Below are 72,089 nucleotides of genomic sequence, written 5' to 3' on the forward strand. Positions count from 1 at the left end.
GATACATTTTGTCCTGATTGAGGGGCCGGTGGGAATTTCATGCTGTCTGCTTCAATGGAATGTTCTTTCGCTGAGTGATTTACACTGTTCCTTCAAATTATTTCCACTGTTCATTTACAGGCACATATTTCAGTCTGTTTAGCCTGTTTACCTTGGTCAGTTCTCATCTCCAAACCATGTAATTGACTATTTTTGTTTCTAGTTGTAGCTTGTCCTTTCTGTGATTCATTTTAAAACTTGATATTTCTTTAAACTGCACTTTATGACAATTTCCCTGAGAATCTCTCCAGGTGATTTTACTCATTCACTAAGTTTCATCACACAATGATCGCTCTGAGATAGTTATGTCCCTAGCCAGTTGCACAATTTGTTATTCAAAGCAACACTGAAAAAAGTTCTCTGAACTCCTCTTCCAATATCACTGTTGTCAGTGTGACTGTCCCAGATTATGGGAATATCGAAGTTTCCCAAAATTATCATAATGTGTTTGGACTTTTTTAACAATGTTTAATACAGTGATGAGCAATGAAATGCTGTTAAGTGGCTAAAACTGTTCTGCTGATTTGTGTCCTTGGCAAGTAGTAGCCAGAATTTACATTCAGACTGACTCTATCTCATGATCTGAGACCAAATGCTTTCCTGTAATGCCTTTATTATCCATTATTGTTAGCGTTACCCATTTTGCCTGAGTTTCCGCAGGGTTGTGATCCATTTGAATATTTATGTCCATCTTTTGTTCGCCCTGTAACCACGTCTCTCTGGGGTCTAAATCTCTTTTATCTCTGTGTCACAAATGAATCTACCTTATTGAAGAGACATTATCCATTCCAAAAAAAAAACATAATTTACTTTTTCCCACAATTTCCTCTCACAAACCGATTCCCTGATGTACAGTTTTAGTTAAACTCTGTCCCATCCTGTTCCTTTCTCATTCCGATGCTGCTCCCATACTTCACCATTTCTCTTTGGATTTGGAAAGCTCCTTTCACCTGAACCCTGTCCCAGCATCCTCTCTGTCAGTTTGAAGCCCTGTCCATAAACCTACTGACATGATTGGCCAGGATACTGGTCCCTGCACGGTTCCAGTGGGACCATCCTAATGGATTATTTTGTAAATCAGGTATGGGATGTGGGTGTCTCTGGCTGACGAGCCTTTCTTGCTCAGCCCTAGCTGCCCTTGAACTGAGTAACTTGCTCGGCCATTTCAGAGGGTAATTGAGAGGCAAACACTTTGCTGTGAGTATGTCGTGCAGACCACATGAGGATGGGCAGATGTCCTTCTCTAAAAGACAAGTGTTTGGGCTTTTTTTTGTGCATCAGCAATGTTTTCATACGTAATTATGGATTGTTAATTCCCATTTGTTTTAGTTATTGATTTCAAATTTCTCCATCTCTGATGGTGGGATTTAAACCAGCCTCCACAGAACATTCGCTGAGGTTTGGCATACATGCTCTAGCAATAATACCAGGCCAGCACTTCACCTGCTCACAGGTTCCTCAACCCTGAGACTGATACATCATGAAGCTAAACCCGTTCTTCCTACACACTCGTTTGATCCTAAAAACATCCTGAACTCTGGTGATATCACTCAGTCTCTCTCTATGTGGTATCCCTCACTGTGGGGATCTAATTGCTGCCTCTGTCAGCATCTCTCACTCTTGCAGCAACTCCACATCCTGAGCCAACAGAATTTTCCACTCCAGAGGGATACAGCAGCACAGGCCAGGGATGGAGACGGGGATTTTCCAGATATCTGTGGGACACAGTATCATTCTCCCTGTGTAACCCTCACTGCTTCTGTCTAATTTCCTATTCTATCTATCTTTCCGTCTCCTATAGCTACTCAGGAAGTTACTGACTCAGTGGACTTCCCAGCTGCTGGGTGTTTCGTCCATCACCACATTGAAGATGTTTCGTCAGCCAGAGAGACAAAGGGCAGGGAGATATGGAGCCTTCAATAAATCCTGCAGTGAGGTAAGATCACTCGCAGTGCACAGAGCAAGGAGCAATGAGAGGGCTCCAAACATCGGCTAACAAGACATGACATCGATACAGTGCTGGAGGGGGAGCACAGTACAGACACACCCCAGGCTCAATCACCGCCCCTATTTTAACTTACTTTGTACTGAGACAGCATCGGGAGTGTCACAGTTATCGATCCAGGTCTGTGCTGTCTTAGTGAGCATCAGTATAACAAAGGGGAAAGCAGGCCTCCCACGAGAGGGTGGGACTGCTGCCTGGGGTCATTCTGTTCTGCGCTCCCTCTCCAACACTGTATCTATGTCATGTCTCCTTGACCAGTGTCTTCAACAGTGTGTAACTCCAACATCAGTTCCAGTCCCTGTAACCTCCTCCCTTCCCTTTCGTCCCTCCACATATTTGAAATGTACTGCATACCAGACTACCATCTCTATCTCTGTAACTTGCTTCAGTGTCTACAACATGCCTTATCTCAGTAGTCTCCTCCTCCAATAACTGGAGACAGAGGCACGCAGCACGGAAACAAAACCTACGGTCCGACTAGTCCGTGCTGACCAGGTTTACCAAACTGAACAAATCGCTTCAGCCTGTGTTTGGCCCATATCCGTTTAAACCTACTCCTCCCCATGTACCTGCCCAAATGACTTTTCCATGTTGTAATTGTTCTTATTTCTCCATGTGCCCCTGGCAGTTCGTTCCGTCTATGCACCATCCTCTGTGGATAATGTTGGCCCTCAGCTCCCTCTTTAAATCCTTGCTCTCTCACCTCCCATTTATACCCTCTAGTTTTGGACTCACCTACTCTTGGCTATTCACCTTACTCAGGGCCAGCAAGATTTTGTAAACCTTGATAAGTTCACCCCATAGCCTCCTCTGCCCAAGGGAAATATTTAGGACAATGTTACAAATATCTCCAACTCATATAGCAAAGTGCTGGCCAATGAGGGCAAGTTTACCAAATGCTGATTTCTCCATCCTGTCCACCTGTGATAGCCATTTCCAAGGAACAATGTAACTGTAGCCCTTGGTCTCTCTCTGTTCGACAACACTGCCCAGGGCCCTGCCATTGACTATGTCAGTCCTCCCTGGTTTGTCTTAACAAAATCCAACATCTGAATTCAACTCCATCTTTCATTCCTTGGCCCACTGGCCCAGTTGGTCGAGATCCCCTTTGATAACCGTATTCACTGTCCACTACACCATTAATTTGATCATCCATAAAATTACAAACAATGACTCCTATATTCTCAACCAAATCGTTTATGGAGATGATTCACATCAGTGGACCCAGCCCTGATCCTTATCGCACACCGCTGGTCACAGGCTTACAATCTGAACAACAACCCTCTCCTTCTGTCTCCTACTGTCAAGCCAATTTTGTATCCAGTTGGCGAGTTCTCCCTGATCCCATGTGATCTAACCTTAGTAACCAGTGTATCAGTGACAGTAAACCCTGTCAAAGGCCCTTCTGACGTTGGTGTAGGCAATGTATGGTCACCACTTCAACGAAAACAATCAAGTTAGTGAAACCTGCCTTTGTCTGCACAATGCTCTGCTGACGATATTTCATCAATCTTTGCTTTTCCCAATGAATGTGACCCCTGTCTGGCAGAATCACTTTCACAACTTACCCACCACTGATGTTGGGATAATTAGTCTTAAGTTTCCTGGCTTTCCATTGCAGCCTTTCTTAAATAATGGAACAAAACTATATTCTTGTCATAGAGCTATACAGCACGGTGACTGATCCTTCAGTTGGTACCAAACATAACCTAAAAAACGAGACACATCCCAGCTGCCTGTTGCTGGCCCATATCCCTCTTACCCCTCCCTATTCCTGTACTTAATCAAATGTGTTTTAAACATTGTATTTGTACCCACATTCCAGTCTCAAACCACCCACTGTGTAACAATTAGTCCCCATGTCTTTTTTTTTAACATATCCCTCTTCTCACCTTAAAAATGTGGCCCTTCCACTTGAGACTCCCCCATCCTGAGGAAAAGGTAACTGTCATTAACTCTATCTATATCCCTCATCTTTTTCATGAACTTCCATCAGGCCATCTCTCATCCTCCAGGCTCCAGTGAAAAAAGACTGGCTGGATAGGCTTTTTTTCCGAACTCAAGCCTTCCATACCCAGCCACATCCTGGTAAATCTCTTCTGAATCCCTTGCAGCTTAATAATGTCCTCCCTATAACTGGGCGACCAGAACTGGACAGAGTATTGCAGAACAGGCCTCACCAGTGTCTGTACAATCTCAATATGACGTCCCAAATCCTCCACCCAATGGATTGAGCAATAGTCAGGCATGTAAAGCACTGTCTTATCCATACTGTGATGCAAGCTTCAAGATTTATGTACCTGAACCCGGCGGTCCCTCTGCTCTAAAACACTAACCGAGGCCCGAACATTAATTGTAGAAGCTCTACCCTTGTTTGTTTTACCAAGTCCACGACCTCGCATTTATTCAGATTGAATTCCATCTACGGTTTCTCAGCCCTTTCAGCCATATTATCAAGATCCATTTTAGCAAACCTCCTTCACAGTCCACGATTCCACCCTCCAGTCTTCCAGCACATCACACTTGGCTTTCAATTGTACAAATACCTTTGTTCAGTGCTCCACAATTTCTTGCCTAGCATCCCACAGTGTCCTATGATACACTTAATGGGGTCGTGTGGCTGTCCATACCTTTGTGTTTTATAACCACCAGCACCTCCTCTTCTATAACATGCACTTTTTTCAAGTCAAAGAGATAAATACCATGGAAGCAGAGCCTTCGGTCCAACTCATCCATGCTGACCAGAAGATCTAAATGTATCCATCCCATTTAACGGCATTTGGCCCAAGTACCTCAAAACACTTGTTATTGATATACTTAACCAGATACCTTTTAAATGTTGTAATTGTATTAGTCTATGTTACTTTCTCTCTCAGCTCATTTCATACACGTATCACCATGCGCATGAAAAAGCTGTCCCTTCAGTCCCTTTTAAACCTTTCCCCTCTAACCTTAAACCTATGCCCTCTAGTTTTGGACTCCCAACCCCTGGGAAAAGACCTTCAATGTTTACCCCAATCCATACCCCTCATGTTTATATAAACCTCTGTCAGGTCACCACTCAGTCTCCGATGCTCCAGTCACAGTAACCCCAGCTTATTCAGCAACAACCCGGGCAATATCTTGTTAATCCTTTCTGAGCACTTTCAAATTTGACAACGTCATTCCTATAGCAGGGTGACTGGAATTACAGAGAACTCCAATTGCAGTCTAACATATTACTCTTGTTCCCTGACTTCCCCAGTCTTTCTCCACAGTAAGTTCTGGAGTGAAAAAATTGTTTAGGGTCTTAGGAAATATCCAGCAGTTCCGCACACCAATTGCCTCATTCATCTTTAAGGGCCCTTATTTTGTCTCAAGTTACTCTTTTACGCTTAATATATTTTTATACAACCACTTTTGGATTCTCCTTATGCTTCTTTGCTGAGCCTATTTCATGTACCCTTTCTACGTTCCTGATTTCTACCCAAACTGTATTCCTACAGCCCCTGTGATCCTCTGGGATTCCCTTGATCCAGAAGACATGTGCCCCCTTTTCCTTGACCAGACACTCAACAGACAGTCAGTGTTTCGGAATGCTGTCAGCATTGACCTGCACACAAACAGGAAAATCCTGTCGCTGATTGACCAATTTATCTCACTTTTAATATATTCTCACTTGCCAGATTTCGCTTTCCCTGTAAATAGACTCTCCAATCACCTTTTGAAAGTTCCTGGCTGATACGATCAATATGAGTCTGGCCCCATTTTACAACTTGAACTTGTGGACCAGGCCTGTCCTTTTCCATAGCCATTTTCAAACTAATACAAATGCCTCAGTCCCTTTCCTTACCTTCTTTCCCAAGTGGAGGTCAGATTTGGCCCATTTCTGTTTTCAGTCCATTTACATATTGATTGGGAGTTTTCTGGAACACAATTACCATATTCCTCCCTTGCAAATGCTGAACACTGGCAGTCCCAGTCTCAGTTTGGAAAGTTTAAAAACCCCTGCCATAACAGCCCTATTATTGCGATCGATATTTGAGAGCTCCTGACATATTTGTTTCTCAGTCTGCCACGGATTATTCGGGGTCAATAGGACAATTGTGTCTGAGTGATGACCCATTCTTATTTCTCTGTTCCACTAACATAGCTTCACTGGCAAATCCCACTGGAATATCCAGTCTAAGTACTGCTGTAATGATTATTGCAATCGAAGCCCACCACCACGCGTCCTCTCTTGCCTCCCCTTCGATGCTTCCTGTAGCATCCCTACCTTGAAACACTGAACTTCCAGTCCTGCCCCTCCCTCAGCTGTGTTTCTGTAATAACCATAATCTCTCAGGTCCATGTTCCGATCCATGTCCTGAGATCATCTTCCTTAGCTGTCAGGCCCCTTGCAATGAAATAAATGCAGTTTAATCATCGGTTTTCCACTATTCCCTGCTATGTTCTTGCCTGCCTTATCTGTTGAAATTGATGTCTTTAACTTGTGCAACAGTCTGAATCTTCTTTCTGGCCTTATGACTGTTTAAGGTGCAACACCCTGCCAGATTAGATTATATCCTCTCAAACAGCTCTAACAATTCACCCCATCAGGATATGGGTCCCCCTCCCGCTCCCAGTTCAGGTGCCTTCCCCACCCAGTCCACCTGTGCTGACACCTTTAGGGATATTTGGATTTTCCACTCAGGTCCCTGTGTTCCTCAGTAGTCGGCAAGAACCAACCATTCATTATGTCTGACCTTCGCTTATCATACCTCCCACTGGGTATGACCTCACATTGATCAGAACTAAACTCTGCTCAGATTATCATCTGATCGTCATCAGACTGTAGCGAGACACCATCCCCCTCACTGTAAACAACATCTTCATCTTTCATATCGTCTGCAAACCTACTAATGATAACTTCGATGTGAAAGCAAAAGTAATTATTCGACAGACTAACCAGCGATGGTTCCTGCACAGATCCCTGTGGTACACCCGCTGTTGAAAGAATTTCAAACACGAAGAGGTTTATCCACAAATTTTGTATCCAATTTACCAACATGCTTTGAATCCCAGTGGCTCTTCCCTTTCGGACCAGCCTTCCATGTGGGACCTTGTCAAAGGCCTTATTCAGGTCCACGTAAACCACATCATCTGCACTGCCCTCATCAATATTTTGAGAGATCATTTAAAAAAAAACAACTGAATTCCTCACGCAGTATCTTCCTCTGCCAAATCCATGATGACTCAGCCGAGTTGATCCCTGCCTTTTCAAGTGTTTATTCATCCTCAGAATTGTTCCCAGAAATGTCCCTCTCCCTGCTGCCAGACTAACTGTTCTGTAATTACCTGGCCTATCCCTGCTGCCCTTCCTGAACAAAGGAACCACATTTGCGATCCTCCAGTCATTCGGCACTTCACCTGTGTCCAGCAAAGTATTAAATATATCCACCAGTGCCCCAGCAACCTCCTCCCTTACCTCCCATAGCAGCCTGGGATACATTTCTTTGGGCTCTGGGGATTTCTCCAACTTTATGCCTGTGAAGACATTTAATACTTGCTCCTTATTGATCTTCACATGTTCTGGAACCTCAGCATCTCAACTGAAATCCCCGGTTAAAATGTCTTTCTCCTATGTGAATACAGATGGGAAGTATTCATTGAAGACCTCACCTACTTCCTCTGGCTCCATGCACAGATTATCCCTTTGGTTTCTAACTGGCGCAACTATTTAACTAGTAATCTTCTACCTCTAACTGTATTGATAAAATACCTTGTGGCCTTTTCTTAACAGTATCTCCCAAGGGTATTTCAAGCCGATTCTTTGCTCCTCATTTTTAAGGACCCCTTGCACTCTCTATACTTTTGAAGTGCTTCGCCTGTTTTCATCGCACTGTACTTACTTTATCCAGCTCACGATATCGCTTGACCAGTATTCACTGGAGTTACTGCCTTTGTCTTTCACTCTTCTCTTCTGGGAGCACACTAGCCCTGACTTCTCACTGTATCACTTTAAATTTCTTCCTTTATCCGAATATGAACCCAACTGTAAATAATTCCTCCCAGTCTGTGTTTCCCAGATCCTGTCCCGTGATAGTGATAATGCCCAGTGACAGTATTATTCTAATGATTAGGGAGCTTCTCCAAATTTGGCACCTTCACTTCTGCACTCTCCTTATCTCTTTCCAAAATGACTTTGACACTTAGTGTTGTGTCCACTATCCCCAAAACTCTACAAAAATCCTTATGTCTATCATCCTGTCCAGCACCTACAACCCACTCTGTCTGTAACATCCAGCCCTTACTGATCTACCCTCCAGCCTCTCCAACACATGATATCACTGCAACCTTCTCCAGTCCCCAAAGCACTTCTCCATCCTTTCATACAGCACCTCATTACCTCTAACTATTCAGAGAGTACGGAGGCATGGGATACAGGGAAACCTATCTGTCTGGGTACAGAATTCCTGGCTTATAGAAGACAGCGGGTGATGTTAGATGGAAAATATTCAGCCTGGAGTTCAGTGACCAGTCGTGTTCTGCAGGGATCAGTTCCCGGAACCACGCTCTTTGTGATTTTTATAAATGACTCGGATGTGGGAGTGGAAGATTGGGTTAGTAAGTTTGCCAATGACACAAAGATTGTTGGAGTGGTGGATAGTGTGGAGATCTGTTGCTGGTTGCAACAGGGCATTGACACGATGGGGAGCTGGGCTGAGAGGTGGCAGAAAGAGTTCAACCTGGAAAAGTGTGAAGTGATTCATTTTGGAAGGTCGATACTTGAATTCAGAATATTGTGTTAAATGTAGGATTCTTGGCAGTGTGGAGTAACAGTGGGATGTTTGGTTCCACGGCCATAGATCCCTCAAAGTTGCCACCCAAGCTGATAGGGTTGTTAAGAAGGAATACGTTGTGTTGGCTTTCATTAGCTGGGGTTTGAGTTTCAGAGCTGTGAGGCTATGCTGCAGTTCTATGGAGCTCTGCTTAGACCACACTTAGATATTACATTCAGTTCTGGTTCTCTCATTACAGGAAGGATGTGGAAGCTTCAGAGATGGTAAAAAGAAGATTTACAAGGATGCTGCCTGGACTGGAGAACAGGTCTTATGAAGAAAGTTTGAGGGAGGTAATGCTTTCCTCATTGGAATGAAGAAGGATAAAGGACGTCTTGGTAGAGGTGAACAAGATAATAAGAGGTGCAGACACAGTGAACTGTGATTATTTTTTCCCCCATGGCAGAAATGGCTATCAGAAGGGAGTATAATAGTAAGGTCACTGGAAGAAGGCTAAGGGGAGATTTCAGAGTTTGGTTCTCCACAGAGTGGTGGGTGTGTCGAATGTACTGCAGTGGAGGTAGTAGAGTTAGATACATTAGGGGAATTTAATAGACTCTTGGAAAGGCACATGGATGATAGTGCAAAATGAAATGTATGTAGGTTAGTTTAATCTTGGAGGAGGATAAAAGGTCGGCAGAACATTGAGGGCCCAAGGGCCTTATACTGTACTGTTTTATGTTCTACGTTCCGTATGGAAAACTGGGTAATATGTTCTGATCAAGGTAAAAGGATACGACATCCAGGAGGAGCTAGTCAACTGGATATACAATTTACCTCATGGTAGGAGACAGAGGGTAGTTGGAGACATTTTGTTTTTCTGACTGAGGGTGTTTGTCATTTGGATAATTGATTTGGCTGAGAATATTAGTTTCCTGGTAAATACGTTTGTGGGTGACACTAAAATTGGTCAGTGAAGAAGGTTAACTATGATAAAACAGGATGAACAGTCCTGCTGGGATAGTGGGCTGAAGAATAGCAGATGGAGTTTAATTAGATAAATGTGACGTGTTCCACTTTGGTAAAACAAGCCATGGCGGGATTGTACAGTTAATGTATGGGCGCTGGGGAGTGTTGTCAGTCAGCAAGCCAGAGATGCAGGTACACAGTTCTTTGAAAGTGGTGTCACAGGGAGACAGGCTGGTGAAGCAGGCATTTGGGATGGTTTCCTTCATGGGTCACAGCATTGAGAGTCGGAGTTGGGATGTCATGTTGTGGTGGACACTGGTGAGGTCACCATAAAAGCATTGCTGGTCAGGAGGAGAAATACATCTGGTTCACTTACATCCTTTACGGAAGGACATCTGACATTCTAACCTGGTCTGACTGTCATATTACTCCAGGCCCACAGCAATATGGCTGATTCGGAGCTGCCGTCTGGGTAATTAGCAGTGGGGCAAAGAATGCTGGTTCTGGTAGTGACACCCACATCCCATGAATGAATAAGTTAAATACATATGTCCCTCCATTCCTCTGTGAACCCTCCAGCTGCAGCAATCCGTACTGGCTTTGTAACACCGTTCAGGCCCTGATCACTCTCTGTAACAGTCTCACCACCTCCAGCACCTTCACCTCTCCCTGTTATTATCATCTCATCAAACCCTGACAATGATTTCCCTTCGCACTGCCCCCCTCCTGCTAGCAAACAGTTCACAATCCCTCTAACACTTACTGCATAAACACTCTCTTACTTTAGAATTGTTAATACTTTTTGGTGATCTTCTAAGCCTGATAATCTAATAAAATCCATTTGTCCTGAGTGAGGGACAGGTAGGAATTTCTTGCTGAGGTTTTGACTGTTTCAATGGAATGTCCTTTTGTTGATTGTTGTACACTATTCTTCAAGTGTTTTCAACTGTTCGCTGACAGACACATATTTCAGTCTGTTCATCCTGTTAACCCTTGGTCAGTTCTCCTCTCAAACCCATGTAAATGGGCTATTTTGTTTCACATTGTGTCTTGTCCATTCTGTGATTCATGTTAAAGCTTTAGAATTAATTAAATTTCATTTTATCCCAGTTTCCCAGAGGATCTCTCTGTGTGCCATTACTCATTCACTCAGCTTCATCAGACAACAGTTGCTCTGAGATAGCTGCGTCCCTCGCCAGTTGCACAATGTGATATTCAAAGAAACACTGATGGGAAAAAAAAGGTCTCCTCTTCGAATATCACTCTTGTCAGTGTGATTGTGCTAGATTATGCGAATATTGAAGTTTCCCAAAATTATCTCAATGCCTTTGTTAAAAATTCCAATGAGTTCCTGTTTAATGCAACCATGAGCAAGGAAATCCTGTTCGGTGGCTAAAACTGTTCTGCTGCTTGTGACATTGGCAAGTAGTAGCCAGAATTTACATTCAGACAGATTCTACTTCATGATCTGTGGCCAAATACTTTCTCTGTAATGCCTTTGTAACCCATGTCTGTCAGCGTTACCCAACCGTCCTTTCCCATTCTGCCTTAGACCCCGCAAGATTGTGAACCATTGAATATTTATGTTCCACCTTTTGTTCGTCCTGTAACCATGTCTCTCTAATGTCTAAATCCCATTTATCTCTGTGGCACAAATCCATCTACCTTATTGAAAATACTTTGTCCATTCCAAAATAAAACATAATTTAATCTTTCCCATAATCTCCTGTCACAAACCTGATGTACAGTTTCAGTTAAAGTTTTTCCATACTGTTCCTGTCTGCTTGACTTCAGTCACATTCCCATGCTGTTCTGATGCTTCACTTTTTATCTTTGGATTTGGAAAGCTCCTTTCACTTGAACCCTGTCCCTGCATCCTCTCTATCAGTTTAAAGCTCTGTCCATAAACCTGCCAACATAATTACCAACACTCCGTTCTCATCATGGTTCCACTGGGTCCCAGTGCAATGGGATTGTTTTTATTTACTTGTGGGATATGGGTGTCTCTGGCTGACCAGTCTTTCTTGCCCAGCCCTAGCTGCCTTTGAGTTGAGTAACTTGCTCGGCCATTTCAGAGGTAAATTGAGAGACAAACACTTTACTGAGGGTATGTCGTGCAGACCACGTGAGGATAGGCAGATGTTCTTCTCTAAAGGACCCGTGTCTTTTTGATGAACAAAGATTATTATGGACATCAGCAATGGTTTCATACTTATTCATGAATTTGTAATTGCAAGTTGTTTTTAATTATTGATTTAAACTTCCCCCATTTCTTTTGGTGGGATTCAAACCTGTCTCCCCTGAACATTAGCTGAGGTTTGGGATACATGCTCCAGCAATAATACCACTCGGCCATCACTTCACCTGCTCACAGGTTGCTCATTCCTGATCGTTCATGCCAGTGCATACTGAAGCAAAACCCATTCTTCCTACACAATTATTTGATACTGACATCTTCCTGCAGTCTGGTGATATCACTCAGTCTCTCTCCATGTGGTATCCCTCACTGTGTGGGTCTAACTGCTGCCTCTGTCAGTGTCTCTCACTCTTGCAGCTACTCCAGATCCTTGAGCCAACAGAATTCTCCACTCCAGAGAGATGAGACAGAACAGGCCAAGGATGCAGACTGGGATTTTCCAGATCTCTGTGTGACTTAGTGCCATTCTGTATGTGTAACCCTCAGTTCATCCGTCTAACATCCCATTCTGTCTATTTCTCTGTCTCCAGTAGGTTCCTGACTCAATAGACTTCCCATCTGCTGGGTGTCTCGTCCATCACCACATTGAATATAGTTGGTCAGCCAGAAAGACAAAGGGAAGGGAGATCTGGAGTCTTCAATAAATCCTGCATAAGGTAAGATCACTCACAGCGCACAGAGCAGAGAGCAAGAGTGGGCTCCAAACATCAGCTAACAAGACATGACATAGATACAGTGCTGGAGGGGGAGCACAGTACACACACCCCTCAGGCTCAATCCCCACCCCTACTGTAAGTTCTGTTGTACTAAGACTCATTACTCTGCAACACTGTATCTGTGGCATGTCTTGAGCACCAGTGTCTTCAATAATTTGTAACTCCTATAGCAGTTCCTGTCTCTGTAACCTCCTCCCTTCCCGATAGCCCCTCCACATATTTGAAATGTACTGCATTCCAGACTACAATCACTATCACTGTGACTTGCTACAGTGTCTATCACATGCCTTATCTCCTCCTCCAATAACTGGAGACAGAGCCATGCAGCATGAAAACGGTTCCTTGGATCCAACTAGTCCATGCTGACCAGAGTCCCTGAACAAGTCATGTTTCCCTGCCCTTGACCCATATCCCTTCAAACCTTCTCCTCTCCATGTACCTGCCCAAATGTCTTTTACATGTTGTTATTGTACTTTTCTCTACCACTTCCCCTGGGAACCCATTCCATGCCTGCACCATCCTCTGCGTGAAAAATGTTCTCCTGCAATCCCATCTGAGTCTTTCCTCTCCCATCTCATATTTATGCCCTCTAGAACACAGATCATGACAGTGCAGTACTGGCCTTTCAGCTCTCGATGTTGCGCTGGCCTGTGGAACTAATCTGAAGCCCAAGTAGCTAACACTAGTCCATTCTTGTCCATATGCCTATCCAATGACCATTTAAATGTCCTTAAAGTTGGCGAGTCTACCACTTCTGCCGGCAATGCATTCCATGGCCCGGCTATTCTGAGTAAACAACCTACCTCTGGCATCTGTGCCATATCTATTTATCAATATTAGTATCTACCTCAATTTACTGTCTCCCCTCGCATTCGGCATCGCGATCCAAGACAAAAGGCTCTCACTGTCCAACTCATCTAACTCTCTGTTTATGTTATATGTCTCAATTAATTGGCCTCAAATGTCTTCTCACGAACAGGAACAGATTCAAGTCTGTCAGGGTTACTCATAAGACCTTCACTCCAGTCTCGGTAAAATCTTAGTAAGTCTCCTCTGAACCCATTCCAAATCTTTCACGTCCTTCCTGTAATGCGTTGGTCTGAACCATAGTCAAAACTCCAAATGCGGCTGCACCAGAGTTTTGAACAGCTGCAGCATTATCTCATGGTTCTGACACTCAATCCCTGTACCAATAAAAGCTCACACGCTGAATGCCTTCTTAATAACTCATTAAACCTGGGTGGCGACTTTCAATGAATCCATGTACATAGACACAGTGATCTCTCTGTTCATCTGCATTACCAATATCTGCTTTACCACCATCCACCTGTTAGGTCACCTTCTCAAATATGTCAATAAGGTTTGTGAGGCATGACCTACCCTTCAAAAAACCGTGCTGACTATCCCTCATCAACGTATTCACCTCCAGATGATTGTAAATGCTAGCCTCTTTTACAAGCCTTTCCAACACTTTACCCAGAATCGGAGTAAGGCTCACAGGTCTATAACTACCCAGGGTTGTCTCTACTTCCCTTCTTGGTCAAGGGGTCAACATTTGCTATCCTCCAGCCATCTGGCCCTATTCTTGTACACAATGATGACATAAAGATCAAAGCCAAAGGCTCTGCAATCTTCTTCCTGGCTTACCAGAGAATCCAAGGATCAATCCTATCTAATGCAAGGGACTTACCAATTTTAACACTTTCCAGAATTGCTAACACCTTCTCCTTCTGCAGTTCAATCCCATCTAGTTATGGACCCCACTACCCTGGGGATAAAGACGTTTGCTAATCAACTTTCCTGTGCCCCTCATGGTTTTCTAAACCTTTATAAGGTCACCCCTCAGCCACCTACACCCAGTGGAAATGAGAAAGACAATGATATAAATATCCCTGCTCATGTCCCTGCCATTACGTTGTCACAATGTTCTGGGATACACTTGTTTAGGACCTAGGGCTTTCTCTCCCTTTGTGTTCTAAGACCTCCAGTGCCACCTCTTCTGTAATAGGGACTCTTTACAAGCCATCACTGTTTCTTCCCTTTGTTTCCTAGTTTTTGTTCACAGTACGTTCTGACATGAAATGCTCATTTTGGCTCTTGCCCATCTCCTGTGGTTCCACACATCGATGGCCTCGCTGATCTTTGAGGGGCCCTAGTGTCTCTCCAGTTGCTTTTTTGTACTTTTGTGCTGTAGAAAACTCGTTGCATTCTCCTTTATCTTATCTGCCAAAACTATCTCATCCCCCGCACCCCCATGTTACTTTCCAGCTTATTCATCCTCTCTGTTTCTGTCAGACCCTCCAGTATCAGTAACATCTTCGTCAATCCTTGCAGAATTTACAGTTTCAGAAAATGCTTCCTAAATCAGGATGATCAGAATTCTAAGCAGTACTCCAAAGCTGTGCTGACTATCCCTAATCAATCCTTGTCTTTGGAATGCATATAACTCCTGTCCTGCGGACTTGCTTCCAACAATGTATGCACCACTGCCATCAAGCCAATTGGTGTTGATGTCCCTGGCTTTCCCTCGGAGCCTTTCCTAAGCACTGGCACAACATTAGCCCCTCTCCAGGCTCCCTGGAGACACTGATAACTTCCGGCTATCAGTGATAGAAAAATCTCTTTTTGGGACTCCGCAATTTCTTCCTGAGCTTCTCACAATATCCTGAGATATACTGCATTAGCTCCCAAGGACTTGTCTCCCTTATATGCATTTTAATACCTCTAGTACCTCGTGTTATCTGGAGTCTTTTGAAGACATCACATTTCTCCCCCCTGACTTCACCAGTCTTCCTCCACAGTAAGTTCAAACGTGACATTTTCGTTTAGTATTTCACCCATCTCCTGTGGCTGGCTCCATTCATCTTCAAGGAGCCGTATTCTCCCTCTAGTTAATCTTGTGTTGTTAATATACATGTAGAATCTCTTTGGATTTTCCTCAGCCTGATTTGCCAAAGTTTTCTCAGGTACCCTTTGGGCCCTCATGATTTCCCTCTTAAATGTATTACTCCACCCGCAATGTTCTTCAATGAATTCCCTTAATCCAGCTGGCTATATGTGACATGTGCCCCCTTTTGTTGACCAGAGCCTCAATACCCCCCCCCCCCCCCCATCCAATGTTTCCTACTTGTGTCAGCATTGTCATTCACACTAACAGGAATATGCTGGCCCTGACCTTTCATTTTATCTCTCTTTTGAAAGTTTCCCACCTGCCTGACGTCCCGTTACCTGCGAATATCCTCCACAATCAATTGTTAAAAGCTCTTGAAGCAAGGCCAGTTTTGATCTTTAACTTGTGGACCAGGGTTATCCTTTTCCATCGCTATTTTCAAACTAATAGAATCGTGAGAACTTTGCAAAAGTGTTGCCCCACTAATGACTCAGTCCCTTTCCTTTCCTTGTTTCCCAAGGGGAGGTCAGGTTTTACCCCTTTCTGCAGTCTGACCATTTACATTCTGACTGAGACAGTTTTCTTAAATATGACTAACAAATTCTTCGCACCCAAGCTCTGAACACTCTAGCAGTCCGAGTCTTGGATTGGAAAGTTGAACTCCCCGACCATTACAATCCTATCATTCTTACAGATCTCTGAGATCTCCCGACATATTTGCTGCTCAAATTCCCGCTGACTGCTGCGGGCCTGTGGTACAGTCATATCAAACTGATAACGCATTCCCATTTCTCAGTTGCACCATTATGGCTTTACTGGGCGTTCTCTGGAATATCCTCTCGAAGTCCTGCTGTAATGTTTTCATTGATCAAAAACTCCACTCCCACCTTCTCTCTCACCTCCTGTTCTCTCCATCCTGTAGAATCTGTACCCTGGAACATTGAGCTCCCAGTCCTGCCCCTCCCTCAGCTGTGTTTCTGTCATGCTATGGTACCCCAGTCCCATGTTCCTGTCCATGCACTGAGTTCATCTGCCTTAACTGTTAGGCTTTTTACTTTCGAATAAATGCACTTTAATGAATCAGTTTTCCCTCTACTTAAATTCCTGTCTTGAAATTCTGTCCCAGCCTCAACCTTCAGACTGTAGCCTGAGACCATCTCCCTTACTGTGGACAACACCCTCAACTTTCATGTCAGCTGCAAACTTACTAATGATACCTTCTGCTTTCACATCCAACTCATAAATGTATATAATACTGTACAAAATAATGAGAGGTATGCATAGAGTAAATAGCCAGAGACTTGTTTCCCCAGGGCAGGATTGACTGGTACGAGAAGTCATAGTTTGAAGATATTAGGAGGGAGGTATAAAGGAGACATCAGAGGTAGGTTCTTTACGCAGAGAGTTGTGAATGCATGGAATGCATTGCCAGCGGTGCTGGTGGAAGCGAAGTCACTGGGGACATTTAAGCGACTGCTGGACATGCACATGGATAGCAGTGAGTTGAGGGGTGTGTAGGTTAAATTACTAAATTTTACATTAGGATTAAATCTCTGCACAACTTCGTGGGCCTATGGGCCTGTTCTGTGCCGTACTTTTCGATGTTCTATTTTCTATAATAAACAGCAATGGTTGCTGCACAGACCCCTGTGGTACACCCGCTGGTGAAAGAATTTCAAACACAAAACTTACCCTCCACCGTTGTGGATCCAGGTTGCCAAATTGCCTTGGATCCCTTTGGTCTGTTGGACCAGCATTCCATGAGGGACTTTGTCAAGCTCCTTAATGAACTCCATCTTCTGCACTGCCCTCATCAAAATCCTAAATCATAATTTCAAACAAAAATCTCAGCTGAATTTGGGACAGGATCTTTATCAAATTCGTGATGAGTATCCATAATCGATCTCTGCCTTTCCAAATGTTGATTCATTCTGTCAATCAGAATTGTTTCCAATGGTTTCCCTGCCCCTGCTGTCAGACTCTCTGCTCTGTAATTACCTGGCCTATCCCTGCTGCCCTTCTTGAATAAAGGAATCACATTAGCGATTTTCCAGTCATTCAGCACTTCACCTGTGGCCAACAAAGTATTAAACATATCCATCCGGGCCCCAGCAATCTCCTTCCTTACCTCCCATAACAGCCTGGAATACATTTCGTTGGGCACTGGGGATTCCTCCAACTTTATGCATGTGAACAAATGGAACACTTCCGCCTTATTGATCTTAACATGTTCGAGAAACTTGCCATCCCAACTGAAGTCCCCGGGTAAAATGCCTTTCTCCTGTGTGAATACAAATGGGAAGTATTCATTGAAGACCTCACCTACTTCCTCTGGCTCCATGCACAGATTGGTCCTTTAGTTTCTAACTCTTCCCTCAGTAATTTTCCTATCCTTACTATACTGCTAAAATACATTCATTTTTCTGGAGCCCAACTTGCACTCCCGATACTTTTGAATGGCTTCACCTGTGTTTATTGCAGTGTATTTTCTTTATCAAACTCACGATATCACTTGATTAGTATTTGCTGGACTTGCTGCCTTTACTATTCCCTTGTCAGGAACACACTGGCCCTGAACTCTCACTGCATCACTTTAACGTACTCCCACTTTTCAAATATAGACCCAACTGCAGATAGTCCTCCCAATCTCGGGTTGTCAGATCCTCTCTATTGATAGTGATACTGATAGGAGGTTCAGTTGTGAGGGGGACAGACAGGAGGTTGTGTGGCTGCAGAAGAGACCCCAGGATGGTGTGCTGGCTCCCTGGTATGAGGGTCAAGGATGTCTCTGAGCAGTTACAGAACATTCTGAAGTGGAAGGATAAATATTCAGAGGTTATTGTTCACATTGGTCCACATGACACAGTTAGTCAAAGGGATGGTATCCTGTGAAATACGTACAGGGAGTGTGGAAAGAAGTTAAAAAGCAATACCTCAAGGGTTGTGATCTCCAGAATACTCCCAGTGCCACATGCCAATAAGGGTAGAAATAGAAAGATCGGCTAGATGGATACGTGGCTGAGGAGCTGGTGGAGGGGGCAGGGTTTTCAGTTCTTGGATCATTGGGATCTCTTCTGGGGTAGAGGTGACCTGAAAAAGGGGGGCAGGTTAGACTTGAACCAGAGGTGCACCAGTATCCCTGGGGGGGAGATTTGTTTGTGTTACCCCAGAGGGTTTAAACTAGTTTGACGGCCCATTGATCAGTCAAGGGAAAAATGCATCAGTCATCGAGAGCATGTTTTCTATCCAGGATATCTAGGGGCACAGTAAAGGAAGGGAAAAGACTTCTGGTTTAAAGGACATTTATTTCGAGACATGAGACCTGACAGGTAAGGCAAACGAGATCAGAGCATGGATTGGCTCTGGGGACTGGGATATTATAACCATAACAGAAACATCGCTGGGAGAAGGCCAGGACTGGCAACTCAGTGTTCCAGGACACGGAAGCTACAGGCGTGATAGAAGGGCAAGTATGTGAGGAGGGGGAGTTGTCCCTTTTGGTAAGGGAGGACATAACATCAGTGCTGAGAGAGGATACTCTTTCGGGGTGATCAAATGAGGTCATATGGTTAGAATATAGAATCAAAAAGGGGATGGTCAGTCTGCTGGGATTGTGTTCTGGACCCACAAATAGCCAGCGGGTACTAGAGGAGAAAATATGTAGAGAGATTACAGGTACCTATAGAAATAATAGAATAGTATTGGTTGGAGATTTTACCTTCCCCTGGATTGACTGGACCACCCGGAGTGTAAAAAGTCCTGTATGGGGTGGAATTTGTCAAATGTGTCCAAGAAAGTTTCCGAGATCAAAATGGAGAGGGCCCCACTCTACTCAGGCAGCTGAAAACGAGACCTCCCCTCAGAAAACGAGTTCAGGCAAGTGACTGAAGTGTCAGTTGGAGAGCACTTTGGGTCCAATGACCACAACTGTCCTCGTTTTAACATAGTTATGGAAAAAGATCAGGCAGGTCCACAGATTAAGGTCTTAATCTGGAGCAGGGCCAATTTTGGGGCTATTTGGCAGATTGAGCAGAGGTCGATTGGGTGAATTAAAAATCATACAACACCAGGTTATAGTCCAACAGGTTTAATTCAAAGGACCAGCTTTCGAAATCCAGGTGATCATTCTGAAAGATGAAAACTTCAACTAAATATGTTTGGTATTACATTCCATGACACTGCAATTCTGTTGCTATAAATTCTGTGCCTGTTTATTGTGCTCCACAACCACCTGCTGAAGGAGCAGCGCGATGAAACCCAGTGCCTCCAAATAAACCCGCTGGACTGTAAGCTGGGGTTGGGTGGTTTTTAACGTTGTCCATCCCAGTCCAACACCAGCTCCTCCACATCATGCTCCCATCCACTGGGTGAGTCTGTTTGAAGGAAATGGAATGACTGGCAAATGGGAGGATTTGAAAAGTGTGATCTCTGTTAGAGTGACGGGAAAAGCTGGCAGGTTTAGGGATCCCTGGCTGATGGAGGATATTGAGGCTCTGTTCAAGAAAAAGAAGGCGGCACGCATTGTCTTCGATGTTTCTGTATCTACGTAACCTCTTCCAGTCCTAAAGACACGATCACTCGGTGGAGACACAACAACCCTCTCAGGTCCCTGCAGCCCTCCCGATCTGTCGAACGCACTGAAAGCCTGTGCTTCTCCCGAACCAGTTCGGACAATACTCACTCTCTTTGTAACATCATCCCATCGCTAACACCCACCTTTTCAATGTCAACCCCTCCTGTATCTCCATCCATTTACTCATCTCTATAACCTTCTCCAGCATTTACGCCCCTACTTGTGTAAATGTCACCCTCCCCTACAACCCTTCCCACTTTGACCATTCTGGAGGAGGTTACTAATGTTCCCTAATCTGTGAAACTGTCTCCAACCAAAATTACTGCCCTTCTGGAAAATCTGTCAGACTCCACACTCTTCATATCTAAATAATCTGCAAAGTTAAACGTCCTATATCTGTAAACATCTTCAGTCACGACTACCCTCCATATCTCTGTTTGGTCCTCCAGTTTATACAATCCACTTTATCTCTGTAATCTCCTCCATTCACCGAAAATCCTCCCTGTCTGTGTAAACCGCTCCATCCTACTAACATCCTTCTCTCTGTAAACTGCTCCATCCCTCCCAACCTCTCCATCTTCATGAACACATGTAGATAGTACAGCTCTCCACATTTCTGTAACATCCTGGGACTCTATGTGCTCCCTGTGAAACCACCTCCAGTCCCCACAACCCTCCCAGTCTGGGTCGTCTTCTCTAGATCAGATCGTTGCTGTCTCTGTTACCTCCGACAATCCTAGTAAACCCTTCGCAATGTGTCTATTCATTCAGATCCCATCCTCTCCAGCCTCCTGAAACCTCTTCCTGCCATCGGAACTCTCCCTATTTAAAACAAGGAACAGTACAGCACAGTACAAGCCCTTCAGCCCTCAGTGTTGTGCCAATCTTTTATCCTACTCTAAGATCAATTTAACCTGCAGGCCATTGAAAGAACAAAGAAAATCACAGCACAGGAACAGGCTCTTCAGCCCGCTAAGCCTCCGCTGATCCAGATTATATGTCTAAACCCTTCACCTATTTTGTGAGGATCTGCTCCCTGCCCATTCAGGCATCTGTGTGGATACATCTTAACTGACGTTATCATTCCTGACTGTTCCTCCTCCGCTCGCAAAGTGTTCCAGGACCCCATCACTCTCTGCGTATGGGGGCCTGCCACGCATATCTGCCTTAAATCTTTCCCCTCTTACTGTGAACTCGTGACCCCTAGTAATTTAGTTTCGCACTCTGGGGAAAAAAGCTTCTTGCTATTCACCTTGTCTATAAATCCCATGATTTTGCAGACCTCAATCAGGTCCCCAATCAAACTTTGTATTTCTAATGAAAATAATCCAAAACTATTCAATCTCTCCATATTGCTAGCGCCCTCTATACCAGGCAACATCCTGGTGAACCTCCTCTGCACCCTCTCCAAAGCATGCACATCCTTTTGGTAATGTGGAGACCAGAACTGGACGTAATATTCTAAACCAAACTCCTAAGCAACTGTAACATGACCTGCCAACTCTTGTACTCAATACCCCGTCCAATGAAGGAAAGTATGCCGTATGCCACCTTGACCACTTTACTGACCTGCGTTACCACCTTCAAGGAATAATAGACCTGAATACCCAGACATCTCTGTACATCAATTTTCCCCAGGACTTTTCCATTTACTGTGGGTTCACTTTTGAATTGGATCTTCCGAAATGCATCACCTTGCATTTGCCAAGATTGAACTCCATCTGCCGTTTCTCTGCCCGCCTCTCCAATCCATTTATATTCTGTAGTATTCTCTGAGAGTCCCGTTCACTGTCTGCTACTCCACTAATCTTAGTGTCATCTGCAAACTAATCAAGGAACCGATACCTTCTTCCAAATCATTGATATGTATCACAAGCAACAGTGGTCCCAGCACGGATGCCATTGGAACACCACTGGTCACAGGTCTCCATTTTGAGAAATTAATTTTGCTGTCATTCATGTGCCTATCCAAAATGTATTTAAATGTCCTAATGTATCTGACTCTACCACCAATACTGGCAATACATTCCACTCATCCACCACACTCTGTCTAAAGTACCTCCCTCTGACATCACCCCTCAACCTTCCTCCAATTACCTTACTATTTTGCCTCCAAGATATAGCCATTTTCGCAATTGGAAAAAAAACTCAGGCCACCCACTCTATGTATGCCTCTCATCATCTCATACATCTCTATCAAGTCACTTCTCATCCTTTTTTATTCCAAACAGAAAAGCCCTGGCTCCTCAACCTTTCTTCATAAGTCCTCCCCTCCAGTCCAGGCTGAATCTTGATAAATCTCCTCTGCACCGTCTCCAAAGCTTCCACGTTTTTCCTGAAATGAGGCAACCAAAACTAAGCACAATATTCCAATTGTGGTCTAACCACAGGCTGTATCAAGCTGCAGCATAACCTCACAGCTCTTAAACTCAATCCCCTACTAAGGAAAGCTGACACATCATTGGCTTTCTTAACAACCCTTAACAACTTGGTTGGCAACTTTGAAGAATCTCTGGACGTTGACCCCAAGAATTTTCTGTTACTCCTCACTGTCAAGAATCCTGGCTTTAACCTTGTAACATTTCTCTGCAGAATCCTTCAATCTTAAACATTCCAGATTTTGGTATTTTCCTCCAGTCCCCACTACACTCTTAAACTGTGAAACCTCTTCCAGTCCCTACAATCCTCCTTAGCTCTGTATCCTCTGTAAGCATGTGGTGGTAGACGTGTGGTTTAGGCGATGGGTTAGAAATCCATTGGGGCTTGCCCACACAGGTTTGAATCCTGGCCAGCAGGGCGGTGGGGTTGATTGGTGCAGGTGTTAGGAGATGTTCTCTAAAGTGGTCTGCGAGGAGATGAGGAAACTGATGCCTTCTCACATCTTGCTTCACAGAACATCTCCACGATACCTGAAAATCAACTCACCGCCCTGTGGCCAAACATTTGAACTCCCCCTCCCACTCTGCCGAGAACTTCGCCACTCCCTCACCACCTGAGGAAGGAAGAGAGAAGAACGTCTTATCTTCTGCCTTGGGACCCTTCAACCCCATGGCATCAATGTGGACGTCACCAGTTTCCTCATTTCCCCTCCCCCCTTACCCGAGTTCCAACCATCCAGCTCAGCGCTGCCCTCATGACCTGTCCCACCTGTCAATCTTCCTTCCGACCTATCCAATCCACCGTCCTCTCTGACCTAACAATCTTATCCCCATCAACAACCACCTATTGCACTCTCAGTGACCTTTCCCCCAGCTCCACCCGCCTTCCCATTTATCTCTCCACCCCCGAGGATCCCAGCCTCATTCCTGATGAAGGGCTCCAGCCCAAAACATCGACTATCCTGCTACTCAGATGGTGCCTGACTTGTGCTTTTCCAGCAACACACACTCAACTCTGATCTCCAACATTTGTAGACCTCACTGTCTCCTCTTTATCAGATGAGCCAATGGAGTGAAGAGTGTCAGCTGGAGAGAAAGGCACAACAGAAGAACGTTTATTTCTAAGGCTCCCGAGCAGCATTTCATTGTTCATCACTGCAATAAACAGGAATTTGTTGGAATTTGTAACAAAGACTCGAGGGAAAACAGACGAGTGTCAGAGGCTGAGGGGTGGCCTTATCGAGGTTTTTAAAATCATGTGGAGCATGGTTAGAATAAACAGACAAGGTCTTTTCTCTGGGGTAGGGGAGTCCAGAACAAAAGGCATAAGTTCAAGTGAGAGGTGAAAGATTTAAAAGGGACCTAAGGGGCAAATATTTCACGCAGAGTGTGTTGTATGTACAGAATCAACTGCCAGAGGAAGTGGTGGAGGCTAGTATAGTTGCAACATTTAAAAGGCATCTGGATGGCGATATGAATAGGAAGGGTTTAGTGGGATATGGGCTAAATGCCGGTAAATGGGACAAGAATGGTTATGACATCTGGTCGGCGTGGATGAATTGGAATGAGGGGTGTGTTTCTCTGCTGTATATCTCTATGACTGTATGACCCTAATTGTCTTCCACTGTTCATTTACAACCATATATTTTAGTCGGTTTCCCCTGTTTACCTTGGTCAATTCTCCACTCGCACTCATGTAATTGGCTTTGTTTCTGATGCTCGGGTGTGTTTTATGGTCACTTGAAAACTTGATAATCTCTTTGAATTCCACCATATTGCAATCTCCTGGAGGATCTCTGTGTTACATCACTCCTTCAGTCAGCTTCATCACTCAACGGTCGATCTGAGATAGTGACATCCCTAGCCATTTGCACAATATGTTACTCAAAGAAACACTGACAAAAACATTCAAACAGGAGCTTGCAGAATATCATTCTTGCCAGAGCGACTGTCCCGGATCATGCAAATATTGAAGTCTCTCAAAATTATCACACCACCTTTGTTACAAATTCCAACAAATTCCTGTTTATTGCAGTGATGAACAACGAAATGCTGCTAGGGAGCCTTAAAAATAAAAGTTCTTCTGTTGTGCTTTTCTCTCGTAGGACATAGAATTCACATTCAGGCTGATAAAGCCACATCATCTGAGGCCAAATGCTTTCTCTGTACTGCCTTTGTTCCACATCACTGTCAGGGTTAGGCTCCTGCGCTCCTATTCGGCCTGAGATCCATTAAGGTTGTTTACCATTAAATATTTATGTTCCACCTTATGTTCACACTGTAATTATGACTGTCTGGTGACTAAATCTCAGCTATCTCTATGTCACTAGTCTATTACCTTATTGCAGATACTTTGGTAATTCCAGAAAAGAACATTATAATTTCCTCTTTCCCACAATGTCCTGTCACAAACCTATTCACTGATGTACAGTTTTAGTTCAACTCTGTCCCTTCCCGTTCCTTTCTGCTTGTCTTCAGCCCCATTCCCCATGCTGTTCCGATGCTTCACCTTTCGTCTCTGAATTTGGAAAGCTCCTTTCACCTGAACCCTATCCCCGAATCCTCTCTGTAAATAAACCTACTGATATGACTGGCCAGGATACTGCTCCCAGCAGGGTTGGTTTTAAAGCATACATGGGATGTTGCTGTCTTTGGCTGGCCAGCACGTCATGCCCACCCCGAGCTGCCCTTGAGCTGAGTGGCTTGCTAGATCATGTCAGAGGGCAGTTGAGTGTCAGTCCCATTGTTGTGGGTCTGAATTCATATGTAGGCCAGACCAGCTGCCTACAACAGATTTCCTTCCTTAAAGGCTATTGAGTATTCACATGGGTATGCCTGACACCGGCATTAAATTCTGGATGAACAGTCTAGTGAGAGTAACACCAGACCATTGCCTGGATCACTGATAGCTCCCTCATCCCTGAGTACTGATCCCAGTGCACCATGAATCAAACACTCTTCTTCCTGACTGTGGTTTGATCCTGATGCCTTCCTGCACTCTGGTGATATCACTCAGTATCTGTCCATTTGGTATCTGTCACTGTCAGGGTCTAATTGCTGTCTCTGACTCCACCTTTTGCAGCTACTCCAGATCCTGAGCCAACAGAATTCTCCACTTCAGAGAGTCCAGGCAGCACAGGCCAGGGATGGAGACTGGGATATTTCAGATCTCTGGGACTCAGTGTCATTCTCCATGTGTAACCCTCAATGCATCAGTCTAATTTCCCATTCTGTCTATTTCTCTGTCTCCTGTCGGTACTCAGGATATTCCTGACTCATCAGAATTCCCAACCCCTATCTCGTCAATCACCTCATTGAGGATGGTTAGTCAGCCAGAGAGAGATGGAGTGTGAGATCTGGAACCTTCAGTAAATACTGCAATGAGGTACGGTCACTCACAGTGAACAGAGCAGAGCGTATTTAAGGGATTGAAGTTTGATACAGAAGACACAATACAGATACAGTGTTGAAGGGTGAACACAGAGCATGAAGATTCCAGGTTCAATCCTCACCCTCTTGTTTCCTTTCATCTCTGCTGTACTGAGCCTTCCTCTGACAATATAGGAAGTTCACAGTTATCAATCCAGGCCTGTGCTGTCTTAGTGAGGATCAGTACAACAGAGGGGAAAGCAGGCCTCCCTTAGGAAGGTGGTATTGAAACCTGGGATCTTTCTGTTCTATGTTCCCTTCTCACACTGTCTCTTGTCGTGTGATAGCGTCATACAGCAAAGAAACATACCTTTTGGTCCAACTCATCTGCACTCGTGTCTTGAATGCTTGTAATTCCCAGAAAATGTCCTATTTCTGTAACCTCCACCCCTCCCATAATCCTGCTATATATTTGAAACCTACTCCAATGCTGACGACTCTCCCTATGTGTAAATTGCTCTGGTCTCAATAACATGCCCAATCTCAATAACCTCATCCTGGACTCAGTACAATAATCCCTATTCCTGTAGTCTTGCAAAACAACTACAGTCCACCCTGTCTCTGTAAAGTCCTCTAGCCCGGACCAAAATACCGACCTGTGTATCTTTCTCAAGCACCAAGAGACCATGATATCGCTGTAACCTTCTGCAGGCCCGATCATATTCCTGCCTCCTGGCCTATAGCACCACACGACCTCAGTAACCATCTCCCATCCCTAAAGACCTCCTTATCTATATAAACATCTACAGACCCTTTTCCAGCTGAAACAACACCATACACCTCTATTTACTCCTCCACATCCTACAACCTTCCCACCATCTCAAACTCTCTCTTTCTGTAACTCTGCAATTTGGGGCATCATGATGGCTCCGTGATGAACACTGATGCCTGACAGTGGCAGGGACCGAGATTTAATTGCAGGCTTGGGTGACTGTCTGTGTGGAGCTTGGACATTCTCCCCATGCCTGCGTGGATTTCCTTCAGGTGCTCTGGTTTCCTCCCACAGTCCAAAGATATTCAGATTACGTGAATTGGCCATTCTAATTTGTCCATCGTGTTAGGTCAGTGTGGACTTGTTGGGCCGAAGTGCCTGTTTCAGTACTGTAGGGGATTTAGTCGAATCTAAACTCTACCTCTGCGTTCCATATTAAAGTCCCTAAAAATATATGTCTATCCATAAATAACCCCAAACCCTCCAAACCTCCCAGTCTCTGTAAACTCCGACAGTTCCAACATTCCTCCTTTTCTATGTAAACTCTTCCAGTCCTAAAACCCTCTGATAATGTGGAGATCTTACCATCCTCCCTATCTGCGTCATCCTCTGCGTAAGGTTGCTGCACCACTCGCAATCTATAGAACCCACTCCAATGCCTGTGACTCTCTCAATCCAGTTCATTCAAAACTCTCTATCTATGTAACCTCCTCCCGCCACTTCACCCGCCCTGTCAATGTAAGCTCCTGTGGTCTCTTTATCTTTCTAATCATGTCCATAATCTTCTCCAGCTCTTACACCTCTATCTGTGTAAACGTCACCCTGGCCCAGAACCCTCTCTACCGCAGGAACCTCCTCCAGTGTTTGCAATGCTTCTTAATATGTGTTATTGTCACCAAGCTCTATTGATGTTCCTGTCTCTGTAAGCTCTGACAGACTGTCCAGCTCTCACGTCCATTTAATTTCCAGAACTTTCGTATCCGACATTAACTACAGCCTTTCACATCTCTGTTCGTTCCTCAATTCTGTACAACTTTGTAATCTCAGTAACTAGTACCATTCCATAAAATACTCCCTCTCTGCGTAAACTGCCCCATCCTACGCTGAGAAGCCTCACTGTCCTTTTGATCACCTATGGTCCATTCAGATCTCCCTGTATCTTCCCTGACTCCATTGAATACAATCATGTTGTAATCCTCATATGTTACTCCCTATCTCAGTGATATTCTTCATTCCATGCAATTCTCTTTCTCTATCTCCAGACCTTCCAACCCCGCTGATCGATGTAAGGTTATTGATCCCTTGCAGCATATTTAATACCTGTAGCAGACTCCAACTCCTCAATGCACCCTGTCGCTGTAACCTCCTCAAATACTACAGCTCACTGTCTTTGTAACATCTTCCAGCATCTCCAACCCTCTTGATTTGTGTAACCTCCTCCATAACAGCACTCCACATCTCTGTAACTGATGGGAATGCTGCAAACCTGCCTGCATAGACCCCACTAACTCTCTGAACTCCTGCGGCCTTACAATCCTCAGTATCTCTGACTTCTTCAATCGCGACAATTCTCCTTGGCTCTGTGAACTTATCCAGCCCCTTTGAACCTCCCTATCTCACTGATCCCTGCAGATCCAAGTACTGTCCTTGTTAGTGTATGCCCCAGCACTAATAATCCTCCCTATCCTATAAACTCCATGAGCTCCAACCACCATCCCTATCTGTGTACACTCCAGTCCCTACAACAGTCCCCATTTCTGTAAGTCCTGCAGCTCCAGTTGTCACCCTTTTCTGTGCAATCTCCAGTCCCTCGAATCTTCCCTTTCTCTAAAAACTCCTGCAGCTCTGACCACCACCACTATCTGTGTAATTTCCACTGCCTACGCCCCTCCTTTTCTCCAAAACCTCCTGTCGCTCCAACTGCCACCCATATCTGTGTAATCTCCAGTCCCGACCACCTTCCAGTCTCTGTATCTCCTGGAGCTCCACCTACCAGCCCTATCTGTGTAATCTCTAGTCCCTATATTCCTCCCTATCGCTGTAACTTCTTCCGGACTGATAATTTTCTACCTCTATGAGACATGTTTCATCCCGACAACCTATCTGATCTCTTACCACCACCAGTGATCTCAAACCATCCGAACTCTATAACATCCTCCAGTCTCCCTGCTTTTCTCTGTAAGCTTCCCTAGTGCCGGCATTCCCCATTATCTCCGGTTACAGATTCTTGCTCAGGGGAACAATGTCTCAGTACCGAACCTGTAAGAACACAAGGATATTCGGTGTATGAATAATTTTGCCTTATTTTCTACATTCTAATAAGTTCAAGTACAACCTTTTTCACCTACTCTCATCAATATCCTTCCATTTTGAGCAACAGTCTGTTGAACCTTCTCTGGGCTGCCTCCAATGCAAGAACATTCCCCCTCAAGATCGGGGACCAAACCTGTTCACAGTATTCTCAGTGTGAGCTGACTGGAATCCTCTTGTTGTTCCAGGCTTTCCCTACTGTTATTCTCCATTCCCTTTGGAATCAATCCCAGCATTCCACTTGCCTTCTTTATGACCTGCTGTCCTTGTATACCACCTTTCTGAGGTTTATACACAAGGCTCCCCACCTTACTCTGTGGTGCAGCTTTCTGCAGTCTGTCTGAAACCAAGAGGTGACTGCAAAAATTAGGAAAATGCCGGAGTGCATGGTAAACGATATGGCAGAAAGGAAAAATGCATACTTAGAAACCTATGGAATAAGCACTGTCCACAAGACCATCGGATACAAGAATAGAATTAGGCCATTCAGTCTATCGAATCTGCCACACCATTCAATTGTGGCTGTATTTTGTCTGAGCCCCATTCTCTCAGCTACTCCCTGTAACCATTGATCTCTTCATTCATGAACAGCCTATCTATCTCTGAGTTAAATGCACTGAATTACTTACCTCCACAGCCCCATGAGGTAGTGAGTTCCACTGATCCATCACCCTCTGGCTGAATAAATTCCTTCACATCTCCATTCGAAAGGGCCGTACCTTCACACGGAAGATGTGGCCTTGGCCCCTAGTCTCTCTGCCTCGTGGAAACATCTTCCCCACATCATCTCCATTTAGGGCCCTCAGTATTGTGTTAGTTTGAATGAGTTTCAGCCACTGCCTCCTAAACCTCATCGAGTAAAGATCCAGAGACTTCACCTGCTCCTCATAAGACAAGCATTTCATTCTGGGCTCATTCTTGGAAAACTAGTTCTTGTACCCCTTCACATTTTTTTCCAGACTGTTAATGCATGACATGTACAGCGTGGTCCCAACACTGACCCCTGCGGAGTTCCCCTCATCACCAGATCCCATCGTGAAAACAACTCCTTTATACTCACTCCCTGTCTTCTGTCAATCAGCCAATCCTCTATCCATGCCAAGCATGTTGTTCTGAAACTGAAATTCCATTTCATAAACCCTGCCGGATTTGATTTCCTATCTGGCTGTAAACAGCAGAGTAGATAAAAGGGAGGAACGGTTTGTCGGGATTTTTATAAATATTTCAACAAGGTCCCAATGAAGAGGAGGATAAGCAAAATTAACATGTGTGGGGTTGGAGGGAATGTACTGGCATGGTATGGGAATTCTTTAACTGAAAACTAAGCGGGAATAAATGGATTAGTGCTTGACCCCTAACTATTCACAAAGGGATTCAATACATTTGATGGATGGACAAAATCGACTGATTCCATGTTTGTTGCTGACATCGAACTCGATAGGAATGTGGGTTGTGTGGAGGAAGCAAAGGGGACATGAACAGTCCATGAGTTTCCCTTGTTCAAATTCATTGATGGGATGTGGCCATCACTTGCTCGGCCATCATTACCTTCCCATTTGTAATTCCCTGGAGAAGGTGATAGTAACCTGCCTTCCTGATGCACTGCAGTCCTTTTAGGTGTAGGGACAGATACAGCGCTGGGAGGATGGAGTGTGGCTTGGCAGTCACTTTGGAAATGCTGGTGTTCCCGTGCACCTGGAACTAATGTACTTCCAGGGTATAGTGGTTCCGGGTTTGTGAAGGACTGTTGAAAGAGCCTTCCTGAGTGACCTCAGTGCTGCTTGAAGATCTTTTATTTATTTATTCAGTCGTGGTCATGCGAATTGCTGGATGTATTGCTGATTTGGAGTTGTCCCTGAGAATTTGGTGGTGAGCTGCCTTCCTGAGTCACTGCACCAGCCGATGGAAATGCTGTTATCTGTATCCCCTCCAGCAGGCGCCACAACACTCCTCATGTCTGTAAATGCAGAGACAATGCAGCTCTTCCTGTATATGTGACATCTTCCTCTACCGACAACACTTATTGTTCATCAGAATGTCTCACCACCTCCATTCCCATCTACACTCATGATCTCTCAAATTTTTTTATTCTTGTTTAAACTTCTGATCATCTATAACCTCTTCCTTTCTAAATTTGTAACCCCTCGGTATCTGCAACTCTCCAAAAAACTGTAATCAATGACAGCAGAGGTTCCCTTCCTTAAATCTCTGTGAATTACAGCGGCTGGTTGTGCTAAATTGGTACTTTTCATCCCGCTTATCCATCTTAGCTCTTCCAGCCGCTGCAATCCCACTAATTTGCAATGGTCCCATTCTCTGTACCTCCTTATGTCCTGAGGGTCCTTGAATATCACGAGTGCTTCAAACATCTGTAACCCCCCCAGTTACTGCGAGTCTTCTAACTCTGTAACATCCAACAGTCTCCAGTACCATACAACACTTACTGGCTGTCAATTTGAATTTGTTGAAGTCTTCACATCTCAGTAAGTAGCTCACAAAAAGCCCTTTAGCGTCTACAAGGCTCCGTCACCAACAAACCACCATCTCTCTATTTATTTTGCCTCCCTCAGTGCCTACAATCCTCCCTGTATCTTCCAGTAACCTGCTTTAGACACTGCAGGTCTGCCTACCTCTCCAGATAACCTGTTCCATCCCCAACAGCTCGCTCAATCACTGTAACACCCTCTGTATACTCTCAACCTCCTCTTTTCCTCTGTCCTCCAGGCACAGCGGCGATCCTATGTGGGAGCAGTGTGGAATGGGATATTATACATCTCAGCTGAGGCTTGAGGCCTACCATTAGCTGGGAATGACAAAGGGAGAAAACCTGACCTTGAGCAGCACAAAGCTGGAGAATATAAATCAGCAGCGAGGATGAGGGCCGACTGGGACTTGGCGTTGGAGAAACAGCAGAGCTCTAAACCAGCACCAAGTCACAAGGGAGTGACCACGTGAGGGAGCAACTTGAAGCAGGAACATGAGGCTCACACTCACCTGGGTGTTACAGAAGCACCAAAGTGGGAGGATATAAATCAGCACTGAGGATCAAGGCCTAATCGTGCCTGGGAGTCACAGACATGGTGACACTTTGAGGGAGCAGAGTGGAGTGGGAGCTGGAGGATTACATGTACCTGGGAGTCACAGAGACAGTGACCCTGTGAGGGAGCAGAGTGGTGTGGGAGCTGGAGGACTACACCTACCTGGGAGTCAGAGAGATAGTGACCCAGTGAGGGAGCAGAGTGGTGTGGGAGCTGGAGGACTACACCTACCTGGGAGTCAGAGAGATAACTTTCTGCTACTGGGACCTGCCTGCACCGAGTTTGACAGAAGGGCTCGAGCCATCACAGAAAAGGCTATAAGTTTCATTGGCTTATAATGATGGACTGACAGTTAACTGCTGTAAGTCAGCAAATGTATTTTGTCAACTTCTGAAATAAGAGTTGAACTCACAACTAAGAGGAAGAAGTGAAATTCTGAGCCAATATAATAAATCATCCTCAGTAAGCCATAGTGGAATTACAGAGTTAACCATATTGTTATTCCCCTGATATTAACTTAATTAATTACTAAGAATGAAGTTACTCTAGACATGTTGCATTTTAAGACATGACAAGACATGTTTGTCAGATGGAAAATGTGTTCTTTTACATTGGGAAGTTATAGCCCCTGCTTGTGTCCTAGATGGACACTGGGTGCTGGAGCTCAGACAGTGACTAGAGACTCAATGGGACATCTGTGATGCTGAGAGTTAGGGGGATAGCAAATACACAGAGCAGATCACCCTGCAGACAGAGCTATGCAGAACTTTGGTTTGGCCAAGTTGGAATACTGTGTGTATTTCTTGGAACCACATTACGGGAAGGATCTGATTGTAGTGGAGGGGTCTCAGAGGAGATTCACCAGGATGTTCCCTGGGATGGACCATATCAGCTATGGAGATACGCTGGATAAGCTCGGGTTGTTTACTTTGGAGCAGAGAAGGATGAGGGGGATGTGAATTCAGAAAGATAAGATTCCGAGGGACACGGTGGATAGACAGCAGCTGGTCCTTTTAGTCAAAGGGCCAAGAACAATGGAGCGTATTTTAAAGTGAAGGATTTGAGATTTGGAGGGAATTGAGCTTTGTTTGTCACCCAGAGGGTGTTGGGGTCAGGAATGCACTTCCTGAGAGAGGAGTTGTCATGGTACTTCACAACCTTTGGAAAATATATGGCTGTGAACTTGAAATACCATAAGATTCATGGCTACAAGCCTTGTGTCGGAAAGTGGGACTAATGTAGACCGTGCTGTATTTCTGATGGTACAAAGTCTGTGCTTCTGTGTTTGTATGGCTGTGGAAGGTCAATCATTGTGTAGCTTAGGATAGGAATTGATGGGTTTCTGAAGTGTATATTAACAAGGGTTTTAAGATTGAACTTGTAATATCTTCTGAAAATATGTCAATGGCAAAATTAAGTGGAAAAAGGTGCAGCTTTCTGACAGTCTGATACCAGAAAATTGAGGGCAGGGAAAAGGCAGAACTATGGAGCAAATATTTTAGTTATGTCTTCACAGAAGAAAACAAAACAGAAAAGATAACTTCCCAACAATACTAATGAACATTAGTCTGCTCAGAAAAAGGGAATAGAATAAAATTAGCAACCAAACAATTTTAGGGGAAGTATTGGAACTAAAAGTATTGAGCACAGGCAAAGTCAACAGAGATTTATCAAATGGGAAACATATTTGAGAAAGTGACGTTTAGCATAATTATGGAGAAGCAATCAATGAAATACGATTGCATTTTCAGAAATATTTTTGACAAAGCCCCAAGCCTATTATGCAAATTCAAATCCTCTGGGAATGGGACTAATATGGTTTTAGAATGGGAGAGTGGGCTGGAAGCAGTGAGTAGGAATAAAACAATGTTTTTTTTTAATGGAAGGCTTGGAGGATATAGCAAGGATCAGGGTTTGGGCTCGAGCTATTCCCAATACACATCATGTATTTGGTTGAGTGGATAAAATACAATATTTCCAAGTCATGACACTAAACAATATTGGATTGTGAGTGGGTGAGCAGGATGTCAAAATGCTCCAAGGTGATTGCGACAAGTGGAGTGTCTGGGCAAATGCAAGGCAGATGGAGAGCAATGGGGGCGGGGATATGGTCTGTGGGGGATACGGATGACCTTTGATGGGAAAAACAGAACGAGAGCCTATCATTTGAAAAGGGATTGTTTGAAAAATGTTGATCTACACAGGAAATTAAGCTGCATTTTTGTTTCCTTCTGTGCAACCCACTGAAGTCAGTGTAGGGCAATGAGATCTGAATCCAGAAGGCAATATTGGGAATGGCATTGGCACGCTGTCCAGTGTACACAGACCTAACAAGTGGGGAGCTGTAACATTGAAAAGGATCTGGAACTCCCTGTACACCAGTCACTGAAAACAATATTGCAGGAGCCGAAAGCAGATAGGCAGATAAATCGTGTATTCACTTTCATTTCAGGGGGATTTGAATACAGGAGTCAAGGTGTTTTACTGCAACTGTATAGGACGTTGGTGAGAACTCATCTCGAACACTGTGCAGTATTATGTTTTGGTTTTCTTACCTAATAAAGGACAAACCTGACATTGTGGGAGAGCGGCGAAGATGACCAGACTGATCTCTGGGATGATAGTTTTGTTGTGGGAGTAGAGTCTGGTGCGGCTAGGCCTGTATTCCATGGGTTTTAGGAAAATGAGTGGAGATATCAGTGAAATATATAAAACTCTGTCAGTGCAAGACAGATTGGAACCAGAGATGATAATTCCCCTGGCTAGGACATCAAAACAAGGGCCCACAGTATTATGTACAGACTGGTCACTCTGTATTGAGATCAGAATAAATGTCTGCACTCAGAGACTGGTGAACCTGGGGAATTATCTCCCAGATCAGACTGTGGAAACCAAGGCACTGAATATAAAAATGGATTTCTGGAAACTAAAGGGATAGGGAGAGAGCAGGGTATGGTATGAAGATAGAGGATCAGATGTCATTACAGGTTGCTCTTCAATAACGTGGTAGCTGTGTTCCTGTGCATCACTGTGTTGCAGAAAATCATGTAATATTAATAGTGTGGTCTATGAGGAAAAGAGAATAATGGGCGAACCGCAAAATATCAGTATAAAATCAAAATTAAAGTTCGTCTAACACACACACTAGCACAGTCTAATTAAACCTATGAATCATACATTGTAATGAAATAGTGCTGTAAACGCAACACTTTCACAGTACAGTCACTGGCTACATCCCTGTACCTTTCACCAAACTCTTCACCTGAAAGCGCGCAGGGCTGACTGACCATATGATGCCAACATGGAATCCCATTTCTCCTCAAGATTCTCCCCCAGTTTGAAACACTTCTCCATTTCAGGCTCAGGTTCAAGGCTTTGCAGAGCGGATTGCATTCCTGTTTTAGCTGAACACTCAGAGGGTGTATTTTGCAGACAGAGGATCCTGAAGCTAGGTTTTGTTGCTCAGCTGGTGCCTGGCAAGGAATCGCGTCACAGTGAGCGGGAGCTCACTTTATAGAAAAAAGGTGCACAATTCACGAATCGCATTGCAGTCAAATCAGTTTAATAAACCCATGTTATCAGAGAACTGCCTGTATATTGAATCGAGGAGCAATATTGATGGACTGAAGGGACTACAACAGTTCTTATTTTATATTTCACAATGTTTAAACATATTAATGGATATGAACGCTGTGTCGGGAAAACTGCATTGAGGAGATTTTCTCAATGAACTAGAATGGGGAAGGCTCAATGTGTTGAATGGCCTACTCCTTTCCCGATGTTTCCATGCAGCCTGTGGGAAAGCTCTGTAAATGTTGTCACAAGCTCTCAGATGTGAGGACAGAGGACTCTGCAGGGTCAACAGGACTGCGATTCCCGTGCCCTTTTCTGATATCGAGGCTGGTGCCGGGTATTCTGTCTGGTTTTATCCTTTAAGACCTTGGAGCAGTGTGATACAATTGAGAGTCTTGCTTGGCCGTTTCAGGGACCATTGAAGACTTTATCACATGGCTCTGTGTGTGGAGTTATTTTTAGGCCAGACCAGGAAAGCACGGGAGATTCACTTCCTGAAAGTACATTGGGGAAGGAGATCGATGTTTACAAGCAACATTGGATGCAAGGTCACTGTTGCCATCACCAGATTCTAGATCATGATATTTTATTAATTTTTTTAACTTCCACCAGCTTCCCAGAGCATTATTTTGTATTGGATTAGCAATCCAGTGACATTTCCACAACAGCACCATGTCCACAAAGGAACCTATCGGAAATCACACTGAGCGGGTTATTTCTGTACTGCTTGACAGCTCTGTCAAAATGAACTCCCACTACTATGATTATCGTGAAGGGACTGAGGGAGTGTTAAATGGTTAGAATGTAATTATTAATCTATTAGGGGACGGGACATTGTGTGAGTAATTTTCCACATTGCCAGGGAGTTCTCAGAGTTGGAGCTGGAATGGAAAAGCTTCCCCAGGGACACGGCTTGTTGTGCAGCACAAGTCTTCAGTACCATTACGGGAATGGTGTCAGGCCCCATTGCCTTTGTCGTATCTACTTGTCCAACTGTTTCTTCATGTCAAGTGCAGCGAATCGAATTCGTTGAAGACTGGCATCTGTGATTCTGTGGCATCATGACGAGGGTGACGTGGATCATCGATTCAACACCTCTGGCTGAGGATGGTGCAGATACTACATCCTTGTCATTTTCACTGATGTACAGGGCTGTTCCATTATTTAGGATGGGGATATTTCTGGTGTCCTCTGCTCCAGTAAGTTTTTTAATACTACACCGACATTTATGTCTGGATGTGGTAGGACTGCAGAGTTTAGATCTGATCTGTTGGTCTTGGGATCATTTCGTCCTCTCTATCAGATGTTAGTTCTGCTGTTTGGAATGAAACCACTCAGGTGCGGTAGCTTTAATGATTTGTCATCAGCTTAAGGTACACATGGTCCTGACCTTGACATGTTCACCCACACACATCACTGAACCATCGCTCGGCTTGGTGGTAATTGTAGACTGATGGAATATCCTGGGGAAAATGATACAGATTATGTTTGAATACAATCCTGCTTTTATTGCTGCTGTTGTCAACAGCATCACGTGATAGCACAGTTTAAGCTGCAATATCTGCAATTCAATTGTACTGACAGTCCCCCAGTTCACTTCGAGACCCATTCACCCATCAGCCATGAACTCAGTGACCTCACCTGTTGTCTGTTGCAGGAATACTTCCATTTTAATATTCTCATTCTGCTGAGGGTCTCTCCTTGGTGTCATGCTTCCAATTTGTTACATTACTCAAACACTTTAACATATTCATCTGAATCTTCTCCTTTACCTTATTGTCATCTTCTGCGGTTGAATTGAATGTGCTTCTCTCTGGATTTCTCCCTGACCATGATGAAGAGCTCTGTGGTGTCAGTGATGCCAGCCATATGCAGTTTCAGAGCCAATGAATGTGTGCACTTTGCATTATCGTTCACTTCCCAGGGTCCGACGCTCCGTGTTGGACAGGGCGTTTGAGAAGCTTTCACAAATTGGAGCTTGTTCAAAAATTGATGAAGAAACAAAGCGGGTCTGCGGGCGTCTTTTGTACTGAATGTAGAGTGATACTTTTGGGTCCAGTGACCCTTTTACGAAGCTCTCAGTTTCTCCAGCACTTTTCTGTGTTTTTAGTTCCATTATCCTTCTCTATTTCTTTAATTGAACGTTTGTGCTGTGCCTATTCGTTTCTGGAGAAACCCAGCAGGTCTGGCAGCATCTGCAGAGACAGAGAAACAGAGTTAGCCTTACAAGTCCGTGTGACTTGTTCAGAAATGAAAAAGGTTGGAAACTGGGCTATTTAATCCCTTGCCGGAGATGGGGAATGTTTGACTTGGAAAAGAGGGCATGGCAAAAGATAAACTGGCTATTAGAAGCTGTGAACGAGAAGATGATGCAAAATGTGTTTAAATTAAGATGTCAATGGGGGAAAGGGGTCTCTCTAACTGAGTGTAAGATAAAGAAAACACAACCACATAAGGTCACAGAGAGAACAGGAGAGAGAATGTTGACCATGTGGTATTATATAGATCTAGCAAGAGAAAGGTTTTCACTCTATAGATCACCACCTCCTTCACACTAAGGAACTCAGGTGCTTGACCTCTTATTGGCACTAGTAACAGTTTCATGCTGCCTTAGTTTTGTAACATAGAGCAAAACTGACAGTATGAAGTTTGGGCTGTTTTCTTTACCTGTCATCTTCATAATTCTTTCAAATTTAAGTGCTTATTGTTAAACATTTTATCTCGAAGTTAGTATCAGATGGATTGTAGGAGGTTGAGGGGTGACATTCTTGAAGTTGATAATGTAATTTGAGGCATGGATAGAGTGAAACGCCAAGGTCTTTTCTGCAGGATCGGGGAGTTCAAACATAGATGCATAGCTTTAAAGTAAAAAAGGGAAAACATGAAAGGGACAAAGGGGCAACTTTATTTATACAGAGGGTGATGTAAGTAGGGAATGAGCTGCCAGAGGAACAGTCGTAGATGCAAGTACAGCTACAATATTTCAAAGACATTTGGACAAACATATGAATGGGAAACGTTTAGAGGCATATGGGCCAAGTACAAGCAAATGAGCCTAGTTTAGTTTAGAAAATCTGGCCAGCATGGACAAATTGGACGAAATGGCCTGTTTGTGCACAATATGACTGTATGAATCTAGAAAGCGATGAAGATGTATGAAAAGATATGATGTAATAAATTTGCAAGAAATATAAAAGCAAGCATCACGAGCTTTTCTGTCTGTATAAAAAAAGCTTAAAAATGTGTTTGTGAGCTGAGGCAGAAGTGCAGTCAGGAAAGTACATTGAGTCTATATGGAGGGTGTAACTAGGGAACTGGCCACAGGGAACAGGCAAATAACTTACACCAGTATTTTAAATCGTTCCTCATGGGGAAAGTACTGTAAGCATTTAAATGGGATAAACAAAATGGTAATAGGAGGGAATTTCTTGAACTGTCTGTTACAAAAGTAACAAGGCTTTTAACTAACAGGTAAGAATAAGGGTAAGCAGGTCAGCAGTAATTCATAGTTAATTTTAAAAGAATTGGTCACAGAGTGACGAGCAGGACTGTGTGAAATATTCCATAACTCGCTGGATTACAGGAGTGTTCCAGCGAAACTGGAGAACCTCCAGTGTGGCACTTGTCTTCAAGAAAGGAAAGAGACAGAAAGCAGGAACCATTTAGCCTAACTATTATTGCTGGGAATCTGCTCGAGACTGCTTCTGAGGAAGGAATCGCAGGTCATTTAGAAAAGCTTAATGCAGAGTTGGCATGGTTTTGTGAAAGGGAAACTATTTTTGTTCTGTAAAGACATACACAATTTTTTCTGGAGATCCCTGAGAATGTCAAGATTAGAGTCATGCTGAAAAGGCACAACAGGTCAGGCAGCATCCAAGGAGCAGGAAAATCAATGTTTCGGGCAGGAGTCTTTCATCAGGAACTCCTGAGAATGTGACAAGCAGACTTGATAAAGGGAACTGGTCAACATAAGGCTTTCCAGAGATTTTTCACAAGGTATCACAAAATAAACGTGCTGACACAAGACAGAGGCTTCTAGTATGATGGATAATATATTAGCATGGGATGACGGTTAGTTAACACATAGAAATCGGAGAGTCAGGATTATTGGATCTTCATGATAAAAGGTGTATCTGTTGGATTACCAAAAATATCAGTCCGATGGCATCAGTTATTTACAATCTACACTGACAGCCTGACGGCGGGAGCTGAGTGCAATACAAATCACAGTTTATAGATGACACTGAGAACCAAAATGCAGGCTGTTATTTAAAGGAGAGGACTCCCAAAAATGAGATTGGAGTGGCCCTGTGTTAGTCAGTCCCCTCCGAGGGAAGAAATTTTGTTCCTATAATTCCCGTTGATTATTTGGAGGCTTATAGTGCAAGCATCACCATCCCCCTCTTAATTCTTTGCACCGTTCACAAAACCTCATTGGATATTATCTCAGTTATTTCAACTTTAAATACTAGAGTGATATGCGCCTTAATCAGAACTATTGGTATTTAAATTGCTTCCATTTATATCTCTTCCCCACATTGATTTTCATATTCGCAGCACCCTTTGTCAAGGTACAGTACAGATATGGAGCTGTAAATGGATGGAAACTGCACATTCTGTCTCTTCCAGCATTGGTTACATTTTTCCCCACACTGGGCAGTGATCTAATACAGTGTTACCAAACAATGCAACAGCCTGGGTTTGTATATGAATTACCCAGTGCAGACTGCACAGCTCTCCACACTGAACATTTAGTCCAGTATTATAGATCAAGAATTGGTGTGGGCTGCATAGTGTTTCACTCTGGACATTGCTGGGTTGCATACAGCTGTACACTAGCCGGAACTACACAGTGCTCCATCCTGAATATGTAATGGATGGCTCGTTGTGTGAGTTGGATTGCGAATGTGAGAGTACGAAACATCTGACAATACCTTTAATTTGTGTTTTCATTCTTGTCATTGGACCCCTCAAATCCTGACTTATCTTGGTAGACCCATCCTTCTAGATAAGTCATGGTGAGTGTTGTTGCAGCATCTGAGTCTGCAACATGACCAACAAATGGAGCTGCAGAGAGGGGAGTCTCCGTAAAATGGAATGAGGGAATCACCATCAGACCAGACGTGGTCTTAGTGAATGTTGGGGCAGGATTGAATGGACCACTAATGCAACCTATTCATATATTTCTGTTTATTCCAAGCAAACTCCCCTTCTCTCCCAGTGTCCCATACTGGAGGGAAGTGAGTCACCTCCTGCTGTCCTTGCATAACAGGATGCTGGGGCCTCACAAGCTCCAGATTTCCCTGTGCCCCTGTTTCGAGCTCTGAGTGACTCCCTCCTGTCCCTGTGTCACAGTCTCAAGCGGTTGAATGACTGCGATCTGTTATGTGTCCCAGTCTTGAGCAGCTGTGTAACTGCCTCCTGATCCAAGGTTTGCAAAAGTAAATGTCCCCCTCCTGCTACTGACTAATAGGTTCCAATAGCTCTGTGCTCACCTTCTGCTCCTGTGGAATGGAGTCGAGGGCCTGAATGGCCTCTTCACATTCCTTACAGCTTTTCTTGATTAAAAGCGTTTCTCCTGTTTCTGTAAAACACCATCAAAATCTGAATGATGTATTTTTGTATTTTACTCTCAGTAAATGAACAAACAAGCTGACTGACAGAATTCAGAAGCTGAATAGCCTCTTCCTGTTCCTGTGTCATACACTCAAGAGTGAAGAGAGTTTCAGAGATGTACAGCACGGAAAAAGACCTTTGAGTCTGATCGCCCATACCGACCAAACATCCTAAATAAATCTCGACCCCCTTGCCAGCACTTGGCCCATCTCCCTCTAAACACTTCCCATGCATGTATCCATCCAAATGCCTTTTAAATTGTGTAACTGTACCTGCCCCCACCACCTCTTTTGTCTGTTCAATCCATACACACAGCAGTCTCTGTGTGAAAATGTTATCACTCATGTCCCTTTTTAAATCTTTCTTCTCTTACCTGAAACCTTTGTCTTCTAATTTTGGACTCGCCTATCCTGGGTAAAAGACGTTGACTGTTTACCTTATCTATGCCTCTCATGATTTTATAAACCCCTTTAATGTCACCCCTCAGCCTCAACACTTGAAAATGGTCCCAGCCTGTTCAAACTCTCCCTGTGACTCTAACCATGCAACATCTGCAACATTATTTTAAGTCTCTTCTGTACCCTTTCAAGTTTGACAACGTATTTCCGACAGCAGGGAGAAGAGAATTAAAGACAATATTACAAAAGGGGCCAAACCAATGTCCTGGACAGATGAACCATGTCATGAAAATGTTTAGACTCAAACCACGGACCGATAAAGGGAAGATCACCAAGTGCCTTCTTCACTGCACTGTCTACCTGTGACGGCATTTTCAAGGAACAGAGAACCTGCACCACAAGGTGACACAGTAGCTCAGTGACTAGCATTGCTGCTTCAGAGTACAGCGATCTGGGTTTAACTCCATCCTTGAATGACTGCCTGTGTGGATTTTGCACATTCTCCCCGTATCTGCATGAGATTCCTCCGGCTGTTATGTTTTCCTCCGACAGTATAAAGATATACAGATAATGGGAGATTGGCCATGCTAAGTTGCGTAAAGTACCCAAGGATGTGTAGGTGAGGTGGATTAGCCATGGTAAATGCAGGCTAAGAGGGATAGGGTAGGGGTTTGTCCAGTGGGATACTGTTTAGAGGTTCGGTGTGGCCTCGATGGGCCGAAAAGCCTGTTTCCTAACTGTAGGAATTCGATAATTTCGATGGAGTTCTCCTTGACTGACAGCTTTCGACAGAACCCTACCTGTATGTCTTGCCTTAATTTATCTTGCTAAAATGCAATAGTTCACATTTAACAAAAATAAACTCCATCTGCCACTCCTCGGCTCACCTAAGCAAAGTCCCATTATAGTCTGAGAGATCATTCTTCACTGTCGACGACACCAACAAATTTGGTATTATCTACAAACTTACTGACCATACTTCATATAGTCAAATGTAAATGATTTGTATAAGTGACAAGAGGCAGTGGACCCACTATTGATCTTTGCAGCACGCCACTGGTCACAGGTCTCAATGTTTAATGAACAAATATCCACTGTCATGCCCTGTCTCCAATATTCAAGAAAAATTTGGATCTAAATGGCGAGTTCTCCCTGGATCCCAGGCAGTCTAACCTTGTTAACCAGTCTACCATATAGAACTGTTTGGTTTTCTTACTGAATTCCATAAAGACAACATCCACTGTCCTGCCTTCATCAATCATCTTCATCACTTCCTCAAAAAATTCCACCAAGTCAGTGAGACGTAATCTCCAATGTACAAAGCCCTCTTCAGTCCTTGTCCTTCCAAATGCATATCGATCTTTTTCCTCGAAATCCCCTCCAACAATTTAGTCACCATTGACGTCAGGCTTACCGATCTATAGTTACTTATTTTTTTTCCTTACTTTCTTAAATAATGACACTATGTTAGCAGCCCTCCAGTCTTTTGACACCTCACCTGTGGAAATCAATGTGACAAATATATTAGCAAAATGCTGAGCAATCTCTTTCCTAGCATCCCACAAACATCTGGGAAACAACTGCTCAGTTCCCAGGGATTTGTTCACCTTTATGTGTTTTAAAATATCCAACACCTTCTTGTAATATAGACACTTTCAAGGTATCACTATATATTTCTTCATTCTCTCGCTCTTGTAACCTCCTCCACATTAAATACTAAAAAGAAATACATGTTTTGTATCCCTCCAATCTCCTGTGGTTCCATACACAGGTAGCCTTACTGATCTTTAAGGGGCCCTATTCTCTCCCTAGTTAATGTTTTGACATTAAAGGATTTGTATAATTTCTTCAACACCTCGTTAACCGTATTTCTAAAGCCATCCCTTGTCGACATTTTTCTGGCCTGATTTCCCCATTGACTGTACACTTGCTGCCCTTACACACCTCTCGGGATTCACTTGATCTCAGCTCTGTTTACCTGACATATGCCTCCTTCCTTACCTTGACCATAACATCAATATATCTAGCCATCCAGCACTCCCTGCACCAACCAGACTTCCCCCTCTCACTAATGGGAACACGTTGGCTCTGGACTCTCTGAAACCAAGTTTTGATGGCCTTGCATTTTCCAACCATCCCTTTACCTGTGAATAGGGTATTCCAATCAGCCTTTCACAGGGCTCACCTAATACTTCCAAAATTGGCCTTGTTCAAAGTTAGAACTTTAATGTTTACATCAGGTCTTTCCTATTGCAAAACTAATTTAAAACTAATATTTATGTGTAACAGACTTGAATGTTAAATAAACACTTCCTGCCCCTCTGTAACAGGCTCGAGAGGCTGAATAGGCTCCTCCTGGCCCTCTGTAATAGACTGGAAACGCTGAATGGCCTCCTCCTGTCCTTGTTTAACAGACCCGAGACATTAAATGCCACAACAACCCGTGGATTACGAGCAGCCGTTAAACTGTATCTGTAGGAAGTTCATCCCTTTTCAGTTACAGAAAAACAAACAACACAATGTACTCCAGGTGCCCTCTCACTGATACCTCATACAGCTGCAGTGACACATCTCTTCGTTTTGAATGATTCTGTTGGCAAAATGTGACAATATTCTAGATTTCCACCTTTTCAAGTAGCAACAGGCTAATATGGGCTAAATGGCCTTCTCTTATACCTTTGTAAGAAGCCCAGAGTGACAGAATTGCTTCGGCTTTTTGCTGAGCAGAAGTCTCAATTCTCTGTCTCAATGTTATGAAAGGATTTGATAACAGGGCACTTAAAACCAGGAGGAGCCTCACACTGGTCAATAAGTATTATACTTTGTGGTAAGGTATCTAGAAACTTGCCCACCTGACTTTTTTTATGCAACCGATCTGTTACTTTATAACTGCCTCCTTTCATAAACAGAGAGGAACATATATAGACCACTGCAGTGCCTTTTAATACTCTCATCTCCAAGTTTTAAAAAAAGATTCAAAAGATTTAAAGATTTATAGTCAATCCCTCAGCAACCCTTATCCATTCCATCCAATCCCGGTAAATGTTCCCTTTTACAGTGATATGAAAAATGATGTGTGGAACTGGTTAACTGAGCCTGTTTGTTTCGTCATGATTTGAAGATGCCGGTGTTGGCCTGGGGTGTACAAAGTTAAAAATCACACAACACCAGGTTTTCATCCAACTGGTTTAATTGGAAGCACACTAGCTTTCAGAGCGCCGCTCCTTCATCAGGTGATCATGGACGACACACTTCTAAGGCACAGAATTTATTGCAAAAATTTACAGTGTGATGTAACTGAAATTATATATTGAAAATACTTTGATTGTTTGTTGAGTCTTTCATCTGTTCGAATATCATGATAGTTTCATTTCTTTCATGTGTAAATTACAAAACCTTTTTCTTTTAAAGTTGCATTCTCAGGTTAGCAGTAACAACGAGTGTTAGATAGACAATATTTTGAAGGTGTTCGCACCTGTGTTCTCTGTCTGTACCATAATGTTTAGATTGATTCTAATCTGAAAAGTGAGATAACAGAGTTTTACATGAATTCATGCAGTTGTTGAGCTCGGAGTTCTACATGAATGCATGCAGTTTTTGAGCAAAGTACGATGTAACTCTGCAAGTACGAATTCTTCCCACAAAATATATGTGTGTCTGTAGGTCTTTGTCGGTTTGTATGTGTGTGTTTCTCTTAGTTGGGGGTTGTGAGTGTGAGAGGGAATGTATATGTGTGTGTCGTGATGTAGTGTCTTAAGTCTGTGAGCGGGTGCATGTGTGAGTGTGGGAGTGTGTGTGTGTCTGGGGTGGGGGGCTTGAGTATCAGGGAGAGAGAGTGTATATGTGTATGCATTAGCGTAGAGTGGTCTAAATCTCTGAGCGGATGCCTGTGAGAGTGTGTGTGTCTGTAAGGGTGTGTGTGTGTGTCTGTGTGCGTGTCTGTGTACATATGTGTCCGTACGTATGTGTGTGTATAGGAGTGCCTGTGTGTGTGTGTGTGTGTGTGTGTGTGTGTGTATGTGTGTATAGTGCAATGGTGGTCACCTGCAATGTGACATGAACCCAAGGCCCCAGTTGAGGCCCTCTCTATGGGAACCGAAATTTGTAATCAGCTTCTGCTCGGCCACTTTTCGCTGCTGCCAGTCCTGAAATCCGCCTTGAAGGATGGTCACCAGAAGGCCCGAGATTGAATATCCTGGACCACAGAAGTGTTCCCCAACTGGGAGGGAACCCTCCTGTCTGTTGATTGTTTTGCAGTGCCCATTCATCCGTTGTCGTACCCTTTGCTAATTTTCCCAGTGTTTGTTCAGTGACTGTGCTTAATGCCAATCTCCATGGATTATAATTATCCCAGTGGAGGGTTTCCATCTTTTAATGATAAATGGGCGCCGTTCAATGTGGTATCCCATAACATGAGCGGGAGCATCACTGACAGCACTGACAGGGAACAGCAAACCCAGAGAGAGGGGGAGGAGAGATCAGTATCTGAGAACATTAGACTGGAATGTTCCAAAAATGTATCAGAATCTGGAAACATTAGACTGGCATGTTCCAACAATAGACAGGAATTTATATATTTATGTTTGGCGTCTTTCTGCAGTTTATTGGTTGTCATTATCATGGCGGATCTATTATGCTTTTCTCATTATTCAATACTTTTATTATCCTTTCCTGGCTATCGTTGGTGTTCCTGGTAAGTGTCAACGTCCAGATTTTTTGTTCTAAAAACTGATTATGACTGTATTACTGTTCTTTTATATCGTCTACACTTCTTGCCACTATTATTTTACTGTTGAAACTCTCATTCCAGATATTTACTCTACAGACCACTACTAACTACATCAATGCATGTGTTCAATGACTGTCTCCCTCTCTGAGCTGGCAGTGTTACCCTCTAGGTTGACCTACTCAGTTCCAGCGGAGACCTACAATTTACTGTATCATTGCATTTGTTATTTAACTATTAAGAGAAGGAAGGTCACGCTCCACTGTTCTGGTTACAAACTCCGCTTTCTGCCACTGTTTCCATCCCATCCCTGGCCAATATCTGCGACTGAAGCAGACAAGTCACAACTGTGGGAGATCCCGTTGACCATGAGCTGATTCGTGACACCATATCCTGACCATTTCTAACTTGAAATGCTCACCACCCCAGAATATATCTCACTGGTTTAGTCCATCTGCTATTTGAACCTTGAGCTATGAAATACAGTCTTAACAAAGCCAATAATCTGCTGCTGACGCTCCCGGCTTCAAACCTGCCGAAGCAAATCTGATTCGAACTCACACCAAACTCCCATCCATCTGTCATTCATGTGCACGCCGATGTATATTGCTGGTTTTTTTTTCTGACAATGCCTTTATTTTGACATTCTCAAACACTTTATCTCATCTGTCCATGAAACTTCTCTCGTTCTCTCTTGTTGATTAACAAAAAGCCTGCCAGTTATTCTTATTTAAAATAGTTTCCTCCATGTGCATTCCTTCTCAAACAATGAGTTTCGCAGTCAACCATGCCAATCCCGCACACACACACTCTCTCTTTCAGTCTCTGATGAACACACACACAGCAAACTTTCTCATTGTAGACATTGCAGTAATTTGATGCGAGTATCGTTACCATATGATAGTAAAGTTTGCAATACTCACTATGCTGGGCAGATAGTGCAGCTTACTGAGCAACACACTAGCATGGTATGCACAGCCCTCCATGCTGGGATGTCATCTTGTCCCAGTTTATGTTGTTTGTGGTGTTCTCTGAAGCAGATTGAGAATTTGATGTAACAAACCATTCCAGCTGATCTGACAATGCCTTTATTCAATGTTCTCATTCTTTTAAGTTTACTCTCGAAGATTCTCACTTCTCCAGTTAGTTTCACTGCCCTGTCTTTTCCCCCATATTTCCACAACATCTTTTCAGTTAATTAACTGTCTCTTTCTGTCTTTAATGTGAATCTTTCTGTCCCTCTGTTTCTTTCCCTGGCCTTTGTTTATGGCTCTCTAGTGTATCGAGTGCTGGCATTGTGAAGCTCAGAAATAGTGAAATGGTGTGTGTCAGGCTGTTTTTCACTTCCTGGTATGTCCCATGTGATTGTCCATGTACAGGGGTGTTTCAGAAGTTATGAGACTCAGCCTTGTAACTTGGTCTGTACATGTATTTGTCCCTCTCAGGTGATCTTCCGATCGAGGAAGCCCCTCAAGTAAAGGGCCAGGGATCTAAAGTGTGTGACAATGCTGTCACTTTTTTAAAAAGTTTATTTTCTCCTTTCTTTAAATAAGAGATCTTAAAGGCCAAACTGCCGACTGTAAACGGCTCAAGTAAATGACTTATGACACTTTTAGGGTTTATAATAAATAGCAGTAACAACGGCCTAGTAACTTATCCCCAGCTGCTACGCTCTCTGAAACCTGACTTGATTCTGTTTCCTCCAGAATTGGAGAACTGTATGCAAGAATGTATGTCTGAATGTTGCATTTTTCCAAGAGATGTGTTTATGGGATGTTGGTATATTGGAAGAGTTCATTTGTAGAAGGTACTTTATCCATTATACAGTTATGGTTTCCAATAGTTAAATTATTCTAAATTCCTCTTCATTTTGTATGTATTTTCATTAGAGTCTTTAAGTATGTTGTGTTTTGCTTAATGGTGAGTGGTTTGACTAGTTGCATCACATCTGGAACACCCACTTCACATCTACCTTTAAAATAAGGAAAGGTTTGGCATCCAAGCTACCTCCTTAAAATAGTTTGAGGCAGTCTGGTTGGTCTATAGCAAACTGGGGTCTCTTGTCGGGGTCTAAATCGATAATACCAAATTGAGTTTAGAATTACAATCCCTACAGTGTGCAAACAGGCAATTCGACCCAACAAGTCCACACCGACCCTCCGAGGAGTAACCTACCCAGACCCATTCCTCGACCCTGTTATTACACATTTACCTCAACTAAGGCACCTAACCCACACATCTCTGAAAACTATGAACAACTAACCATAACCAATTTACCTGACATGCACATATTTGGATTGTGGGAGGAAACCAGAGCATCCAGAATAAGCTCATGCAGACACTGGAGAGTATGCACCGGGAGGCTATTGGGTTCAAAGGTCGTGTTTGATAGTTGTTAGTGTCTTTTGTTCCGTATGTTGAATTCGGTTGGTTTAAACAGTGTTTTGTGTATAAAGATTCTATCAGTCAACAAGAGTTCTCTGGGTGTGGAAGAAATGAAGTTGGGGGTTTTACAAAAGGTAATGAAGGCAAAGCTGTAGGAATTGGCAGACAAGCTGGAGTTGGGGGCTGTGTTTGTCTGTGAGAAAATGAGAGATAATTACAGCTAGAGCTTGGCAATTACATTTGGTGGAAATGCCATCAGAGTCTTTGGAAATGGCCAGAATTCAATTTCAAATGAGGCGCCTTGAACATGAGACGGAATTGAAGCTGTTTGAATTATGATGAAACGTAGAAATAAAAGAAAAGGAATTGAAGAAGAAAGAAAGAAAAAGAGAGAAGAAAAGCAGAGAGTTTCAACTTCAAAAGTTAGTAATTAGAGAGGAAAGTTGACATATTTTGTCGAGATGAAGGAAGACAGTAGGCTGGATAAGGAGGATAGTGAGGATGAGCAACCCCATAGTAGCCAAAGGCCTGATGGATATCTGTTTAAATAAACCCAGGCATTATATAAATTTGATGAGAAGAATGGGGGAGCCTTTTTAATTTCATTTGAGAAAGTGGCTAATCAAATGCAGTGCCCAGTGAACATGTGGATTTAGTTGATTCAAACAAAGCTGATAGGTATTTGCATCCCTATCGGAGGAGGTATGTGAGGAGGAGGAGGAGGTGAAGAAAGCCATCTGAAGTGTATATGAGCTTGTGCCAGAAGCCGACAGACAGTGTTTCAGGAATCTAAAATAGTGTCCCAGGTTAAACGCATGTTGAGTTTGAAAGAATCTAACAAAGTAATTTTGAAAAGTGGGTAAGGGTATTAAAAACAAAGCAAAACTATAGCACTCTTAGAGAGATTCTTGTTTTGGAGAAGTTCAACAATTCACTTCCTGCAGTCGTGAGAACTCGTGTGGAAGAGCAGAGAGTTAAAATGGCAAGATTCGAAGCTGAAATGGCTGATAATAATGATTTGGTTCAGAAATCAAAGGCTGGTTTCTGTGTGGGATTGAGAAGAATGTGCGAGATCTTCTTAAAACATATCCCTGTGAGAATAAGGTTTATTGGCATAGGCCAGGAGTAACAGGTAAAGGGGTTACAGCATTAAGAGGCACAGGAGCATGTAATTCTTTTATGCTGGGACATGAGGAAATATGTCATTCAGAGGGACTATTGGAGAGATGAGAAGTGCTCCATTTTGTAACGTGTGATTGGAGTGTCCAGTGGAAACACCAACAGATTTATTCCACAATGGGGAAGGAGGCCTTGAGCCTGGTTTTGGCGTTACAACATTTCAGCATTTCAATTGCCAATAACATACCTGAGACAAATCTTTCTCACTGATCGTGACCCCTTAAAGTTATTGAAGAAGTTTAGGGTGACGAATACCAGTCTGTTTCGATTGAGCTTATTATTGCTGCCATTCAATTTGAAATGATTCCGTTGATAGGGCAAGAAACCTAAGATTTGACACGTTGTGGAGACTTGGATGAAGAAAGACAAAGGCATTCTGTGGCAGGATAAATGACTGAAATCGAATCGAGTTGTGAACATTTGTATGCTCAGAGTCAATGTAATATATATGCATTTCAGTCTACTAATAGAGGAAGATTTGCAGGTCTAAAATTAATCCATTTTTGTATCTTGATGGATCATTTTATTAAAGGTGAGTTGTGAGTTTACTATCACTGTAAAGAGGTTATGTTCTCTTCGGTTGTTTTTGAAGGGAGGTTATAAAGGCAGAGGTGAAGAATCGCTGTCTGAACACAGTTTAAGTAAATAACTGAGGAGGCCTTTAGGTTTTATTAAATGGTGATAACAATCGAAGGGCAGTTGCCAGCTCTCCCAGACCAGGTTTTCTCGTTTTGTTTTTTTTTATCTGCAGCATTCAGAAGCTGTTGGGGATCTTCCAAAGGTTGGAAGTATCAGTACATGATCCCCAGCTGCTTTTCTGTCTGAGATCTCTATTCATGTTGTTTCCTGCTGGATCAGAAAATTGCATGTAAGAATCTGTATTTGAATATATCTTTGTGCAAAGCAGTGTATACTAAGAAGGTACAGTATCTATTGTTTGTTTAAGTGTTCCAACATATAATCTATCCCAAAATGTTCTTTTCTTCGATTGGATTTTAAACAAAACATTTGAGTAGATTATATTTTGCTTAATGTCAAGAGGTTTGACCAGTCACAACATATCTAGAACGCACACTTCACATCTATGTTTAAAATAAGAATAGGTTTGGGTCTAAGCGGCCTTCTTAAAATATTTTGCGGGGATCTGGTCTGGTCCACAACACTTGTAGCCGAGGGATTTCTGACTGACTCCTGTAATTGAAAAGTTAGTGGAGGGGCTGGAGATGGTTTGCTGGAGGTTGTGCTGTGAGCTGCCTCAGACATTCAGGGAGACCTTAGGATTTGGTGCCCCAACTCTGGATGGAGCATGGGGACTGTAGTTACAGCATCTGAGCCTGCAACATGAACAACAAATGGAGTAGAGGCTGCAGAGAAGGGAAACTCTGAAACCACAGAGTGAGTGTGTGGGGAAAAGGATCTGCTGTATCCACCCCAAGTATTCCAGGAACAGCTTCCCAAGCTCCACTTAACCAAGGAGCAGATAGTGAGGGGACCCTGACTGAACAAGGAACTGGTCACAGAGTGGTGTCACCTCCTTCAACATGACCTGCAGCATCACACCAGGGAGCGGGTGGTGCTGCCAGGGGCTGTTAGGGTCACAGTTTCATTCAGCTTCTATGATCCAGAACTTTCTAGGCAGAACTAGGTGACATATCCATCATCTCCCAGTATCTCAACATTGATGTCACCATTCGGTGATGGAGGATATATATATATGGTGGATGAGGTAAATACATTGTTTCTCCCACAGCAGGGAGCTACCGGGTGTATTCAGTATAGTGGTATTCCCGATGGTGTGCATGGCATCTGCAGAATACCCATGTCAATGGGGAGAGGTAGAGGAACTGAAGGAGCTCTCTCTCTATTAATGTTACAGTAAGCCCATGCACAGTACATCATGTTGGCGAATTCCCACTGACCTGGCAGCAGTCATGGTCTCTTCATTCAGAAACAGTCAGCCAGTCCCATCGTCATTGGGTCTCCACGTAGAAAGAAATGAATATATCTTGGATAAAGGCCGTCCCCTTGATGCACGTTTCAAAACACCATCCCCACCACTAATCAACCACACTAAAGTATTCCATGCGTACGGAGAGCAATTGGGTCACTTGGACTGTCTTGGAGCAGACGATCAGGGATGGAGCAAAACCTCCCATGTCTGATCGGGTTTGAGTGAACCCCCTAGTACACAGTATCAATAAGTCCTAAAATCCCTCTCCATTTCAGTTACATATTGCTTTCCCTTATTCCTGTAAATGAAATGACAGGTTATATCATGTTGAATTCCACCTGCCAAACTATTATCTATTGCCTTTACCTCTCTGAATCTATTTGCAGACTCTCCACTCTCTCTTGATAATTTAATCTCTTGCTTACCACAGCGACATCACCAAACTCAGCATCTGTATATCTGTTCCATCCTCCTGATCCTTAATATAGACTGTAAATAGTTGAGAACCAAGTACTGGTTACTCTATGACCCTACTGGTTGCGTTCTGTCTAACTGATTGAGACTGATTTATCCTGAATGCCTGCTCCTGTATGATACCCTCTCCTCACCATTCCTGTGCAACACAGTCGAAGGGTTGAAAAAGAACAAGGAGCATCTGTGAGGAATCCAACCCCTCGATTAGGCTGATGTCAACGCGCCCTCTGTTCGACTTTCCTGCTATCTCTCCATCCTAAACCTTAGTCTCTTGTAGATTGCGCCACATGAATAAAAAAACCCACTCGATATCTACACATTCAATTATTTTTAGCATTTCACAGACCTCAATGAGATCTCCTTTCTTTCTTATAAACTCGAGACAATAGGCCTAAACTGCTCAATTTCTCTTCATAAGACAAACACTTGAAATATGGAATCAATCTAATGAAGCTCTTCTGAATTGCCTCCAATTGAAATACCTCATTCTGCAGGACGCCCACACTATACTCCAGTTGCACCCTCACTAATGTCTTGCATAGCTTCACCAACACTCCCTACCTTTCTACTCTATCCTTTTATAAATAAACGCTGAAATTATGCTTGCATTTCTCATTACTTGCAGTACCCATAGGCAGGTTTTCTGTGATGTGCAAGCAGACACCCAGATCCCTCTGCACCTAAGCACTTTGAACTTTCTCTCCATTTAGATAATAATTTGACTTTCTATTATACTGGCCAACTTGAATAGCCCCATATTTAGTCACTTAAAGTTTCCTTGCCAAATGTTGGCCTATTCACCCAACCTATCCATATAGTTTTAAAATCTCTTGCATCATCATTCTGAAGTAATTTCCCACTGATCTGAAAATGTGGCATCGTATTTTCTATCCCATCAACCGAGTGCAGTAATACCATCGATCGCAAATGTTTGAGGCATGAGTACTGAAATCAATGGCACCCCACAAATTGCATTTGGCAAAATAAAATGACACATTTGTTCCATGTGACTCCATTTTGTTGGTTAACCAATCCTCCATCCAAGCTAATAAATTACCCCTAAACCCATGTTGTCTGATCTTACCATTTACTCTTTGGAGAAGTGATGCCTTCAGGAAGACCAGATATGTTCTTGTTCACGATCCACCTTGTTTGTGACATCTTCAAATAACTCAAGCAAACACTTCAAACTTGATTTGTCCTTTGTAAAACCATGTTGACTCTGACGGATTGTAGTTTAACTTTGCAAATGTCCTGAACAATGGACTCTAACAATTTGCCTTAAATTGTAATCGTTTATTGTTACACTTTAGTACCTAATGTATACCATTTCTATAAGTTCTTGTCTTTCGACAGCCTTACGTTTTCTTTGAATTCCTGTTTAACAGGCACAAGGCTTTAAAAGGTCTGCTCCAATTGCTGTGAAAGAGCCATGTGTGGCTGAATGGACTCATCATCCTGCTGGTGTATAAACGCGATGGGCTGACATCTTTCTGGAGTTCCCATTTTGTCATCTCCAAGGCCAGAATCATCTCCTTAAGTTGTTGATTTAGAAGATCGGGAGATTATGGAATCTTCCTGTTGCTTTGTAACATTTTGACAGGCGGATGGGTCTTCTCATACTTGTCCATAACAGGTGGATATACTGAACAGTCTCCTCATGTATTCCAGAGATGGGACCGCGGGATTAATTGGTCTTCTCTTGTTCCCATACAACAGACACGTGTCTAAATTACCTCTTCCTTTCTCATGAAAGAACTCTCAGATAGTTTGTTTTATCCTTATCCAATTCCCTTGCAATAGGCTCGGTTGGTCTGAATGGCCTCCTGTTATCTCTGTGTAACAGTCTCCAGTCACTGTGTGACCTCTTCCAGTTCCTATGTTACAGACTTGAGGAGGCTGAATGGACTGATCCTGTTGCTGTTTAACAGGATACTGGCGTAGCATGGCCTACTGTTACAGGCTCGAGTGGCTGATTGACCTCCTTCTGTAAATGTATATCAGGCTCCAGGGGCTGAATAGCCTCATCCTGCTTTGATGTAACTGGTTCGAAGGCCTGAGTATCCTCCTGTTGTTCCTGTGTAACAGGCTGGAGAACGGAATGGATTCCTCCACTATCTGTGTAATTTGCTTCATTTGTTGACTCCTTCTGTCACCTATGTTCAAATAAGATCATCTTTAACTTTTGTAAACTCCAATGGCTACTGGGCCAACCTGATCATCCTTTCGTTATAAGCTCGCACCTTCATTGCAGGAATCAGTTGAGGGAAACATCTCTGAGCTGCTTCCAATATAACAACATCCTTTCTTCATTGAAGAGATTAAATCTGTACACACTACTCCAGATGTGATCTCACTATGACGCTGTACAGCAGCAGCAACACTTTACCAGCCTTTTGTAAGGTTCCCACCCAGCTTAGGGCTGTCTCAGCTCTCTGGGGGAATATAGAGCATTGTTGGAAGATCATTGTCCTTCTCTACTCCATCAGCATAATGGGAGCTCTGGAGAAATTAAAGTTTGAGAAGATCATAAATGATGTGGCGAGATGATCTCTGCTATTAATCACCCCAGAGCCCACGTCGCTCAGATTCCACAGAATCTAGTAAGATGAAGCAAACATTGATGGGAGTTATATATCAAAGTGAAAGCTGCAATACAAATGTTGGACATGTTATAAAACAGGAAATGATATACACATTTGTGGGTACTTCCGTTAAAATGTACTGTTTAAGTTATATCTAAACTGTGTTAACCCAATTGAATGCTAATGCTCGGAAAACTGGATCTCATAACCACATGTGAGATGGTTTACATTAACATTATGTCGAGCACTGAGCTCGAGATCAGGTTATTTAGGAATTGGTGTTGGGTGATCAGAAGATCTAATTGAAAATTTTGCTGTCAAGGACCTTTTGGGAACAAGGACCACAATGTATTGGTTTTCTTTTATGCTGTTTGAGTACACGACAATTTTTGTTGTATTTGAAGTAACCATTATAAATCTGAGTCATGCAAGCCATGAAGGTGTGAGGAGAAAGTGGGGACGACAGATGCTGGAGATCAGAGTCGAAGAGTGTGGTGCTGGAAAAGCACAGTCAGGCAACATACTAAGAGTAGATAAATCGATGTTTCGGGCATAAACCCTTCATCAGGAATGAAGCTTCTGGGCCAAGGGAGCTGAGAGATAAATGAGAACGGGGTGCGGCAGGGGGGAGGTAGCTGGGATTGTGATAGGTAGATGAAAGTGGGGTTGAAAGTGATAGGTGACGAAGGGAGACAGAATGCCTCATCTACTGCATCCATTAAACCCAATGTGGTCTTCTCTACATTGGTGAGGTAGGAGGTCAACTTGTGGATCATTTCAGAGAATATCTCTAGGACAGCCACATTGAATAAATCCATCATCTTGTGGCTGAGCACTTTAACTCCCCTTCCCACTCTGCCAAGTACATGAGGATCCTGGGCCTGCTCCATCACCAAATCCGAGCCACCAGAAGCCTGGAGGAAGAAAGCCTCCTCTTCTGCCTTGGGACTCTCCAACCACAGGGGATTATAATGGATTTCCCCATTTCCCCATTTCCCCTAATCCCACTTTATCCTACTCCAAACTTCCAAATCAGCACCACCCTTTTGAACATTCCTATGTGTCCACCTTCCTCCCTATCAGTCTGTTCCACCCTCCTTCCTCTCTGACTATCACTTTCAACCCCACCTTCACCTACCTATTAGATGAAGGGAGGCAACTTAGAAAAATGCCAAGTGTTGCAGTAAGCTAGTGGATTCAGTGAAATATAGGACCCAGCAAAGGATGACCAAGAAACTGAGAAGAAAATCAGAAAGAGAAAAAGCGTGCAAACGAAAGAAAAACATAAAGACTGCTAAAAAGCGTATATCAATTTCTGAACAAAATAAAAACAAGGCCAAATGTGGAACAGTGGGTGTGTGTTCAGGATAATTTATTGCAGAGAACAGAGGAATTACAGGGAAAAGAAACAGTTTCTTTGTGTCTATCTTCATGGAAGAATGTCCAGAAATTCTACCAGAAATACCAAACGACCATGGGACTTGTGTAAGCAAAGTCTAAGATCATTCTTAAGAGTGATGAGGTTATCTTTGAAAAGAAAGCTGGATTGTGTCTTTATAAATCTGACAGACTAGATGTACTTCATATAAGAATTTCAGAGGAAGCAGCAATAGACATGTTGATTGCATCGCGGATTTTCACTTTATTTTCCGACACATCCCCGAAAGGCATTTATCCAATCTGGATAAGGAAAAGGTTATAAATATTTTCAATAGTTTAAGAAAGGATGGATTTAGAGAATGGTAAACTACAGAACAGTTAACCTGTCATCCACAGTCGGATATCTGTTGGAATCGATTACAAAGAACAAGCTACTAGATGTTTAGAAGGTAATAACATAACTGGGGAGTGTGACAATTTACCGATGAAAGGAAAACCAGAAGTGTCAAACATTATTTGGAGTGGTTTGAAGATGATTCTTGTGGACAAAGGCAATGATGGACCATTGGATAACGTATAGTTGGATATTCATGAGTTTTTTTTAAAGAACTCACACAGCAAGTTCATAAGAAAAATTAAAGCAAGAGGTATTGGGAAGAACATATGCAAATGGAAAGTAAAAATTACGTTTACATTCATGTGAATGTAATTGGAAGATAGAGGATGTTGTGCACCAGTTGCATCGAGCTTTGGTGAGACTAAATGTAGAATATTGTGTATCGTTCGGAGTCCCAATCTAAGAAAGAATATACTGACTACAGAGGAACTTCAAAAGGCATTATCCAGATTAATCCGTAAAATGGCAAGATTGTCTGATGGGGAACCTCAACCTGTAATCTCGAGTTTCAAAACATGAGAGTTGATTGTGGTGAATCTTAGAAACATCGAAAGGACTGAACAACAGAGGGACATGAGGAAGTACAAGTAGGCGAGATCTGGGAGAATCCCATGATATTCTACACGGACAAGTAGAACAGAATAATCAGCAAACAGTTAGAGTCCATTAGAAACCAAAGGGGCAATCTGTGTGTCAAGCTGGAGAACATTGATGGATTGTTACATGAGACCTTCACATCTATTTTACTTGGGAGAAGGAGGAGGCAGGTACAGAATTCAAGAAGATGGACTGAGAAGCTGTTGAACAGATTGATGTAAAACATGAGAAAGGATTTGAGGCTTTGTTCTGTACAAATTTGGACCAATCTCCATGTCTGAATGAGTTGTATCACAGTCGGCTGTTGGGGTCGAAGGAGGAAAGACGCTGACTGAATATTTTAATTAGAATCTGACCACAGGAAGGTGCCAGAGAACTGGAGAACTGCTAATACGATTCCACTTCACAGTATTAAATCACTGTTAAGGAAACTACTGGATAAAATAGGGAAGGAGAAAATCGAACTCCAATCAGAGTCACAAGGTTTGATCAGGGATAATCATCATGACTTTATCAGGAGGAAGTCACATCCAATGGATTTGATTGAATTAGTTTGAGGAGGTCGATTATATAGTTTTGTCGGAAGGCCTTTGACAAATTTCCACCTGGGATACTGAAAAATAAAGTAAAATCTCACAATATGATGGATAACTTGACAAGTTACAACGAAAATTGTCTTAGTGGCAGGAGGCAGAGGATGGTGGGAGAAGGCTGTTTGTGTGACTGGAGACCAGTGTCCCCTGGTGTATCACAGAGATCAGTGTTGTGTCCCTTATTGTTTGTGTTATTCATAACAAAATATAGATGTGAATGTGGAGGGGTCTAGGTGGAGAGTGGTGAAGGTGTGATAAGTAAGTGTATGTTTGACATAAAGATTGGCTGGGTGGTTAGCAGTGAGGAGGATGGCCTTAAGTTACAGGAAGATGCAGATGGAATGGTCAGATGGGCACATCAATGGCAGATAGAATGTAACCCTGATAAATATGAAGTGATGCACTTTGGGAGAAGGAACCAGGCAGGGGAGGACTCAATAAATGGCAGCACACTGGGAAGCTCAGATTGTGCTTCTCCACACATCCCTGAATGTGACTGGACAGGTTAATGCTTAAAAATGTGTTGCTGGAAAAGCGCAGCAGGTCCGGCAACATCAAAGGAGCGGGAGAATCGATGTTTCGGGCAGATTCCTGAACAAGGCTTATGCCCGCAACGTTGATTCTGCTGTTCCTTTGATGCTGCCTGACCTGCTGCGTTTTTCCAGCAACACATTTTTTCAGCTCTGATCTCCAGGATCTGCAGTCCTCACTTTCTCCTTGTAGATTATAAGAGCAATACAGGGCTTTGGTTCAGACAAAATGGAATACTGTATGTAGCTCCGGGAACCACATTCCAGGAAGGATGTGATTGTACTGAAGAGAGTGCAGAGGTGATTCACCAGGATGTTCCCTGGGATGGAGCATATCAGCTATAGAGAGAGGCTGGATAAGCTCGGGTTGTTTACTTTGGAGCAGAGAAAGCTGAGGGGTCAGTGATTCAGGAGGATAAGATTATGAGGGACATGGACAGGGTGGATAGACAGCAGCTGTTCCTTTTAGTCAGAGGGTCAAGAACAAAGGAGCACACTTTTAAAGTGAAGAATTTAAGGTTCAGAGAGGACTTAATTAATTTTCACTTCGAGGTGTGGGGTTCTGGGATTACTTCCGGAGAGGGGAATGATCACCTCACAATTGTTAAAAAGCACTTGGACGAGCAATTGGAAGTGTCATAACATTCCAGGCTATGGGCCTGGTGTAGGAAGGTGGGACTAGTATAGGTCGTGCTGTATTTCTGTCGGCACAGAGTCTATGCCGCTGTGAGTGTATGGTGTGGAAGGTCAATTTTTGAGCAGTTTAAGGCCGGAATTGATGAGTTCCTGAAGAGGGTTCAAAGAGTTAAAAGAGTGAACTGTATTTGTTTGTTAAATTATGTCAATGTTAGAAATATGAGAAATCAAGTACAGTTTCCTTGCAGTTTGAAACCAGAGAATAGAGAATGGGAAACAGGGAAATGGCAGAACTATGAAGCCACTACTTCAGTTCTGTCTTCACAAAACTTTCTAACAATACAAGGAAAACCGAGTCTGGTGTGGGAAAATGATAGAGTACATGGAACATAGAACATAGTTAGTAAATGGTTGAGCAGAAATTATTGTGACTGAAAGTAATGGTCATAGACAACACTAACATAGATTTATGAAATGGGAATTATGTTTGTGAAACAAACTGGGAGACAAATGAAAGAGAAGCAATGATGTAAAACATTATTATTTTTAGAAAAATGTTGGTCAAGCTCCAAGCTCAATTTGCAAAATCAAATCTGAGTGGATTGGGGCGAATATATGGATATGTTTCTAGAATGGGACAGCTGGCAGGAAACAGTGAATAGAAATAAACAGACTCGTCAAGCAACAGCCTGACATTTTCTGAAATGTATGATTCTGTGAGTATGACTATGTCCCAGACTCCCCATTACCTTCCCTAGATATCTCCTGTCTCATGAGCAGGACGGACACAGCAAAAGTGGTGGTACAGTGGGATACAATTGAGAGGAATTGCTCTTGGAGTCCTCAACAGTGACTCAGTGTCCCATGAAGTCTCATGGCATTAGTTTGCAAATGGGAAAGGAAACTTCCTGCAGATTACCATGAACCAGCCTCTCTCAACTGATGAATCAGTACTCCTCCATGCTGACCAACACTTGGAGGAAGCACTGAGGGTGGCACATACGCAAGATGTACTCTGGGTGGGAGATTTTAATGTTCACCACCAACAGTATCTCAGCTACAGCATTACTGATCGAGCTGGCCGGATCCTAAAGGATATAACTGGCGGCAGGTGGTGAAGGAACCAACAAGTGGAAAATACATACTTGACCACAGCCTTACTAATCTGCCAGTTACAGAAGTATCTGTCCATGACAATATCGGTAAGATTGACCACCGCATAGTCATTGTGGAGGCAAAGTCACACCTGCATATTGAGAATAACCGCCACCATTTTGGGTGGTACTATCACGGTGCTTAATAGGGCAGACTTCGAACAGATCTCGCAGCTAAAATCTGGATGTTCATAAGGTGTTGTGGGTCATCAATAGCAGTGGAATTGTACTCCCGCATAACCTCATGGCCTGGCATCTCCCCCTCGCAACAATTGCCATCAATCGAGAGAATCAACATTGGTTCAGTGGAGTGTGCAGGATTGCAGGAGTAGCACCAGGCATACCTGACAATGAGGTGTCAGTCTGGTGAAGCGACCAAACAGGACTACTTGTGCACCAAACAGCATAAACAGTAAGTGATAGACAGACCCAAGTGATCCCACAAGCAACGGTTCAGATCTAAGTTCTGCAGTCTTTCCACATCTCGCCGAGAAACGTTGGGGACAATTAAACAATTCACTGGAGGAAGAGATTCCACAAATAACCCCTTCCTCCATGATGGAACAGCCCATCAAATCAGTGTATAAGATAAGGCTGATGCATTCGCAACATTCTTCAGTCAGATGTGCTGAGTGGATGATCCATTTCAGCCCCCTCCAGTGGTCGTCAGCAATTCAGTTACCAGTCATCAACCAATTTGGTTCAGTCCACACGATATCCAGAAACGATTGGAGATACTGGATACTCCATAGGGTCCATAATCTGACAACATTCTGGCAATAGTACTGAAAACCTGTGCTCCATAACTTGCCACTCACCTAGCCAAACTGTTTCAATACAGTTACAACAATGGCTTTTCCTCATTATGTGGAAAATTACCCCAAGTATCTCCGATATATAAAAAGCAAAACAAATCCAATCCGGCCAATTACCACCCCATCAGTCTCCTCTCGATCATCAGTAAAGTAGTGGAAGGTCTCAGTGCTTTTAAGCAGCGTCTTCTCAGCAATACCCCGATCAATGACACCCAGTCTGGGCTCCACCAGGGCCACTCAGCTCCTGACCTCATTATCGTGGTTCAAACATGGACAAAAGAGCTGAATTCCAGAGGTAGAGTGAGAGTTACAGCCCTTTAAGTCAAGGCTGCATTCGACCCTGTGTGGTATTAAGGGGCCTTAGCAACACTGGAATCAATGGGTATCAGAGGGAAACTCCCTGCTGGTTAGAATCATACCTGACACGTAGGAAGGTGGTCATGGTTGATGAAGGTCAGTCAACTCAGCTCCAAATCTGTAGGAGTCCCTTGAGCAGTGACCGAAAACTTCTTCAGGGCTGCTTCATCAATGACCTTCCCTCCATTTTAAGGTCAGCAGTGGCGATGTTCGCCAATGATTGTACAATGTTCTGCAACATTTGTGGCTCCTCAGATACTGAAACAGTCCATGTTCAAACGCGACAAGATCTGGAGAGTATCCAGGCTGACAAGTGGCAAGTAATATTCAGCCCACACGAATGCCAGACCGTGACCATGACCAATAAAATACAATCTAACCTGCCCCTTGGCTTTCAATGGTGTTACTATCACTGAATCCCCAGTATCAAAGGCCTGGTGGGTAATCATTTCTCAGAAACTCACTGGTCTCGCCACATAAACACAGTAACTATAACAGCAGGTCCGAAGCTAGGAATACTGCGGCGAGTAACTCACATCCTGACTTCCAAACGTCTGTCCATCGTCTACAATGCATAAGTCAGAGATGTTATACGAGACTCCCAATTTGCCTGGATGAGTGCAGCCCCAACAACACTCAAGAAGCTTTATACCATCCAGGACAAAGCAGCCAGTTTGACTGTCCCTTCACCCACAATGCTCCACCATCAACGCTCAGCAGCAGCAGCAGTGTTTTACTATCAACATGCTGCAATGAAATGATTCACCAAAGATCTTCAGATACCATCTTCCCAACTCACGACCACATCTATCTAGAAGGACAAGGGCTACAGATGTATGGGAATATCATCATCTTCAGGTTCCCCTCCAAGCCATTCACCATCCTGACTTGGAAATTTATCACTGCTCCTTCACAGTCACTGGGTCAGAATCCTGGGATTCTCTCTCTAATGGCATTGGAGGTCAACCACAGCAGGTGGACTGCAGCGTTCAACAAGGCAGCTCACCACCACCTTCTCAAGGGCAACTAGGGACGGGCAATAAATGCTGGCCGAGCCAGTCACAAACAGATTCATGAAATAAATTAATAGAAATTAACAGAGGACGGTTGCTGAGGTGTCGCAGGGATCGGTGCTTGGGGCCCAGCTGTTCACAATGCCCTTTAAACATTTGGTTGCTGGAATCAGATACAATATATCCCAGCCTGCTGACAGCATTAACGGATGTGGGATTGTGAGTGGGTGAGGAGGTTATAAAAAAGCACCGAGAAGACTAAGACAATTGGAGTGAATGGGTAAATACGTGACAGATGGAGAACAATGTGGATAGAGGTGTCGGTGTGCCCTTTGGTAGAAACGATAAATTGTCAGCCTACCATTTGGAAAGGATTGGTTGAAACATGTTGATCTACAAACGGATGTATGCTCTTTTTTGTTGTTTCCTTCTGCATAAACCTCTGAGGCCCCTGCAGTGCAGTGAGTTCTGCAACCAGACCTCAATACTGGGCATGGCATTGGCACGCTGCCCAGTGTACACAGACCCACCAAGTGGGGAGCTGTAACACTGAAAAGGATCTGCATCTCCCTGTACACCAGTCGCTGAAAGTAATATTGCAGAAACAGAAAGCAGAGAGGAAGATAAATGGTGTGTGGACCTTCATTTCAGGGGCATGTGAGTCCAGGAGAAAGGGTGTCTTACTGCAGCTACTTACAGGGCCTTGGTGAGGTATCATCTCGAACATTGTGCAGTATTGTGTGCAGTTGTGGTCTCCGTACCTAATAAAGGACAAACCTGACATTGATGGAGAGCAGTGAAGGATGACCAGATTGATCTCTGGGATGACAGGCTTGTGTTGGGAGCAGAGTTTGGGGTGATTGTGCATTGTGAACAGCTGGGCCCCAAGCACCGATCCCTGCAACACCTCAGCAAACTTCCTCTGTTAATTTCATGGGATTTAGGAAAATGAGTGGAGATCTCAGTGAAATATACAAAACACTGACAGGGTGAGACAGATTGGAAGCAGGGATGATAATTCCCCTGGCTGGGACTTGTAAAACAAGGGGCCACAGTATTAGGTACAGGCAGTCACTCTGCATTGAGATGATAATAAATGTCTGCTCTCGCTGACTGGGGAACTTGGGGAATACGCTCACACCTGGAAACCGAGACACTGCTTATAAATAAGGATTTAGAGACAGTAAAGGGATGGTGGGAGAGCAGGAGTACGGTTGGGAAATGAATGGCCAACCATTATTATATTGAATTGGGTAGCAAACTCGATGGACCAAATGTACTACAGCACCGCCTATTTTATAGCTTCCCAAGGTTACTCACATTAACGGATATGTATATCGTGTGGGGTAAGTGCATTGAGGAGATTTTTTCTATGAACTAGAATGAGGAGGCTAAATGTGTTTTCAATTCCCAATGTTTCTGTGCAGTCTGTGGGAAAGCTCTGTAAATGCTGTCACAAGCTCTCAGATGTTAGGAAGGGAGTTTCTGCAGGGTCGACAGGACTGTGTTCCCATTCCCTTTTCTGACATTGATGCTGAGGCCGGGTGTTCTGTCCGGTTTCATCCTTACAGACCTCGGAGTAGTTTGATACAAATGAGTGCCCTTGCTTGGGGTTCAGAGACCATTGAAATGTTTATCACATGTCAGGGTCTTTGGAGTCAGTTTTAGTCCAGCCCAGGAAATCATGGGAGATTCACTTCCTAAAACTACATTGGAGAAGGAAATTCTGTTTACAATCGATATTGGCTTCAAGGTCACTGTTACTGAGCCCAGATTTTAGATCTCGATATTTTATTAATTGTCTTCAACTGCCACCCGCTGCCAGAGCATTATCCTGGTCTGGATTAGAAATCCAGTGACATTTCCACAACAGCACCATCTCCACATGGGGACCTATCGGAAACCACACTGAGCAGGTTATTTCTGTGCTGCTTGAAAGCTCTGTCAAAAAGAACTCCCACCAATTTGACCGTCATGATGGGACTGAGGAGGTGGTAATTGGTTAGATTGTAATTATTCCCGTTTTAGGGGAGTGGAAATAGCTGAGTAATTTTCCACATTGCCAGTGAGATGTCAGAGTTGGAGCTGGAATGAAACAGCTTCCCCAGGGACACGGCTTGTTGTGCAGCACAAGTCTTTAGTCCTATTGCAGGAATGGTGTCAGGGCTCATTGCCTTTGTCGTATCTACTGTGTTCACCTGTTTCTTCATGTCACGTGCAGCGAATCAAATTGGTTGAAGAATGCCATCTGTGATTTTGTGGGCATCATGATGAGGGCGAGGTGTATCATCGACTCAACACTTCTGGCAGAAGATTGTGCAGATAAAACATCCTTCTCTTTTACACTGATGTGCAGGTCTGTTCCATTATTTAGGATGGGGATGTTTGTGGAACTCTCTCCTCCAGTCCTTCGTTTAATCGTCCATCACCATTTATAACTGAACGTGACAGGACTGCAGGGCTTCATTCAGATCTGTTGGTCAAGTCTGGTAGCTTTAATGAGTTAGCATCAGGTTAAAGTTCATGTAAATCTGACTCTGACATATTCACCCACACTCGTCACTGAGCTATAGATGGTGTTGATGGTAATGACAGACTGAGGTATTTCCCTGGTAAAAAGTTACAGGTTGTGGTTTAATGCAGGTCTGCCTCTCCTGCTGCTGTGGTCGTCAGCACTACGTGAATACGCAGTTTCAAGCTGCAATATCTGCAATGCAATTCTGCTGTCTGCTCCCCAATTCTCACTGAGACTCATTCACTCATCAGCCCTGCACTCAGTGACCTAAGCTTGTTTTTGATGTGGCAATGCTTCCATTTTCATGCTCTCATTCTACTGAGGGTCTCTCTTCCCGGGTCTTGCTTCCAACCTGATACATTCCGCAAAAGCATTTAACTGATCTTAAAGCAAATGTTTAATTCACCTGAATCTTTTTCCTTGAGAAATACCATCTTCTGTGTTAAAAGGCAATGTGTTTCCTCTGTTTCTTTCCCTGATCATGATTAAGAGCTCTGTAGTGTCAGTGATGCCAGCGTTATGTAGTTTCAGAGCCAATGAATTCTCTGGATTCCCAATCATCTTCACCACATTGTATGTTTTCCCTTTTGGTTTGATGCATTATCACTCATGGCTACCTTGTTCTCCCATGAGTATGTTTCAAGTTCTTGGGTTTTGCATTTCTGGTATTATCTTTCGAGTTATCCCCAGAACCTCCTCCCATTGCTGCTCCATGGTCTTTCCTCCTCAGCTCCCCTTCCAATTAACTCTGGACAGCTTCGCCCTCATGTCTTTGTAGTTACATTGCTTAATTATAACCACATTACATCTTGAAGAGAGCGCTAGATATAAACTGAAAGAAGCAGTTTTGGGAGATGGGACACGAATAATAATTGGTGGATTTCTCAACTAGATACAAGGGGAGAACAAGAAAGAGGATATAGATATGGAGATATGGAAAATGAGGCAACCACGTTATCGAAAGAAGTAGATTAACATCCCCCAATGTTTTGGCAATGCCTGTGTGCTGTTGTCCTTTGTACAGTGCATGTACAACAGAGTAATATGTTCAATGCTGAGTCTGATGCCAGAGTATTTATCTCCAATAATATGACAGACACTAGTTTTGGAAAGAACCCAGCAGGCCAACATATTGAAGTCCCGGTAGAAAGGGGATTAACTGAAATAAGTTGGGACACCAGAATCAAGAATTTGGATCACAGATCCTGGTGAGAATGAGAGATTAGAGTTGGGAATCCCAGAAAAGGAGGGAATGTTGAGACGATCAAAACATGTTTTAATGTTTTATCAATTTTATACATCATATGCATCATTTTTCGTTAACTGTGTCTCTGATGTTCATTTACAATGTGTTGCGCACATATGAAAAATGCGACTTATCTGCACACACACATTGATTAAACAGTGTGTATAAAATCATTGTTCCACCATTGAAACTGTCCTGTTGTTGTGTTACGCAGATACATGAACACCAACTAGCCACCAAAAGACATGATGCACTATCACTATGTTCCATGCATACAGACAAAGAAGGGCACCTACATTGACTGGTACAAAGCACACACACATACTAACACACGCAAGTACCTTCTTAGAGGAATGGTATTCTAACCAGAAGTCCATCAAGAAACGCATCAATTTAGATCATGTCTACATTCTCTTGTTAAAATAACCGGAAATGACATCACCCACTTGAAGAAACCAAGACCTATAAATAGAGAGGCGGGACATACCACCAGAGCTTCACCGGAGACTCTCACTGGTGATGTCACCTAGTCATGGTGATGAAACTTCTGAAAACATACCTTCAAGCTCAGTGAGCTAACTTGCATACATATGAATTGTTATTTTGTGTTTACTAGTGGAATTTAGGAGTTCTCTGTCGCTCACGTTTTGACAGATGATGATGTGAGGTGAGCTTTTCTAGGTGTGTGGTTTTAATTAACAGATGGGTTCAACATTGATGTCATAACAGTTTAGGGCCTTGCCGTGTGGCACTTGGACCGACTTGAACAGATTTGAGATACAACAGGTCCCAGCAAATTCCAACTCATTGCAATTAGTGACTTTGATCTTCAAATAAAACCAGTGGGAAAATTCGTTTAATTTTGTTACTTGTGGTTAGTTAATTGAAAAGTGAGGGAAATGGCTTTTAACATTACTAAAGAGGTTTCCAAATTTTCCAAGGAAGTTTAGAAAGACAGAAGGAGGACATTTTTTAGAATTAGCAAATAGGTTGGAATTGGGTTTAACCAGGGACAAAAGGGAAGCTGAAATTGTAATGGAGTTGGTTAAGCACTTTGGTGTATCAGAGAAATAGGCAACTGTAGTAGAGTTATAAAAACTTAAATTGCAAATGTGGCAACTGGAGTTAGAAGATAAATAAAGGGATGGAAACAGAGTGAGATGAAAGAGAAAGAGAGGAAAAAGAAAGAGAGAGGGGATTTGAAATTCAGAAGTTGGGAATTAGACAAGAAAGTTAAATTAACAGTATGGAGATGAAGGGAGAACATAGGGATTTATACAACTAGGTTAGTAACTTGCCATATTTCGATGAGAAAAATGTCAAAACTTTTTTGTTTCATTTGAAACAATGGCGAGTCAGATGAAGTGTCCAGTGAACTTGTGGGTAATGCGAGTTCAGACTAAGCTGGTGGGCACAGCTGGTGAGGTATGTGCAGCGCTGTCAGATGAGATTATCAAGAGATTATCAAGAGATTATCAAGATGTCAGATTAGCTATTTTGATTTGTTATGAATTGGTACTAGAAGCATATAGACAGAGGTTCAGAAAAATAGAGACGTAACCAGGTCAGACTTATATTGAGTTTGAAAGAATTAACCACAGTCATTTTGACAGGTGGGTGCTGGCCTTAAAAATGGATAAGACCTGTGAGGCTTGAAGGGAGATTAACCTGCTGGAGAAGTTAAAAGACTCACTTCCAGAGATAGTAAGAATTCATGTGAATGAATAGAAAGTTCAAGAAGTGAGAAGCGCGGCAGAAATGGCAGGTAAATATGCACTGGGGCATGTGATGAAATTTAGCTTCTGGCAGAAATTTCATCCTGTGAGGGATAGAAATTGGGAGAAGGGACGATCACACATTTCAAAGCGAACAGTAGCTCACAATAGTTTACCACAGGTGAAGAAAGAAGCCCAAGGGGGTTGAAAGGTGGTGAAAGGCCTCAGGTGCTCTTACTATACGGGAGTGCAACACATAAAATTACAGTGCTGGTGGTTTAAGAAGGGCACAAGGAAAAAGTTGTTTTCACTGCAGTAAGCTGGGACACACCGTGCTGGGCGTTAAAGGAAGACACTTTGGGGAAAGATGTGGTAGAAGAGGCTAAGCCCAGTGGCATTAGTGAAACTGGTAAAGGAGAACCCAAGTGGAGCCGAGGAGCTGCAGGAAATTGCACAGCCTAGGCAAGGGCTGGGTATGGAGGTCGTGCCTGATCTCTCCAAAATATTCACCTCTGTAGATAAAGTTTACTCAGAAAGAACAGGGGGAGAAGGACAAGAGGTTATAATTTTGTGAGATATGGAATCTGCTCAGTCTGTAATAGTTGAGAAGTGAGGCGCCGGAAAAGTACAACAGATCAGGCAGCATCCAGACAGCAGGACAATCGAATATCAGGCACAAACCCATCGTCAGGAACATGGTGGGGGGACAAGGGGGCTGAAAGATAAATACGAGGGTAATAGCTGAGCTGGTGGGAGGGTCACTGGGAAGGCAATAAGAAGATGTAGGTGGGAGTGATAGTTTTATGTCGGAGGGTAGGGTGGAGTCGATAGGTGGAAAGGAAGATGGACAGTTAGGGCAGTCCAAGAGGGCAGTGCTAGGTTGAACGGTTGGATCTGGGAGAGGTTGGTGGAGGGGAGATTTGGAATTTGGTGAAGTCAACGTTAATGCAATACAGTTTGACGGTTACAGCTGTCCTACCACCGAAAGGAGTCCTATCACCCTCCTCTCCGACCTATCACCATCACACCCCACTTGCATCTACCTATCGCCTTCCAAGCTCCCTTCCGCCCCAGCTCCACCCCCACCCTCCCATTTATTTCTCAAACTCCTTCCCCCTCCCTTACCTCCCACTTTCCTGATGAAGGATTTATGCCTGAAACGTCAACGCTCCTGCCCCTCGGATGCTGCCAACGTGCTGTGCTTTTCCAGCTCCACACTTTTCAACTCTAATCTCCAGCATCTGCAGCCCTCACTTTCTCTCACCCTCTAATAGGAAGAGATGAAAGATTTTTTCACACTTACTGGCATGTTAATCAAGACCGTGTTACGTTGTGGAATGGGGACAGAAATTAAGCATTCCCTTGTGAAACATCAGGATGGAATGCCAAATCAAGATTAGGGAAGTAACAGTGACAGTGAGTAACAGAGTGTCAGTTCCAGGAAGACAGTTTGTTCTTGGGAACGATTTAGCAGGAGACGAGGTGGGATAGGCACCCCTTGTGGTGGAGAAGCCAAAGGAAGACTAGGGAATTGGTGAGTTAAAAGAAAATTAACCAGGATTTTTTCCAGACTGTGTAGTAACAAGATCCCACTGTCATAAGTTACAGCAGGAATGAAAAACGAACGAAAAAGACAAATGAATTGATGCTCAGTGAACTGACACCCTGTTTGATGTCACGGTGCAGGAAAAACCTGAACAGGCAGAAGATCAGACAGAGGTGTTTAGTCCAGAAAGGCTCATGGACTTACAACAGATATATACACATACATTCGCACACACATAAACATGCACACACAGAGAAAAGGAATCAGAATATATTGTTGAACATTATTAACTTAAAGATAGAATCATAAAATTAAAATGGAGACCCCGATAGGTTACTGCAGAAGGGAAATGGGCCGAAGTGCACCAGATTATATTAGCAGTAACGTACAGTATTACGGGTAGCTCATAAACTAACTGTAGGCAGTCACTTCGGTATACAGAAGACTCAGGCTAAGGTAGAAGCATTTCTAGTGGCCTGGAATGCAAAAGGACGCTGTTCATTTTTGTTGTATGTGACATACATACCAAATGGTAGGTAAGTAACAGGCAGTAATAAAACCAGCACCTTTCTTGCCAATTCCTGCATTCAAAGAACCTTGCACGTGGGTTATGATTAATTGTGTAGCTCCCCTTTCTAAAGTAAAAGTGGAAACCAATATTTGCTGACCATAATGTATGTGTCTACCAGATTTCCAGAGGCAATTCCATTATTGGAGTGTCAAAGCAAAAAGGGTGGTGGAGGAGTTGGTAGCTTTCTTTACTCGCTGTGGGCTACCCAGAGAGATTCAGTCAGACCAAGGGTCTCATTTTACCCCTCAGCTGTTTAAGGAAGTCTTTGATGGCTTAGGCATACAGCACTTCAAATCAAGGGCGTCCCATCCTGAATCCCAGGGAGCCTTGGAATGTTAGCATCAGACGCTGAAGGCTATGTTAACAGCGTACTGTCAGGGTTGGCCAAATGATTGGGATAAAGGTGCCCCATTAAATTGCTTATCATCAAAGATGCCCCAAATAAATCTACTCACTTTACTTCCTTTGAGTTAATATTCATACATGAAGTGAGAGGTCCTTTGAAATTAATCAAATATAAATTGACAGGACCGAAGTCGGAAATCTCACACTTGGATTATGTGTATGAGGTGAAGGAGAGAGTAAACGGAGTAGGTGAGTTTGCGAAACAGTATCTGAAGAGCACAGCATAGAGTGAAGCACGTGGCAGATAAAAACACTGAAACTTTGAAGATTTCCCGTGGGGTTGACGTATTAGTATTGCCACCAGTGGTAGGAAATCTCTTCAAAGCCAGGTTTAGTGGCCCCTTTCAAATTAAAAAAAAATGTGGAGTCAGTTAAACTATCTAGTAAAGATGCCAGAGATGACAAAAAACTTTATCGAGTATTTCATATGGATGAATAATGCACCAGCCACATTTAAGACTCAGAAACAGAGTTGTGGTCAGATGAACAAATTGTGCAGTTTATTTGTATGATGTAGTGATCTTTAGCAAGTGATTGAAAGCTCACATGTTACAGTTGCCAGGGCATGTTGAACGATTACAAGAAGCAAACTTGGTAATAAACTTAAAGAAAACAGAATTCGCGAAGGCAGAGGGGACGTTCTTGGGACATTACATTGGCCATGGAAGGTTGACCCCATGGAACACAAAGACAAAGGGCTTTGAGGAATTTCCACGACCATCCTCGAAGAAAGAGGTGCTTCGATTTTTGGAACTGAGTGGATTCTATCGGAAATTAGTTCCAAACTTCAGCAGCCTATTGGCACCACTGATGGATTTACTAAAGAAGAACACAGAATTGTGGTGGACAGAACAATGTCAGGAGGCATTTGAGAATTTTAAAGCAGGATTAATCACCACATCAGCTTTAGCTACACCAAATATTCTGAAACACTTTGATAAGTGTGTTTGATGCTCGGGAAAAAGGGGTCAGAGATGTATTGATGCAGAAAGAGAATGATGGAATTGAATGGATAATTGGAAAAAACTCAATATCCACCAGAATAAAAATACAAAATCTCCATTATTGAACAAGAATGATGAAGTTTCACACAGGCCTGACAATATTTTAATGTGTATATGACAAACAAATTGTCGAAGATGGTTGTGGACAACGACAAATCTGTCGCAGTTTTTGGAATGTTTAAAGACCAGAATATGAGACTATGTCATTGGAGTCTTACCTTACCGCCTTTAAACTCGCAATATGTACAAACTGTGGCTCCTACAATGTGATAGCAGATGGGTTTTCGCGGATTTAAAGGAAAGCAGTGTAGATAAGATTTGACTTATTCCAGTGTTGTGTTGGTGTGCAGAATTAATATGAATGATATAACTGAGATTAATACTTTTCTATTTCATATAATTGGGATTAAGAATTAGAGAAGAAGAAATGCAGTCATCTTTTCATTCTGCTGGTTCATTTTATTTTCTGAAGCGGGAAGATGTTATGAAGCCAAAAACATGTATGGGTACTTTAAAACAGAACGGGTTTTGCCGAATAGAAATTAATGCCACAGATGCCAGCTGAAGGTCACAATGTTCCACATGTCACCATCAGCTGAGAAATGGATACCTGAGTTTTGGTTGCTGTTTTGACAGCAATTTAAATCCAACCAAAGAGTTTAAATAACGCTCAGGAAACCAGAAACCAACAGAATTTGAATATTATTGTTTGGACACCTGGACAGCAATCAA

This window comes from Chiloscyllium punctatum, chromosome 52, assembly GCF_047496795.1.
Source record: "Chiloscyllium punctatum isolate Juve2018m chromosome 52, sChiPun1.3, whole genome shotgun sequence".
NCBI lineage: Eukaryota > Metazoa > Chordata > Chondrichthyes > Orectolobiformes > Hemiscylliidae > Chiloscyllium > Chiloscyllium punctatum.